This window comes from Ipomoea nil, unplaced genomic scaffold (genome assembly GCF_001879475.1).
Source record: "Ipomoea nil cultivar Tokyo-kokei standard unplaced genomic scaffold, Asagao_1.1 scaffold3172, whole genome shotgun sequence".
Classification (NCBI taxonomy): Eukaryota; Viridiplantae; Streptophyta; class Magnoliopsida; order Solanales; family Convolvulaceae; genus Ipomoea; species Ipomoea nil.
The window spans coordinates 2,874,727-2,946,815 of record NW_017619600.1 but is presented as its reverse complement, the minus strand read 5'-3'; the positions used below and the strand labels follow the sequence as shown (position 1 = coordinate 2,946,815).

General features: G+C 38.3%; 6 protein-coding genes and 2 long non-coding RNA genes across 13 annotated transcripts in view; 7 read left to right on the top strand and 1 right to left on the bottom strand.

Moving 5' to 3' along the window:
* The window catches only part of LOC109168121 (putative late blight resistance protein homolog R1B-13), a 3,423-nt gene extending 958 nt beyond the window's left edge, over positions 1-2,465 (top strand). Inside the window, exons 2-7 of one of the 6 annotated variants that reach the window (XR_002051982.1) lie at positions 9-119; positions 548-721; positions 831-922; positions 1,536-1,731; positions 1,884-1,945; positions 2,044-2,465. Coding sequence is in view for 4 of the 6 variants with exons in the window: in XM_019317165.1 (XP_019172710.1) it covers positions 548-619 (72 nt within the window). In the remaining 2 variants the exon portion in view is untranslated. Of the gene's footprint in view, positions 1-8; positions 120-547; positions 722-830; positions 923-1,535; positions 1,732-1,883; positions 1,971-2,043 lie in introns of those variants that run through there. The other 5 variants (XR_002051981.1, XM_019317168.1, XM_019317169.1 and 2 more) reach the window with 5 other exon arrangements.
* LOC109168120 (putative late blight resistance protein homolog R1A-4) overlaps positions 1-3,913 on the top strand; it is a 7,455-nt gene extending 3,542 nt beyond the window's left edge. The window contains exons 2-3 of the mRNA XM_019317164.1: positions 2,948-3,023; positions 3,577-3,913. Of these exons, the coding sequence (XP_019172709.1) occupies positions 2,948-3,021 (74 nt within the window). The 3' untranslated portion in view covers positions 3,022-3,023; positions 3,577-3,913. The remainder of the gene's footprint in view (positions 1-2,947; positions 3,024-3,576) is intronic.
* Positions 3,914-16,345: 12,432 nt separating this feature from the next.
* Positions 16,346-16,825, bottom strand: LOC109168110 (uncharacterized mitochondrial protein AtMg00810-like). The gene has a single exon (XM_019317157.1). It carries the CDS (start codon positions 16,823-16,825, stop codon positions 16,346-16,348), a length of 480 nt encoding a protein of 159 aa, XP_019172702.1.
* Positions 16,826-21,354: 4,529 nt separating this feature from the next.
* Positions 21,355-27,129, top strand: LOC109168109 (protein SUPPRESSOR OF npr1-1, CONSTITUTIVE 1-like). Its single transcript, XM_019317156.1, has 4 exons — positions 21,355-21,430; positions 23,073-23,203; positions 23,791-24,078; positions 27,058-27,129. The coding sequence occupies exons 1-4, from the start codon at positions 21,355-21,357 to the stop codon at positions 27,127-27,129; spliced, it is 567 nt and encodes a 188-aa protein (XP_019172701.1).
* Positions 25,799-26,092, top strand: LOC109168125. Its single transcript, XR_002051988.1, has 2 exons — positions 25,799-25,840; positions 25,929-26,092. It is a non-coding gene; the product is annotated as an uncharacterized LOC109168125 (long non-coding RNA).
* A 428-nt stretch (positions 27,130-27,557) lies between the features above and the next one.
* On the top strand, positions 27,558-46,175 carry LOC109168124. The gene is made up of 3 exons (XR_002051987.1): positions 27,558-27,934; positions 35,540-35,547; positions 46,165-46,175. It is a non-coding gene; the product is annotated as an uncharacterized LOC109168124 (long non-coding RNA).
* Positions 46,176-48,069: 1,894 nt separating this feature from the next.
* LOC109168108 lies at positions 48,070-49,997 on the top strand. The gene is made up of 2 exons (XM_019317155.1): positions 48,070-49,072; positions 49,993-49,997. The coding sequence occupies exons 1-2, from the start codon at positions 48,070-48,072 to the stop codon at positions 49,995-49,997; spliced, it is 1,008 nt and encodes a 335-aa protein (XP_019172700.1).
* A 7,048-nt stretch (positions 49,998-57,045) lies between these two features.
* LOC109168117 (putative late blight resistance protein homolog R1A-4) lies at positions 57,046-65,550 on the top strand. Its single transcript, XM_019317162.1, has 8 exons — positions 57,046-60,823; positions 60,947-61,054; positions 62,351-63,497; positions 63,618-63,758; positions 64,183-64,287; positions 64,722-64,800; positions 64,908-65,005; positions 65,127-65,550. Exons 1-2 carry the CDS (start codon positions 57,137-57,139, stop codon positions 60,995-60,997), a joined length of 3,738 nt encoding a protein of 1,245 aa, XP_019172707.1. The 5' UTR covers positions 57,046-57,136; the 3' UTR covers positions 60,998-61,054; positions 62,351-63,497; positions 63,618-63,758; positions 64,183-64,287; positions 64,722-64,800; positions 64,908-65,005; positions 65,127-65,550.
* Positions 65,551-72,089: the final 6,539 nt, after the last annotated feature.

Here is a 72,089-nt window from a genome sequence, read left to right as displayed (position 1 = left end):
TTTCGCAGATCAAAATTTTGGACCCTAAATACGATGAATCACTAAATACACATACACATACAGAGGTGTCTATGTAAGATGACTTGGGCAGCCTCATAGGATATACCTATTAGAAAATGGTATGTGTTAGGTTACAAGTGCTGATTTTTCAACTGTGTAAATTATGCATTTAGAATCAGGCTTGTATAGTTGTATATACAAAATACAAATTCATATTTATAATTTAGAACAATATCATTCTATAACCAAGTTATAACCTGAAAGAACATCAGGGGTGGGGTTGGGAATGGTTTTGCTTACTTGTACAGATATATTGAAGGTTTAATTTGGTTGTTTCCTTGGACCTCAGCTTTTGAAATGTGCAGTCAAGATGACACTATGATCTAATTCAATAACATAATTGAAAGCAGTATTGCTTAACCTGGTTTTGTCACTGTAGTGTTGTCAAGGCGATTAAATAGCTAACGTAGTTACTTTCTTTGGTTAAAAGTTAATGATTCCTCATGAAAACTTACTACGACGTCATTTTGCATGATTACTACTGCAGAGTATCCAGAAGTTGGTAATAGATGGTACTAAAACATGGGCTCAAGAGCTTTCTGTCAAACACAGTGGTTGACTTTTTATCACCAAACATTGTGAAACAGATCTAATTTTGATGTTCCGTACGTCTTTTTGAAGAAATCATGTTGGTGACTGGGGCAAGCTGCCTGCCAAGCAGGTAAATTCATATTTCATCTAGTGCCTATATGAGATGATTAATATACTACTTTACATCTATATATGTTTCTGTTTTGCAATTAATCCCAAGTACAAATATGCGTTTGCAGATTGGTATATGCTAATTGAATACCATTTTGAAAAATTGTCAAGCTAGGAAGCTGGCTGGAAGCTGCTAGTCTCAAGTATTGAAGATCTAGAGGTAAGGAAAATTGCTTGGTTATTGCCTTCTAATAGAAGGATATGTTCTGTCTAAACTTGGCTGATTAATATTGATTTGAAAGGCTAAGTATACTTCTAAAACCTTCTTCATGAGATTGATTACATCCATTTCATGCATTCTGTAAGGTATTAAATCAAATATTTTACTGTGATCTTGGTTTCTAAATTCTAAGAGAGCGCTTTCAAATCCTGTAGTTAGTTTTCAAGTGATTTTTTTTTTACCATTTTCTTATAAGCTACTGAATGCTCTAGACTACAGATGCATCATGTTAACAGAGAAATTTTATTAGGCTGATCAGCTGATGTTTCTTTGTACTTTAATTTCATAACTATTGAACCACATTCATCAACTACTAATTATATTCTATTAATTCGATGATAAAATAGGATTACTATTTCAGTTAGGAAAAATACCTAGGATAAATGGACTAAACGTTCAATTTGCCAACAACTAAAGTATGGAATAAAAAATGGGGAAGCTGTATTTCTCTTGAATCACAGAATGAAATTATCTCACAAAACTTACACCTCTACAGTTGCTAAGAACTCTGCAATTTGTTTTTATGATAATGTGTTTCTTGCATCCTTTTCAGTGTAAACAGGGTAGTGAGGAGAGTTTGAAAAGGTTTACCAGTGACTTGGAGAATGGCTTCTATGGAAAAGTATGGAAGAGTTGCTTTGGTGTTTAACAGACATTTTGAGCCTGCGGTCAATTAAGTTGGATCAGTTGTTGCTTTTGCTAAGCAGATTTGAGACTGGCAAGTTGAAATGGGGAACTGCATTTTTGAGGTTAGAATCTACAGCATGTGATCGATTCTCAATTATGTAATTCTTTGCTATTCCATATGGATGCTAACTTTCTTTACAAACTTGTTATTATTTCTTTTTTTTTTTGATTTGATCTCATTTTGTTTTCTCTATTTTGCACTATTTTTTCATAGATCAAAATCCCTGAATATGATGGATCACAGATAGAAGAGTCTGTACTAGGCGACTTGAATTGGTCTGGCTCACAGTGAATTAAAATGGTATGTGTCAGGCTTCATTTGTCTTCGTACCTGCATGCCAAATGAAATGAAATGGTGTTGCTGCCTTGTTGAGATAATTGAAGGTTACAAATGATAATTGCTCTTGATTGACAAACAAAGTTTTAATGGAAAAATCAAGACTTGAAGAATGTATAGTGATTTGAGGGGATTTAGTTTTTCTAAGATACCTATCCATAACACAATGGTTTGAGGGTATGGATGATGTAGTGTCAAATAATCCAAATTTACAAACACTTGGGGTTGCTTTTAACAATGAATCACAATTTGGAGCCACAACTGTGCATTTACCATCCAGTATTTCGGAGGCACCACGGTTGAGGCATCTTGATCTTGACAATATGTGGATCCTCCAAGCATGGTTAAAGAGAATTTGCAATCATTATCTTGGATGGTCAGACCAATTCATTGCAGAAGAGAGGTGTATCACAACTTACCTAACATAAAAAAAAAAAAAAAAAAAAAAAAAAAAAAAAACTGAAAACTTTCTTGAACGATGACATAGATGCCAATCACACTCGTGGATCTTGCAGCAATCCCATTGTTTTGGATTATCTTGGCTATTTGGAAGAGCTTGAGAAGTTAACTATTTCTGTATAAGTTGTCTGTGCCGTAACCTTTACAGAAAGGTCTATGTTTCCTTCACAATTGAAAAAGTAGAAGTTGAGTGGGACTAATCTTTCTAAAAGGGATTTGATCGTAATTGGCATGTTGCCCCAACTTGTGGTGCTCAAGTTGGAAAGTGCCTTCCATGGAGCAGTATGGGAATTATCTGATGGAGGATTCCATAAATTAAAACTGTTGTTGCTTGAAAATAAAAAACTGAATTAAAGTGGTGGGAAGCCTGCCATAATCACTTTCCAATGCTTGAGCACTTAATCTTAAGATTCTGCAATTGTTTGGTTGATATCCCTCTGGGGTTTGCAGATATTCTCACCCTGAAATCAATTCAGTTGGAGTGCTGCAGTTTCCCTTATCACTTCTGCCAAACGAATTCAAGAAGAGCAACAAGATTGTGGAAACGATATTTTAGAGGTTAGAAGCAAAAGTGCTACTCAGTCTTGAACTCTTGATTTTTTACTCTGTATTTCTTTTCTATTCAATGATGATGTTATGTGCTCCCGTCATGGGCAAGAAAACATAAGGAAAAAGAAAGAAAGAATAATAATTGGAAAAGGAAAAGAAGAAAACACTGGGTTTGCTTGAAACCCAAAACTCCCTTTGACCCTGTTTGGGATTGAATTTCTGCTTGTCATTATTCTTAATAATACTCCCTTTTTATAGGGTAAAGTACAACTCATAGAATGACTAAATAATCTAAGTAATCTGCTGAAATCTTCTAAATAATTAAACTACCTAAATTAATTCGAAGACTAAGAATAATAAGGTAAATAACTATTTAGTAATTTCTAAATAACTATTTATTAGTTTCTAAATAACTATTTAGTAATTTATTAATATCTAAACTATGGAATATAATAAAATAAGACTTCCTCAGAGCATGTATCAGATGACTTTCTTTACAAAATCAGTTACTATTTCTTTTTCTGATCTCATTCTGTTTTCGATCTACATTGTTGTTTCATAGGTCAAAATCCCGGGCATTGTATATGATGAATCACAGAGTACAAATACACAAGTGTCTGCAGAAGAAGACTTAGCCAGCCTACCTCACCCTCTTGGAGTGAATTACTGGTAATGTACTGTTGTTACAAATGATACATGGACTCCTGCTTTCAAATCCTGTAGTCTGTTTTCAGGTGATGTTCTTTTTTTATCCATATCATTTTATTTTATGCTATTGAATGCTTTAAACTATAGATGCATTGTATTCTTGAAATAGCTTAGCTTCCAGAAAAATTGTATTCTTAAATAAATATGCTTTTCCCCAACAGAGAATGAAATGTTGTTTAACAGAGAGATTATGTTAGACTGATGTTGCTTTGTATTTTAATTTCATAACTATTCAACCACATTCATCAAATGCTAATCATATATCAACCACATTCCTATTTCTGTTAGGAGTTTTATGTGTTTCTTTAAATCTGCAAATTTATAGATATGGATATGGTGAAGAGGAAGTAGGGTACATGATATACATTACTATGGACAACATAAATTCATGTGTATGTACACAGATATGTCTCTGCCAATTATTGCTGTAAATTTTTTTAGCATTTTATGTTAAGCAACTCATTCTCTAGACTACAGACGTATTGTATTCTTGAAACGGCTTGCAGAAAAATTGTATTCTTCAAAGAAGTTGCAGAGCCTGTGGAATAAGCATGTCTTTCCCCAATAGAGAAATTATTAGACTGATGTTGCTTTGTATCTTATCTTTGACAGACAAATAGTTTCTCCTTTGCAGGCGATTAAAGATGATTTCGAGCCCTATGTCACTTGTAGATCGGGAAGGGCTACATCCATTACGATGAAGAATGTTTGAGGTTAGAAGCTACGTACAACATGCTTCATTCTTAACTTTTTAAGAAGGTATGATTACGTAACATGAGGTTAGAAGCTACGTTTGGCACCCGACTAGCGCCTAACGTATTTTGTAACCTTGTGAATAACTTATCTTTATAAGAAGCTAAGAAGGTATGATTACGTAACCAACAACCTTACCAATTCAGTTAAGGTTAAGCCATTTATCGACTACTCTCTTCGTTCAATGCCCTGGTAGGTAATGCATTACTGACTGGACTATGACATGCCATATCAGGCAAATTATTGTGTGGATCATGGTCCATATACTGTTATATGGACCATAACAAAAAAAAAATACATTTTTAATATACTAAAAGTACATTATTTGTGTATTAAATGTATATTATATAAAATAATGTATTTTTAGTACTCAAATAATGTACTTTTTCTGAATATAATGTACATTTTTAATATACAAAAAGTATATTATTTGTGTACTGAATGTACATTATTTGATAGCATGGTCTATCTATACAACTATATAATTGATAATGCTCTTGCGTTATTGCACTTCATATAGTGCATCAATACATGCCTAAATGCTATTCCAACCACACAATTGTAAATTCTTATTTGATGTATATTATATATAAAATAATGTATTTTTAGTAATCAAATAATTTACTTTTTTTAAATATAATGTACATTTTTAATATACAAAAAATATATTATTTGTGTATTAAATGTACATTATTTGATAGTATGATCTATAGTCTATACAACTGTATAATTGATAATGCACTTGCGTTATTGCACTTCACATAGTGCATCAATACATCCGTAAATGCTATTCCAACCACACAATTGTAAATTCTCGATTAGTGTATTGGTTAACAATTAGGATTAGTGCATTGTATTTGTAGTTTTGACTAGCAAATTGTTTTAATCATTTGTAGATAAATATTTGATAAAAGAAATTAACTGTTTATAATTCATAAAAAAGGATTAACATGCAAAAAGTAAAATAAAATAAAATAAAAAGACATATAACATGTGTTAAACTACTTATCGCACAACTAGCCCATCAACACTTACCCAGCAATTATATTGTGGACTGCGGTCCACAAAGCTTTGTGGACCATGATTCAAAAAATGATGTTGTTTCTTGAAGTAAAGAAACGTCACTCGTTATAGTTTAATGGAGTGTGTATTTTTTGTGTGTTAATTATCAAATGAAACTACAGTTTATCTAAATTGACATTGACTCACGTATTAGTTTTATACGATCAAATGAAATTGCAATTGAATTGAAATGAAACTGTAGTTGTGTTGAAATGAAACTGAATAACAATTTCACATATATGAGTGTATATTGTGCAATGAAACTGTAGTTATATCGAAATGATAATGTAGTTGTGTTGTAATGAAATTATAGTGTATATAAAATGAAACTGAATAACAGTTTTACATATTTGAGTGTATAATATCGAATGAAAATGTAGTTATATCGAAATGAAATTGTAGTTGTGTTGAAATAAAACTGCAGTGTATGTAAAATGAAACTGAATAAATTATACAATCAAAATTATTTTTTGCGGACGGCGTGAAACGGTGCGGAACAGGTGCCGTTTCTTTTCATTAAAAGAAACAACACTGTTTTAATGCCTGGACCACAATGCATTATGGACCACGGTTCACGGTATAATTTGCCACACTTACCTTACTGTACTTTGGCTGCCTCAATTCAACACTTCACTTTATAGTTTATATACTTTACAACAAGTAAACACACTGAGATTGCGAAAGAGAGATGACTTGTGTTGCTTTATTTTCTCTCATCAGAAAATCAGAAATGAACCACACTTAAAACTATACCTGAAAATGATCATTTTACATACCAAATTAAAATAGCTAATTTTTCTAACAATAAGCGATATTAATATGGGAAGCAATTGTGGCTATCACAGAGTCTAGTGCCCGAGAGGCTTTCGTCAATGGCATTCCCTCTATCACTTTATCATATGATCGACTGGGTTTATGGAAAAAGCAATGTTGATGACTTCACACTAAGCTAGCTGCTCAGGCTTTCATACCCCATCATTACTGCTATATTGGCTGATATCAAGAATCATACGTTTCCTCTTAATTGTTTTCTCAATATTACTGTGCCAACGGATGTTCTAAACAACAAGGGTTATCGCCTCACTATGCAAAGCAAAAAAACAAAAAAACACACACACACACACAAAAAAAAAAAAAAAAAAAAAAAAAAAAAAAAAAAAAAACAATAACAAAAAAAAAAAAAACAATAACATATTGTTACGTGAAGAGTTAAAATCAAGAGGAAAGTGTATCACCACTCTTATAAAGTAGCTTTGATAATGTTAGTTGTCTTTTAAGCAATTCATTAAAGCAAAATTAGATGTCAAAGTCACTTTTAGTTCAACAATAGTAAGTTATTTGTACATCAGTTTAAATAAATCCAAAAAGTGAAGAACTTTCATGGTTCCCTACAGCACTACAACATAGGCAAATTATATTATGGACTGGTCCACATTGCAATGTATATTATAGATAAATGTTTATTTTTAGTATATTGGATCACAATTTCATTTTTAATTTATTGAATATTGATTTTTAATTTACTGAAAGTTCATTTTTAGATAATGTACCAAATAATAAACATTTCCATACACAAAATTAAAAATGAATTATTTTAGATAAAGTTAAAGTCAAAGTCAAAGTTAATTGAAAAATATGTTTCATTACATTTAATTTTAAAATTGTTCATTAATCCATAAATAACAAAGTGAAGTAAATCCAACTGCTTCACTAACAGCATATTTGGTTCACGGAATGAATTTGGAGGGAATATGAATATAATGTTATTCTATAGAGAATGGAATAGGTAACAAATAGAACATGGATTGTATTCTATTGTTTGGTTCACTAAATGAATAGACTTTAGGAATTGTATTCCAGTGTTTGATTAGTTAAAGGAATATAAATAGGTGCATTAGATGTAGTAGCTTCAGGTTGTGGCCATGGTGGTGTTTGTGTCAGCAGATTAAAAGAAGGGGTAGGAATCTCCGTAGTCATGTTCTTTAACGTGGCTATGAAAGCTGCTTCAAGCTCAGCAACCGCGTCTAGGAAGCTCGATTGGTTGAACAGATCGTCATCCCTCAGCAAGCTCTTTGGTGGGGTTAGATTTGGGCTCGGTGTGATGTTTGCTGGTGGGAGAAGTTACTGAATACATTTTTATTATTTTCGCAGCAGAGTTATGTGTCCTAATCTCTGCCATAACCTCTCTAAACTCCACAATGCTCGAGGCCATCTTCTTCAAAGCCTTCGTGACTCTTTCAACTATTCTAGTTGCACTGGTGCTTGAGTTGGTGGCTCATCCAGTTGTGTTTTCCTCTCAATCACCTTGCCATTTCCATATCCCCCTCACATCCTGTGTGGTCCAAGCAGTGATGATGAGACAGATTTTTATCACAATTTATCTTCTGACCTGGACTTTGTCTAGGTATGCTAGCTTTAAAGGAAAAAAAAAAACACACACACACATATAAGTATCATTTTTTACAATGCAATGTACAGAATTTTATAGCAGAATACACATAAACTCTTAACATAATACATATAATCATAAGCCTAAGTAATACGGAGTATCTTTTATGTCTGATGAGGTATGAAATTGAAATTAATAATGTACAGAATTTTATAGAAGAATGCACATAAACTCTCAACATCATAGACATAAACATAAGTCTAAGAAGTATATACTCTATGTCTACTAATGAATGGAATTGAAATTTATAATGTACATAATTTTATAGTGGAATACACATAAACTCTCAACATAATACACATAAACGCAAGTCTAAGAGAATATCTTTTATGTCTGCTGAGATATGGAATTGAAATTCATAAAGTAAAGAATTTTATAGTGGAATACACATAAACTCTCACCATAATATACATAAACATGATTCTAAGAAATATTCTTTATATCTGCTGAGGTATGGAATTGAAAATCATAATGTACAGAATTTTATGGTGGAATACACATAAACTTTCAACATAATACACATAAACATAAGTCTAAGAGAATATCTTTTATATCTGCTGAGGTATGGAATTGAAATTCATAATGTACAACAAATTTTACCAGAATACACATAAACTCTCAACATAATACGGATAAACACAACTTTTATACACATAAACACAAGTTTACCATTAAGACATAAAATTCATACAAAGAATACACATAACTTCATACTATCAAGAAAGTGGCGGGTCCAACAAATGCTGAATCTTGTTTCTTCTTCCATAGCTCAGCAGTGTCAAGGAGATATTTGATCGTGCAACCACACGAGTTGAGATCTTTGATTTTATTCACGTCGAGTAGTGTTGATTTTAACAAGAACAAGAAAAAATAATAATGGCAGGTAAGGTAAAGAAGACAAGATTTACGTGGTTCGGCAAAGTGCCTACATCCACTGGAGTGAAACAATACTCTTATTCACAGTGATGGTGATAGTGGTGACACTCACCCTTTAGGGATACAACCAATATATTTATAGGCATCTAATCCCTATACAATAGGTCTACCCGTTTCACTCCTACTCCTAGTATGAGACAAACACTTATTCCTAATCCATATATGAGACAAACTCAACAATCTCCACCTTGGCGAATATGTTCTTTAGGAGAAAAGATAACTCAACAATTCTCCACCTTGACGAATATGCTCTTTAGGAGAAAAGACTTATCTCACCATCTCCACCTTCACATATATGCCCTTTAGGAGAAAAGACTTCTCCACCTTCGCAAATATGTCCTTTAGGAGAAAAAGATAACTCAACAAATCTCCACCTTGGCGAATATGTTCTTTAGGAGAAAAGATAACTCAACAAATCTCCACCTTAGCAAATATGTCCCTTAGGAGAAAAGACTTATCTCACCATCTCCACCTTCACAATTATGCCCCTTAGGAGAAAAAAACTTATCTCACATATACACATGGGTAGGAACAACCATGCTCATCCCAACTAGCCAGCCACATGCATAAGCAGCACCAAACGTTACCCAGTGCATGTACACGAACTGCTTTGTTCCAAGCCATTCGCCCCTCAGCCGTCGACCTGTTATACCGCCGCAACTCATGCTAACTGCCCCGTTCAGCTGACTTCCTGCATCCGGCCCATACCAGGTCCATGTCCCCTCCTGGTATCCACGCTGCCCCAACACAACAGCGCCCCTGCAAAGTCACACTAAACCCGTGTGCCTTGCTCAATGCTCCACTAACCAGTAATTGCCACTGGTCAGCAACACGCACCATGCAGCATCAAATGTTTCCCCGTGCATGTTCACAAACTGCTTCGTCCCAAGCAATCCGCCACACCAACCTTGACTCATGCCAAGCCCGGCACATACCAGTCGTGACTCATGACAAGCCCAACCCATACCGAGCCAATATTGACCCATATCGATACCAAGCCTATATCGGCCCTAACCAGTGCCATACCAGCACATACCGAGCCCAAATAAGCCCATATCGATACCAGGTCCACGACCCCTCCTGGTATCCGCGCTGCCCAACACTACAGCGCCCCTCACCACCTTCTCATCTAGCATCTAGAAACACCCAACAAGTCCAAACAATGTTTGAACTTGTTACTAGTTACCGCTAGAATATCACCTTCACTATAATAAGAGACATCAGCATGTACCACGTCCGTAGCTTCCTGCTTCTTCAACTCCTTCCAATCAGCCTCTTCCAGATTTGCTGGATTTTCCGCCCTCAAGGTTTTCAGAAGGCCCTGGTAAACCAACAAATTCATTACCCTAGACTGCCATAACCCAAAATTCCCTATACCATCAAACTTTGATACCTCGAATTTTGTACTTGAACTAGCCATCTCAACTATGCTCTGATACCAATTTGTTGAGTTTAACAAGAACAAGAAAAAATAATAATGGCAGGTAAGGTAAAGAAGACAAGATTTACGTGGTTCGGCAAAGTGCCTACATCCACTGGAGTGAAACAATACTCTTATTCATAGTGATGGTGATAGTGGTGACACTCACCCTTTAGCGATACAACCAATATATTTATAGGCATCTAATCCCTATACAATAGGTCTACCCGTTTCACTCCTACTCCTAGTATGAGACAAACACTTATTCCTAATCCATATATGAGACAAACTCAACAAGTAGTGAATAGAGGATCCTATAGTTACAGAACGTGTTCTTGAGTCCCTTAATCACTGTGGAAACAACAAAGATTACAAAATCCCTTTTAAACATGTCTCCATGATCACCCCTTTCGACTATCTTGTTCAGCATTTCAGTGGTTGGTGGTGTTCCCTTATCTATCCCACACCGCTCTCTCCATGCATCAACCATGTTCTTGAACTCATCGATTTCATTTGCAGCAAGTGTGGATTGCACATCCTCCTCCTATAAAAAGAGTTCATCCTCTTCGAGATGGATTGGGCATCTACCAACATCCAATCTCTCCAGGAGATACATGAGTAGCTTGACATCACATGCTGAGATATTTATCTCGAGCAGTGATCCAAATCCTATTTCCTTAACAGCTTCATGTTGTTCCGGGCTTAAACTGTTCACGAGACTTTAGATTTGCTTTGGTGTTCCGGGCTTAAACTGTTCACAAGACTGTAGATTTGCTTCGGTGTTGTTCTTAAGCCCAAGTACGTTACATGCTTTGGTACATCCTCCTCTGGTTCTCTCCTTTTCCTCAACCATTTTGAGGCTTGTTTAGACTAGGCAGGTTGGACACATTGTGTGTTGATTTGAATCTTTTTTCAGCCATTTGCATGTCATCCTTTTCCTCGACCGTTTTGAGGCTTGTTTAGACTGGGCAAGTTGGACATTGTGTGTTGATTTGACTCTTTTTTCAGCCCTTTGCATGTCATCGTTCCTAGCTTTGGTTCTGTTTTCATTATTCACCACTTTGTATAACACTCATACTCATTGATTTTACGAAGATCCCATTCGATTCTTGAAGCTCGTAGCATTGGCGTTCTAAAAGAAATGGGATTCTATTCCTACATTGAGGGTTTGAACTAGAGATCTCTCATTTGAGGGGCAACAACTATGCCACTCAATCACAAGGCTTTTGGCAATTTACACGTTATTACACAAGAAAATTAAAACACCTAAAACGGGTGGACAGAAAATGATTGCAACGTACTGTCCCATAAGAGACGAACAAGAGAAGATACTGGCTACGAGTTTCCCTTGTCAACTCCAAGCATACCCAATCACGAGGCTCTGCTTGGAAATAGCTATGAAGCATTGTAGTTTACATGCATCACAAAATTCTACAAGCTAAGCTAAAAGAGAGGGAGAGAAGGGAATGAAAAGCATGAGAGGCGAACACTTTGACATAGCCTAAAGGACCAAACTCACGAGATGATTGAAGCTAGCAAGGTAGAATTTTAAGGAAAAAACAATTTACGATAATTTCTTTTTGTTATAAAAGGCAATTTGGTTTATGTCATGCTTGCTTCACGCAAGCAACTAAATGGGGGTGGTGGGGTGGGGGGTAGGGGGTTTGCTTCTTAACGTGGCTTTAAAGACTTCACCCAGTGTTTAAACACCACCCCAAATTAAAACTTTCACAATCCATATAAATATACATCTAAAAAGAAAAATAAATAAAATATATATATACACACACACAGATATATATATATATATATATATATATATATATATATATATATATATATATATATATATATATATATATATATATATATATATATATATATATATAGAGGAGCGCTCATATGTGGCCATGTTGTTAGGTGTGGTCATATGGTCAATTATAGACCATTAGATTAGATAGATCTAATGATTCATATTAATCAAGATTTTTTCCAGTATTTTCGCGCACATTCTCCTACCCAGAAAACTGTAAGGGTAAACTTGTCATAAAACACCGGAATAGGGAAAATCACATTGTTGTGTGTTTTATTACACTATTGGTGCATGTTGTCAACACTGTTGGTGTATTCTGGAACTCGACCGCTATAAATGGCCACTGTAATTACCATAACACGGGAATACACCATTGGTGTGTTTCACTATGGTGTGTTTTATTACACTATTGGTGTATGTTGTCAACACTGTTGGTGTATTCTGGAACCCGCCCGCTATAAATGGTCACTGTAATTACCATAACACCCCCACTTACTAAAACGCGCGAAAATTCTCAGAATTACCACTGCCTTTAGATTAAACTGATTCAACGACCCAGATACGACCACACGACCACACCTAATGACATGACCACATATGAGCGCTTTTCTATATATATATATATATATATATATATATATATATATATATATATATATATATACACACATCATATCAGTATATCACCAAACAAACAAACCCTACAAACCCTTCTTTCTTAAACCTTCAATTCATTTCTCTTCAAGAATCTGATCATCATCGTTAAGAAAACCCTAAGTTAATTATGTGACAGATTTATATATTGATCTATATATATATATATATATATATATATATATATATATATATATATATATACCGTGTTTCTTTCTTTTCTGAAAAGATATATAGTCGTCGATCATGAGCTCAAATCCGAGTACTAGCAGTGCAGCTGCAGGTGGCAGACCCGGGCCGGGCGGTGGCGGCGGAGGAAGCGGCGGTGGAGCCGTGGAGGAGGCGGGCCATGCGGGGCATGCAAGTTCTTGAGAAGGAAGTGCGTGGCGGGGTGCATATTCGCTCCGTACTTTGACTCCGAGCAAGGAGCCGCCCACTTTGAGGCGGTGCACAAGGTGTTCAGCGCCAGCAACATCTTCGAGCTCCTCCTCCATATTCCGGTTCACAAGCGGCTCGACGCCGTCATCACCATCTGCTACGAAGCTCAGTCCCGCCTCCGCGACCCCGTCTACGGCTGCGTCGCCCATATCTTCGCCCTTCAACAACAGGTACGTTTATTGAGTCATCGCGATTTATGGCCTTCACTAGTCGTGTCGGGTGGAGTGTGGGACACGGGACAAGGGATTTTGCCATTTGTGGTTAAGAAATCTGGTGCATAGCCCACACGGGCAGGTCAATTAGTTAGTTCTTAGTTGGTAGATTGTGAGCTAGAAATTTAGTTCTTTGTGTGAAAGAATAATCTTGGTGAGGTCACTCAGTTTGGCCTGTCAGTTAGTTCTTAGGTGGTAGATTGTGAATTAAAAATTTAGTTTTTTTTTTTGTGTGCAAGAATAATTTTGGTGTATAGCTGGTACAGGCAAATCAGTTAATTTTTGGGTGATAGATTGTGGGTTGGGGGTAAGGATTTTGGTGCATGTTTGGATAAAAGACTGATTTCTCCCCTTTAAATTCCGATAATAGTTCACGACTTAAACATCCTGACCTTCACAGCCAAACACTGTCTTATCACCATAGTTGGTAAACCTCATATTCCGTTACAAACTTTGCTTGCTTCCTCTTTTAGTGTCTTCCCTTCTCAACTCTCCCTTTTACAGACACGTCAAAGCCTTTCTTCTTCTTAGTAAAAAAGGTCGAAGAGCAGATTTCATACTACAAGACGAATCAACAATATAATATAATATAATATAATATAATTTTCAATCATATATTCATGTTTTGTTTTTAATTTTGAAGAAATTAATGAAAACATGTCCTGCAAAATCCCATAAAATCCTAATCATGTTCTTGCACGGTTAAAAACACTCTATTTTTCAATCATCCAAAAGTGATTAAAAATTGAGAAACTCAAAAAATTGGATGCACACACTAATGAGTTGGTCGCTAATGTTGTGAATAACACTAAAAATTGGATGCACACACTAATGGGCATCTCAATGGTAAACATCTCTCATGAGCAAAATCTTGCTACCCGGTTGTTTGTTTTTCACATCAATATCATTATACGGAGTAATATTTAATAAGGATCTATGGATCATCCATACACTTAAAGTAAAACTTGCAATCATTCAAAAAAATTTCTTTTGCCAATTGGTTTGGACGTATGTAAACAATGGTCGATCTTTACATAGGATAAATAGGTGTTTTCCTTTGAACCTTTCCTTGTGAATATATATTTACTCTACTAGCTGTTTGGTAGAACGCGATGTCTGTAAACCAACTGCTGTTTGTACAGACGATGATATATTACACATAAGAACCTTCCAACCATGTTATGTGTCTCATGACTATGCCCATTTTTGTCATGGGTCAGTGTCCCGGGTTCTATAAGAGTTTATAAATAATTGAACCCAATCAATTATCCTTTGAAGCGACCCACTGCTCTCTCACATAGGTGATTCTTTTTCGAGTACCCTGCATATATACTCACATTTCAACCGACAATTTGAATCATTAAAGCGTCAATGTGCTAACCTGGTGTGGGAGTCACCGTTCTATCGAGGAGTGGTAGGGAGTTTGAGACTCCTATAGTGACATGTTTCGTTCTATAATTTAGTTGTCCCATTGAATCTAGGTGTCAGCTATGTTGGGTATCCACTATAGAAATTTTATTCCAATGGCTTTTGACTCATTCTTCGTGTTAACTTCTCTACCAACCTCTTTGCTCAACCCTTTGGTTAGCGGATCCGCTATATTATTCTTTGATTTTACGTAGTCAACAGAGATAACACCCGTTATGAGAAGTTGTTTAATAGTGTTATGTCTACGACGTATATGTTTAGACTTACCATTATACGTGTTACGTTATACCCTTCCAATTGTGATGTGACTATCGCAATGCACACATATTGGAGGTACAAGAATATCCTCGAGAAAATGACGTAGCCACTCAACCTCTTCACAACATTTATCTAAGGCTATCAGCTTAGATTTCATCATAGTAGATCTGGCTATAACAGTTGGTTTTGAGGATTTCCATGAAACGACTGTACCGGCTAACATAAACACGTAGTCTACTCATGAACTTAGAGTCATTAATATCCGATATCCAATTAGTGTCGTTATACCCTTCAAGTATAACATGGTATCTTGTATAGTGCAGTCCAAGGTCACGAGTATACCTTAGGTATCTCATAACCTTTACTATTACCTTCCAATGCGTATCACATGGATTACTCGTATACATACTGAATTTACTAACTGCAAAGGCAATATCTGGCCTAGTACAGCTCATTAGATACATCTAACTACCAATAACCTGATCATAATTTACTTGAGAAATACACTATTCATAGTTATTGGTTAGATGAGCATTTGTATCAAATGATGTCATAGCCAATTGATTATATATCATATTTGTTAAATTTTGCAAGGATCAATATAGTGAGATTGACTCAACAAAAAACCACTAGGTCTTCTAAGGATATTAATTCCGATGATTTAATCATTCGATTGTTACTACCAACGATGAGTATATCATCTACGTATAAACAAAGAATGACATAACGATGAGAATATAATTGTGTTGTATTCAATAATAATGTCTGAGAGTATAAGGAGCGAATATATAGAGATGCTAGATAGAATTCTAGTCTAACACGAATAATATAGTCCTAGTCTAATATGAAAAATATAGTCCTAGTCTAATATGAATAATATAGTCCTAATACTCCCCCTCAAGCACAAGGTTGGCTAGCCAAAACATTGAGCTTGTCACGGAGAGAGTTAAAACGAAGAGACGATAAAGACTGTGAAAATATCCGCTAGTTGATCCTTGGTTGAAATAAAGTGCACTTCTAACTCCTTTTTGGCTACTTTATCGCGAACAAAATGATAGTCAATCTCAATGTGCTTCGTGCGGGCATGAAACACTGGATTGACACATAAATAAGTAGCTCCCAAATTGTCACACCATAGTCGATGAGGAGACGCGGGAAGGATGCCGATTTCATGTAACAGAGAAACGAGCCATGTAACTTCTACAGATACATCAGCGAGTCCCTTGTATTCTGCTTTAGTCGAAGAACGTGCCACAGTCCGTTGCTTCCAAAAACCCAAGATATAAGATTACTGCCCAAGAACACAACAAAGCCACTAGTAGATTTGCGATCATTCGGATCGCCAGCCCAATCTGAGTCAGAATAGGCGTGAATATCTATAGATGTAGACTGAGAAATAAGCAGGCCAAGATTCAGGGTGCATTTGACATACCGCATGACTCTCTTTAGAGAGGCCCAGTATGTAGTAGTGGGAGCATGCATATGTTGACACAAGAGATTAACAGCATAAGATAGATCTGGACGAGTTACCGTAAGATACTGGAGAGCACCAGCAAGACTCCTGTATTGTGTTGGATCGGCATAGGGAACGACCACGTCGTCTGTGATTTTCGTAGAAGAGACAGGCGTGATTACTGGCTTGCAGTCCACCATGCCAGCACGTTTGAGAATATCCTTCATTTACCGTTGTTGGGATAAAACATACCGCCAGATAACGGGATAGTTTCTATTCCCAAGAAGAAAGAAGGCACACCCATATCACGAACCTTAAATTCAAGTGCTAATTTATCAATAAGAGCAGTAACACGATCTGAGTCAGAACCCATAATTAAAATGCCATCAACATACACCAAGAGATAAAGACGAATATTGTCACGAGAATAGATAAAAAGAGACACATCCGTTTTAGAAGGCGAGAAGCCCACCGAGACAAGTAAATCATGTAGCCTTGTGAACCATGCACGTGGAGCCTGTTTGAGACCGTATAGAGATTTTTTAAGCAAACATACATGATTAGGTAACGACTTATCCTCATAACCAGGTGGTTGTCGCATGTAAACAGTTTCAGCTAGCTCGCCATTTAAAAAAGGCGTTGTGAATATCCAACTGGCGAATAGACCACCAACGAGATACGGCTAAAGATAAGAGAAGACGAACCGTATGTAGTGGGCTTAACCACATGACTAAAGGTCTCAAAAAAAGTCCTCTCCAGCAACCTGATTAAAACCCTTGGCTACTAACCTTGCTTTATGACGGTCTATTGAACCATCGGCATTTCGTTTGGTTCTGAAAACTCACTTGCAACCAACAACACTCATACCTGGTTGAGATGGAACAAGACGCCACATATGATTATGGACCAAGGCATTGAACTCCGCGTCCATTGCATCACGCCACTCAGGAAACTTGACCGCCTGAGAGTAACAGGTAGGCTCAGGCAATATAGTGAAAATAGTGGTTAAGGCAACATGTTGATGCGGGCTGGGGCTGCGAGTGTTCATGTTATGCGACCGAGGAGGCGGAGTAGCACGTCGAGGACGTCCGCGCGGCCTGCCGCGCTGCTCAACCTGCTGGTCCGAGACAGTCCACTCACTCGATGCGGACTGCTCGTGATCGTGACCGGCATCACCGCCAGAAGCCGCCACGGGCTCGTGAATCTGCCGAGCGCCATCAGTAACCGTGGCCGAGACATCACTTCCTTGGCCTGTCACAATTGGTGCAGTAGCCCACGGTTCGGAACGCGATGTAGCAACCTGAGAGGCAATAGGAGAAACAAAGGGAAACACAGTCTCATCGAATCGCACGTGGCGACAGATAAAAAACCTTGTTAGTGTTAGTGTCCAAACAATGATAGCCACAATAAGACGGATGATAGCCTAGAAAGACACAGGGAGATGAACGAAACTGGAGTTTATTGCGATTATAAGGACGTAGGATAGGAAAGCACAAACAGCTAAACACTCGCAAGTAAGAGTAGGACGGGGGAGATCGATGTAAACGGAAGTGAGGGGACTCATCAGATAGAACACGAGTAGGCATTTTATTAATTAGATACACAGCAGTTTCAAAAGCATAGTCCCAAAAACGAGACGGGACAGATGCTTGAGCCATTAAAGACAACCCTGTCTCAACAACATGACGATGTCTGCGTTCCACTCGACCATTTTGCTCGTGAGTATGCGCACAGGATTGTCTGTGGCGAATACCTAGCGAAGCAAGAGTGGAACCAAGCTTTTTATATTCTCTCCCTAAATCAGATTGAAAGGAAATAATCTTGTGAGAAAAAGAACGTTCAACGAGTGATCGAAACTTATCAAATATAGCATACAAATCATATTTAGCACGCATGGGATAATACCATATATAACGAGTGTAATCATCCACAAACAACACAAAATATTTATAGCCAGACGCAGAAAGTAATGGCGCCGGACCCCAAATATCTGAATAAATTAATTCCAAAGGATGCGTACTAGTAGTTTCGACACGAGTCAAAGGAAAATGAGAGGATTTTCCTAATTGACAAGAGGAACAGACATTGGGAAGATCACTAGAATTAAATGTACTAATAGACGAAGACGCTAAAATTTTACGTAAGACTCGAGAATGAGGATGCCCCAACTGCATGTGCCAAACGTAAGAGGATCGCGCAGCAACAAACGCAGCAGGAGCTGAGGAGGACGCAGGCCATGTGTAGAGACCCCCAGACGCATGTCCCTTAAAATGAACTTTCCTGGTTAAAATGTCTTTCACATAGAAATAAAGGGGGTAAAACTCAAAGAAAATATTATTTTCCTTTGCAAAACGCTGGACAAATAATAGAGAAGAAGAGAGACTAGGGACATGTAAAACATCATGTAACTTAAAAGACCTAGAATCAGTAGCTAACGAAGCGGAACCAACATTAACAATAGGCAAACCTGTACCACTACCGACTCGCAGAGTCTCCGGGCCATCATAACTTGTCGGAGAAGTCATCAAAGAATAATCAGGCGTAGCATGATTTGTAGCACCAGTGCCAGGGAACCACTGATGAAGACCGTTGGAATCACCATTATCATCAGAGACGACCATATTAGCGTGAAAACCCGGAGCCCCTGAATAACGCCGAAAACAGTTGGCTCCCGTGTGACCAAAACATTTACAAATTTGACAAGGATCATCATAGCGCCAAAAAAAATTGACTCCCGTGTGACCAAAACGTTTACAAATTTGACACGGATCATCATAATGCAAAAAACAATTGGCTCCCATGTGGCCGAAACCTTTATAAATTTGACACGGATCATCAATGCCACGTCGTTGACTGGACCGCTTCTCATACGGTGTATCTTGGTTCGATGCCATCGGCTACTGCTACGAAGCGAGGTGACATGGATGTTGGAAAAGAAAACCCTAGCTAACTGATACCAGATGAGAATATAATTGTGTTGTATTCAATAATAATGTTTGAGAGTACATGGAGCGAATATATAGAGATGCTAGATAAAATCCTAGTCTAACACGAATAATATAGTCCTAGTCTAATATGAATAATATAGTCCTAGTCTAATATGAATAATATAGTCCTAATAATAACAGTCTACCGTTTCCTTAACATAGACACATTTGTCACTCTCGTTTATTTTAAACCCATTTGTTAACATCAAATGGTCAAATATCCCGTGCCACTGTTTAGGCGCTTGTTTTAAACCATATAACATTTTTTTTTTCAAGAAACATAACTTTATTAAGGGCGAATAGCCCGATGGGAGACAAACCCTCGAAGATCATACAGCAAAGCCAATTTAGCATTCATAGGTAAAGAACTGAGAGAGCAAAAAACTTTTGAAGCAACAAAATTTAAACCAGCTAATGCTAGTGCGTCTGCAACTTGATTGCCCTCTCGGTAGACATGTCTTATCGAAGAGCCCCACGCACCAAGACACGAACGAATGTAGAGAACGGCATCTTGAACCCTCCAAGGGATCCTGATTGATCCCGACGCAATCAGGTTGGCCAGGACTAACGAGTCCACTTCAATTTCATATGGTCGTTTAGCAAAAGCCTCGCACCATTGGAAAGCATTCTGCAGCGCCAAAGCCTCGGCCTCCAAAGCTGACGAAACCACCATTTGGAAGCAAAGCCCTGCAACAAGCTGCCCACGGGAGTCACGCAAGCAAGCGCCTCCCGCAGCCCCCTCCGACGAGAATGCCGCATCCGTGTTGAGCTTGAGTCTCCCAGCCGGCGGTGTGAGCCATCTGATCCATATAGTTACCCTCCGGGGTGGAGGAACCAACGTCATCAAACCTGTTGCCTGGAGAAAGTCATCGCCGGGTCCCTTACGATGCATCAGTCTAGCCAGTGACATCATATGCAGCTCTAGTTTGATTTTACCAACAATGCCCAGAACTGAGAAACATGTATCTTCATAGATACCTTAATTATATGAGAACCAGAGAAACCATAAAATTAAACAAGGTACCAGCGTAGCAGCCCAATGCCTTGCCGAGCCTAGACATGCCAACAACCACCACGCGTGACACTCCGCTCTAATTGATGTTGCAACTGCCGGTGATAAGCCAAAAATCCCCCGGAAATAGCTCCAAACCCGTTGCACCATATCACATCTGTAAAGGCAATGATCGGTCGAGGCGGAGTCTCGTCGGCACAGCGGGCAAATTGAAGGTAAACACACCCCAAATTGCTAGATCACATCTGGAAAGGGGAGAAAATATCGCAGCAGGCGCCACATGAAGAAAGCGATTTTCGATGGAAGCCCATCTCCCCAAATGCTTGAAGAAGAAAGGCTGCGTCCTGCTTTTGTTCAGAGAGCTTCGCAGGCTGATGAGAAGGTGAAGTCTCCGTAGGAGGATAGAGTCCAAACCACTGCATTTGAGGTCTCAACAATATTGTCCTCCACAAAATCGCTAATGTGCTGCATTCTTTTCCAGGTGATTGAATTAGCCGAGCGAATACCCTGCATGAATTCACTCCATAAGGAGCCCCCTTGCAGCAGATTAAAATAGAGTTTAGCTGAAAAAGCTTGCTGAATTGAGGCCAGTGAGTGAATTCCCAGACCGCCTTCATCCACGGGGAAGCAGAGTTTTTTCCACGAAGCCCAGTGACGTTTTGGTTTACCATTTTCCGATCCCCATAAGAAGTTAGCAAATTTAGCCTCCAGGGCCCTCTCGGTCTGTCGTGGCAGTAGAAGCGAAGCCGCCGTATAAATGGGGATCGCGGTTAAGACATGCTTAATGAGCGTTAGACGACCTCCCGGTGATAATAACTTGCATTGCCAACCAAGTAATTTGTTGTCAACCTTTTCGAGAAGATGTTGGTAAAATATTGGGCGATTTCTACCTTTGAAAAGATTGACCCCGAGGTAGCGAAAAGGCAGGGTCGATCTCTGCATACCCAAAACGCGTGACATGGTGGCGACTCTACTGGTAAACCATATAACAATTTAACCAATTTACATACTTTCTTCTCTTGGCCCCACAAAATCCTCAGATTGTTCCATATAGATTTCTTATCTAACTAGTCATTCAAAAAAGCTATTTTTACATCCATTTGATGAACTTTCAAATTTCACAACGCGAATATGGTAAGTATCATCTTAATGAAATTTATTCCCGTCACATATAATGCCATTTTTTGCAAAAAAAATTCAACAAGTAATTATGGCAAGATTTTTTCACACACACTTCCTAATGTTGTTTGGAGGAATACTAAAGTATCCTAATTACCCATCTACCAATTGATTTGCAAGGAAATATGTTCATTTACTTTTCTCACTCAAAAAGTGAAAAATCTTTTGTAAGTCCCTGGCATGGTTGCAGTAGGCGCTAGGCGGTCTAGGCGGCGCCTAGGCGGAATCTAGGCGGGCACCAAAAAAATTAAAAAAAAATAGTGACAGATTTGTAGTTTGACAATTTTAATGAGGTTGTTTTCAACATTCAATCAAATAACACATCTAAATAAATGAAATAATGATAATTTATAAGTCATAACGTCATAATAAAATTAAAATCAATAATTAATGAAAGACGACATCAGTCAAAATCGAACAAAATCGGTCAAAATCAGAAAAAATCGGTCAAAATCAGAAAAAAATCGGTCAAAATCGGACGAAATTGGTCGACTTGGCCAAGTTTGGCCGCCCAGGCGGCCCAGCGGCCGGCCGAGTTTTGACCGCCTTTAGGCCAAAACGGCAAGGCTCGGTGCCGCCTAGCGCCTAGGCGGCCGAGTTTTGCAACCATGGTCCCTGGTGAGCAAACAACTTATTAAAGTCCACAAAGATCATAAAGTCTTCTAATGATCCTTCATGACCCTCTTTTTGAATGTCTCATGAGAGTCTCTCCATAGCCAAAATGAACAGATATGGATTGTGACCCCATTGTTTTAATCGATGACTCAAAAGTAATGATAAGCAATATTTCTCAAATTTAAAGCATCAAGATTTTACACCATCAGATGAAAAACATTATAAGATTTATTAACTTTTGGAAAAACTGAAGTTGTCAGCATTGATTCAATGAAATCTTAATCTAAACTATCATATACACTTTGTGCAAGCCCATATTGATCACCATATAGTAGTGTTCGTCATGTGTACTCCAAATATGACCATAATCTCCTTACTCTTACTAGTGACCCTTGCGATGACTTGTACAAAATCATGTCAGGCTCTCCTCCATCCACTTATGATAATAATCTTTTCTCATAAGTCAAAATGTCTTGAATACTCAGAAAGGGTGAATATCTTGCTCCAGGGCTCATGAGAGCAATTCAAAATTCGAGAATCTCTATAATAGTCTTCTCAAAAGACTATGCATCTTCTAGGTGGTGCCTTGATGAACTTGTGCAAATTGTGAAGTGTAAGGAGAAGGGAAAACAAATAGTTTTTTCCATTTTTTACGATGTTGATCCTTCTGAAGTGTGTAAGCAAAGTGGGAACTATGGCTTGGCTTTTGCAAAGCACGAAGAACATTTCGTTCAGAGTCACCCAACAATCCTGGTGAACGTAGTCGATTGTGGTGTCCTTATGATATCCATGATGTGCTTATAGGGGAAAAGGTAATGATTTTTAAATTTGTCTCATTCTCAATTATTATGCATAAATCTTACATCAACTATGTTACTATTTCATATCAAAATGAAGATATTCTTTATCTCTTATGAAAATAATAATACTATTTATTCACCACAAATTATCTTCTTGATAATTTATTTCTTATGGGATTAACATGACACAAACTAATGATTTTCTATTATTTGCCGTGCCTCAATGCATAAATGTGTTAGATTTTCTAAATTTTGTGTACATCACTTTAGTTTATTTTGGGCACGCTTTTGGATAATGACTGCGAATTTTTCTCATCATCTAATTGAACAAAAAAAAAAATTACACATTATTATTGGTAGTTTTAGAGAATTGAAGGACTTATTATGCTAGATTTGTAAGTTAAGGACCAAAGCTAGTAATACCTCAAACTCGAAGTACATTTAGTAGAATTTAATCTAAAGAATATAAACCATATTTCGCTAGCTAAAACCCTCTAAAGATTTTTATACACAATTGTTGTTCTCTTAAAATAGTCATTTATTTACCACACAAAAATATCGTATGTGTTTGTTTAACTAATTGTGCTTTTTATGTGTAGGTTACAAGAAAGATTGAGGTGATTGTATTCAACTACTCTCCTATGAAAAATGTGAAGTACAATACAAAAGCATTTAAGAACATGGAGAATTTAAGAGTTCTTGAAATTGATGAAGTCCATCTTGATGGAAAATTCAAACATCTATCCAGTTCCAAGGTGCTTATATGTTTGCAATGGAACCACTGCCCTTTGAAATATATCAATATTCCATCAAGTGGTTTTTTTGAGAAGCTTGTAAGTCTGAAAATGGGATATAGCAACATCAAAGAATTTAAAGCCCCTCTAAAGGTAATTTGATAATATTTTATTTTTATCTATAACTCATTGTTATAGCAACATAGTTAAAGATAATAAATTATAATTCAATATATGTTTTTTTATTTCTGTTGCTTTTTGTTTATTGAATTGATCAAAACAATATTTTCCTTGTCTCGAGTTTTTGGATTTCTCTGACTGCTTTCATCTCACAAGGACTCCGAACTTTAGTGGCTGTCAAAATCTCCGTAAGTTATCATTTATAGGATGCTTTAGTTTGTTAAAGGTGCATTCTTCCATCGGAGAATTGGGGAAATTAGTTTCTTTAAGTTTTGGTTGCTGTCAAAAGTTAAAGAAACTTCAAAAGAACGTCAGCCATTTGCGATCACTGCAAGATCTTCATATATTCTATTCGTTAGAACTTGAAGTATCCCATGAAATTTTTGGAAATTTAACCTCATTACAAAGTCTAAGTCTTGAACATACCCTTTCATATGGGGTGCTCTCCTACGTGTCTCATTTGTTCAACCTTGAATCAGTTGAGTTGAATTTATGCAAGAACCAAGAAGTACTCCAACTTCCTCACACTGTTGAAGTGGTCAGATTGCATGGTTGTGTCAATCTGAAAATGATCCAAGAGCTTCCACTTAACCTTAGGAGTATTTATTTAGATAGTTGCAAAAGTCTTAAAATGCTTTCAAAACTTCCTCCAAATCTTGAGGATATTACTTTAGATGGTCGTGAAACCCTTGAAATGCTCCCGAAACTTCCTCTCAATCTTAAGACAATTAGGTTATCTAGTTGCAAAAGTCTTAAAATACTTCCAAAACTTCCTCCCAATCTTAGGGCGATTTGTTTAGGTGGTTGTGGAAATTTTGAAATGCTTCCAGAACTTCCTCTAAATCTTGTGTATATTACTTTAGATGACTGTGAAAACCTTGAAATGCTCCCGGAACTTCCTCCAAATCTTGAGTATATTACTTTAGATGGCCGTGAAACCCTTGAAATGCTCCCGGAACTTCCTCTCAATCTTAAGACAATTAGGTTATCTAGTTGCAAAAGTCTTAAAATACTTCCAAAACTTCCTCCCAATCTTAGGGCGATTTGTTTAGGTGGTTGTGGAAATTTTGAAATGCTTCCAGAACATCCTCTAAATCTTGTGTATATTACTTTAGATGGCTGTGAAAACCTTGAAATGCTCCCGGAACTTCCTCTAAATCTTGAGTATATTACTTTAGATGGCTGTGAAACCCTTGAAATGCTCCCGGAACTTCCTCTCAATATTAAGAAAATTAGGTTATCTAGTTGCAAAAGTCTTAAAATGCTTCCAAAACTTCATCCCAATCTTAGGGAGATTTATTTAGGTGGTTGTGGAAATTTTGAAATGCTTCTAGAACTTCCTCCAAATCTTGAGTATATTACTTTAGGTGGCGGTGAAAATCTTGAAATGCTCCCGGAACTTCCTCTCAATCTTGAGAGAATTAGTTTATCTAGTTGCAAAAACCTTAAAATGCTTTCAAAATTTCCTCCCAATGTTACTGAAATCTTCTTAGATGATTGTGAAAACCTGAAATTGCTCTCAGAACATCCACCAAAACTTCAAGATCTTAAGGTTCAAAATTGTGAGTTGAATGAAAAAGTATCAAACTTATCAAATTGTACGGGGTTGCGTTATTTGCATCTCGTTGGTTGCAAAAAGTTGAAGGAGTTTAAAGGTTGGGAGAATCTTTATTCCCTAAGGACAATGGTGTTCGGAGGTGATCCCCATTCCGATTTCTCAGAAAGCATTAAAGAGGTACATATGTTTTTCCCGCTCTTCAATTTATGTAATTTCTATCCATTAATTCTTACTATTGTCACATATGTTTGATTTCCTTTCACAGATTTTAAAATGCTCCAAGAATTCCAATGGTCTTCTTGCTTGTAATGAAATTCCTGGTTGGATTAGATGTCAAAAAGAAAAATCGTCAATATCATTTCAATGTCCATCATCCAATTTGAAGAATAATACATTGGAATTTTATGGATTTGTTTTTTTGGTTGTGTTGAATCCGGCTCCACTACTCCCACCACTTTATTGTTATTATGGCATCAGAATTGAAATGCATCATTCCAAAGACTTCCCAAAAACATGGTATTTTTATCGTGGTCCAATCCAATTAGAAGTGGAAGGAATTTCATTTTTACATGTCATTACAGCTAATTACGATTATGATGGGTATGGAGATATAAAAGCCAGAGAAATCATCAAAGCTACACATGTAACTGAAGTTTATGAAGGATTCTACAAAGATGGGAATATATCATTTGGTGAAGCAAGTTTGGAGAAAGAAATAAGAGTTAAATCAAATGTGGTGAAGAAAATAGGAGTTGAAGCATTATACAGAGATAAAGATGGCTCCCTACAACTTCTACCCCTCACTAAAGTTGGGTAGCTAGAACACTGAGGATGAAGAAGAAGAAGAATGACTGGAAGCGCTAAATATAAGACCCAAAAAGATTTTTTTTGTTCATGTTACGTTATGTACGTCTCATACATATTCGAGGATGGTAGGCGTTGGACAGAACAGAGCAGAGTGGAGTGGCAGAGAATCTTTTCGTGGCATTTTGGAATGGAACAGAAGTTGCAATCAAAGTTTTCTTGGAGCAAGATTTGACTGCTAAAAACATGGAGGATTTCTGCAATGAAATTTATGTCCTAAGGTATCTTGTCGTCTCTCTCTTTTTTTAATGTCTTTTCCTTATAGTTATATTGTTTCTCTGTGCTTGCACAAAGCTTCCACATCTGTCCATGGTTACTGAGTACATGGAGATGGGATCACTTTACTATTTGATTCATTTAAGTGGTCAAAAGAAGCTCCTTAGCTGCGGAGGAGACTTAAGATGCTATGTGACATATGCATGTGGGTTATTTTTATGTTTAAAAACAATCGTGAAATTATGATGATAGGTTTTGTGTGGCAGGCTGTTGTTTATTAACTGATCACTGTTAAGTTCTATCTGCGTACTAAGAGGGTTAATGTGCACTCATCGCACGAAGATAGTTCTTTGAGATCTAAAAACTGCAAATTGTCTTGTGAATAAGCATTGGACAGTAAAGATATGTGATTTCGGTCTCTCAAGGCTAATGACAGATACACATGTGAGAGACATCACATCTCCGAAGTGAGGTGGAGGGTGTCATATTAATGAGGTATTAGCTGTATTTTTTAACAAATTGGATTCTGTTAGATGTTCAAGCCGTGGTAGGGAATTTGCTTGGTTGGACTATGTTTAATTAGTTCAGTAGCTTTATGACTTTGTGGTGTCCAACCTATTCATTTGCTGATCTGCAGTTTGACCGCTGTTACTTCACTCGAGAAGTATGAGGTTGATTCAAAGCAAATTGGTAGACTGGAAGTTGGAAACACAAAAACAAATCAATCAAGACAATTCCTGATGTAAATATTTGAGGTATTAATCCTTGTCTCTGTAAAATGCCAGTGCATTGACTAATATTAGATGCTAAATAGTGCTAAATAAACTGAAGTGGTAAAAACTTTAAAGAACAAGGAAAAGAGTTAGAGCCTAATTTACTGCCTAAGTTATCCACTGTATTTCACAAGTTACAATATCAAGGGTCCTATATTCTGCCTCGGAAGAGGATTTTGAAACTTTTACTTGCTTCTTTTAGACCTCCATATCTAAGAAGATGCAGAACTTTGTGACAGATCTCTTGGTGTCGGGACAGGCTGCCCAATCAGAGTCAGTGAACCATTTTAGTTGGAGTGTGGATTGAGCTGGAAAGAATATGCCTTGAGCCGAAGCTGATTTGATATATTTTAGGAGTCTTTATGTGCAACTTGTAAATGTATGTCTGTGGGGAAATCTAGAAACTGAGATAACTGCTGTTTAGCAAAATTGATGTTTGGTCTTGTAATTGTGAAGATATAGCAATTTTTCAATTAATCTTCTATAATGAGTGATATCCTCCAAAGCATCTTCTATAATGGTGAGATAGCAGGGCTTGTGTTCAATCCGGCTCCACTACTCCTGCCACTTAATCGTGTTAATTTATGACATCAGAATTGAAAAGCATGATTATATTCCAAAGCCTTACCAAAAATAATGAATACGAATAAATATTATGGTATCCAATTAGAAGTGGAAGAAATCTCATTTTTACCTGGCATTATAACTTATGATCTTTACTATAATGGGTGTGGAGATATAAAAGTTGGAGAAGTCATCAAAGTTCCTCATACAACTAAAATTATTGTTATTAAAAGATTCTACCGTCATAAGATTAGATTACCATCAGCTAAAGCAAGGACGATGGTGGAGAAAATAAGAGTTGAAGCATTATATAGAGATGAAGATGGCTTCCTACAACTTTTACCATTCACTAAAATTGGGTAGAACACTGAATAAGAAGAAGAAGAGGAACTTTTGAAGCCGCCCAAATATGTGACGCAAAATAATCTTTTATGTCATGCATATTTTCTAGGAAACTTCCCATCTTTTAAGTCATCCATATTTTCTTTCCTTTTTTATTTATTTATTATTTTCCTTTGGAGTTTTTCTTTAGACTTTTCTCTCGTATTTTCTTTAGTCTTCGATTCACATCTTTATATTAAAAAGTGTTACATGTTTCACATGGGACAGTCTTTCAAAACACAAATTTGTAACTTTTAAAGTATGAAAAAATATGTTATACTAAATTTGTACATTAATATTGTCTAATAACTTTTGTCGGGTTTCTTATGTTGTTTTAGTATTTCTTGAGTGGTACTTAAAAAAAAAAAAACATAAATGTACATGAAAATTTTCAAATTGAATTAGGTGTGAGGAACAAGGAGCATAAATATGTTTCAGGCAATATGTTATTTTACTAATTTTTTTTTTTTTTTATAATTCATGTAATTTGTAGTATACATAGGTAGGGCACAAATGAGAGAATTGAATTTGCAAAATGTACTTTGTTAATACTAAATTTTATTTTTGATCAATAAAATACACAATAAAAGTGCATTAAATATTTTCTTTTCAAAGGTTGACACACAAGTTATGGGTCTATGGTTGAGCCTCTACATATATATCAAATTATCAATATAATGTCCAAAATAGTGTTGTCGGTCTCTCTTATTTTTCACGTCATTTTTCTTTATATTTTACTTTCCTTTTTTTTTTTTAGTTAATCATCCATTGTAGAATTTATAGGACACTTGGCTTACAATCAATAATTTCCCTGCTGTCTTCCACTCAATCTCTACGAAATTTCCTTCTTCATTTTTCCTTCACTTTTCTCTTTACACTTTTCTTCCTTAGCTTTCCTCTTTCCCTTTGTCATCCATCTCTAGACTTCAGTTAGTTGAGTCTTCCACTCAATCTTTACGAGATTTCCCTCCTCATTTTTTATTGTTGTCTTTTCTCTTTAGAATTTTTTTTTTATAATAAATCTTCCGTGAATATTACCGATTCCCTCTTTCTGCATGCCTGGCCCTCAATAATGGCCTTTCCTAAAACTCTATTGCATTATTTAATACTTTAATAGTTAATATTAAAATATTAAAATATTAAATATCAACCTAAAAAATATATAGAATTTGAACGATTTAGAGTTATTTTGTTGAAAATGACGACGCCATTTTAAACAAAATAATCCATTTAAAAAAAAAAGAAATAATAACTAATCCGCCAATTAGGCGGCCGTCCGCTTGGCATCTAGGTGCGACTTTTACAACATAATGAAGTAAATGAAAATGGAGAATTATAATCATTTCAAATACTACACATTTTTGTAGGACACTTTAGCTTTCTATGGTCTGTCCCTTCATAATTTCCTCCCCAACTACATTATTGGGGGAAGTAAATGCAGTACTACAATCATGCTTGTTAAAACGCGTCCGGAGACGCAGGGACCCAGACTGCGCAATAGCTAGGAAATTAATGTTGCTTAATAAAATGATATATGTGCTTGCCAATATGCCATTCCCTTAGAGAAGTGTTGAAAAAATAGCATTAAAAAGGCATTTTAAGTGGCTATTTTGTGGTACAATTATCAGTGGGGTCCACTTCCGATTTGGGGGTGCAAATCAAATTCCAAATAGAAACGAGACGTGTGCGCTAGCACCTGCGGGCACGAATGTCGTAAGGCCCTTCTCGACCATATTTTTAAATGTCAAACGAATGCTATCAAGTACCAATCTCCTATATAAACTTGTTTTGGGAGCAGCAGTTTTAAGTACAAGCAAAAACAAGGAAGTAGTGAAGCACAGAAATTTTAGTTTTCCCAGCTCCAAAATCTTTGCTCCTACTCCATTCTTGAAGCTGTGTTCTGTCCGTGCTCTATTTTGCCGGGTCCGTTCGTTTGGGTGCTCAAACGTCGAACCGTTGTACGTTTTATCTTGGGAAACCTATGCCACAACGCTCCTAGCACTTTTGGGAGGTGGCAAATAATGTTTTAAGGAAAAAGGCCCTTCGCCTAACTCGTACTAACCTTCTTCATTTCTTCCTCTTCGTTCTTGTTTTGGATTATGCTCTAAGCAAAAATCCTCTCTTTCTTGTTGATTGGAATTGTAATCTGGAGGATTACAAATTCTATTTCGGTTGATATAGATATATTATATCGTTTCCCGTAGATATATATATATATATATATATATATATATATATATATATATATTTATATATATATATATATATATATATATATATATATATATATATATATTTATTTATTTATTTATTTATAACCGTGTGGTCTGATTTATATATATTTGTGTGTATATATATATTTCGGATATATATATCCAATAATATTTTATATATTTTTGTGTATATATATATATAAATATTATTTTAGGATATTAAATCAATTTTGGTTCCTTATCACCAACAAGAAGTACATTGATATTTCTTGGATTCTTTGTTTAGATAGCATGAAAGAATGTAGTCCACCCACTACACCTTTTGGCAGTCCAATAATTGTGAATATGATAATAATATTCTTAAAGTATTCAATTTTATTAATAATACTTGATTTACAGAAAGTCTATAACCCCAACTTGAAAGTGTGATTTGGATGACACGCGCTCGTCTTGTGATTCTAATTAATAAAGAATTACTTTAGTGAATTTGTAAGAAATGTCCTCTTCATTTTTCTTTCGTCTGTTCTCTCTATAATTTTCTTATAATGAATATTCCGTGAATATTACAAACTCCCTCTTTAATTTCTATGTACCCTCCTTTCATACAACTTTATTGGTGGACAAAAATGCAGCATTATAAGTTATAACCCCCATCATATACAACAAATTAAATTATTGTATAGTATGACACTTTTTTGTGTTACGTTCCTTGTCCGATAATATGAAAGTTGCTTTATAAATGTAAATATTTAGTATGTGTAAGTATTTTATTACATTTATAAAGTAACTTTTTTGGTGTATTAATTAATAATATATCAAAGGAGGCCAATGAGTCAACGAAGATTGTCAAAAAGTCTCCTGACATCATATACTACACCAAGAATTGCCGTAGGTCCAATATAATTTGCCATAAGGACCCCGACCCAGACTGTGCAATAACTAAGAAATTTCATCACCAAGAAATGAGTAACTAAAGCTGTACGTATTAACAAATTTCTATTGCATTTATAAAGCAATTTTCATATAACTTCTAAGAAATGGGTAACTAAAGTTGTATTAAAAATTTTCCAAAAAAAAAAAAACTGTATTAAAAATATATTGGTAGGGACCCCAACCCAAACTGCGCAATAGCTACGAATGAAATTTTATTCAATTTCCATCTAATTTCTCTTTCCATTTGAGATTTCTTTCATTCTTTCTAAGAGACCCCAACCCTAAGGGCTCCCTACAGAGTATCTGGAAGGACCAGAGAGGAGGCTAGACTTTTGCTTATTGTGCACAAGGAGCTCCCCTCACCCCTCACTTTGAGAGATTGCTCTCATACTGTCGCTAGTGAGACTCGATCTCTGGTCATTCTTTTCAAACTTCAGCTCTATGAGCAGTTGAGCTGCCCATGCGGGCTTTGAACTTTCTTTCATAGTTTTACCTATTTATTGTTCTCAAAAAGTTGAGTCCAGGGCCGATTTTTAGATTTTTGTGGCCCTGTTCGGATAAATAAATAAGGCCCTACCAAAATTAAAATCTATAAAACTAATACCGTAATTTTATTATCTAAATATATAACAAAAAAAATTTATCTGTGCATCGCACGCACACTGCATAGATAATTGGGCAATTATTTGCTCGAATTCAAGCAAGGATAACATAAAAAAAAAAAAAAAAAAACATAATAGATATAACTCATTTCATCAATTGCACTATATAATATTCGTTGTTATAATTTTAAGATTATAACAAATCTTTTCCTTGCAACGCACATGTAAAAATAGACATATTATGGAATAATAATAATAATAGTGTGCACAAGTTTTGAACCTTAGACCTCAAAGTTAAAATACAATAAATACATGTTCCTACCATTTTTTTTATAAAGCCTTTTAAGTTTAATTAAAAAACTTTTAATTTTTATTTCTAAACTAACTAGGTAAAAATAAAATATTGAGCTTCTAAAATTTGGGGCCCTGTGTGGTAGCCCAGCTTGCACAGCCCAAAATCCGGGCCTGCAAGAGTCCCACACTCCGGTCCAACAGAGCTGAACGCATAAGCTAAACATTTACTTATTGCAAATAAGGAATCCTCTCACTTTGAGAGGTTGCTTCCACACTATACACAATTTTATTAGTTTTGAAAAGAGTAAAAGACATTTTTGGTCCTAGATTTATAGTGGCTTGGACAATTTTAGTCCTTTATAAAAAAATTTGCCATTTTATGGACAGAGTTATTGTGGTGAGGACATTTTTGGTCCTCCGTCTATATTTCTGTTAGATAACCGTATGAGAGAGGGGCAATTACGTCAATTTAGGCTATCTCTTTATTGTGAGATGGACGATTTTGGTCCCACAACCATGCCTTTACTCTGACCCTCATTTATTTGTAGTTTTGCACTACGAAATGCTCTGCCCACAACCATGCCTTTACTGCAACTTGGACTCTCCGACTCCTTCGAATTATGACCGAGAAGAAAACAAAACACACAGATATAATAGATAGAAGGAGATAGCCTAAATTGACGTAATTACCCCTCTCTCAGACGATTATCTAACAAAAATATAGACGGAGGACCAAAAATGTCCTCGCCACAATAACTCTGTCCATAAAATGACAAATTTTTTTATAAAGGACTAAAATTGTCCAAGCCATTATAAGTCTAGGACCAAAAATGTCTTTTACTCTTTTGAAAATGTTAAAAAAATGTATGGCGAAGAAAATAAGAGTTGAAGTATAGAGATAGAGAAGATGGCTTCTTACAATTTTTACCCCTTACTAAACTTCTCAAACACATAAGAAGAAGAACATATTTTTTCATCATTTTTGGGTTAATATTATTCCACATTCCGTATCTTCTTTGTGCTTAATACACTACTGGAAATTCTGAAATTTCCGACCACCTAAAAGTTATCTTAAATCAAGCTGAAAGTCTTGTTCCGATCACTTTTGGTATCCGGAAAAACCCTTATTGCTATTTCCGACCACTTTTTGCTTTCAACTTGATTTAATATCACTTTCATGTGGTCGGAAATTAAATAATTTCCAGTAGTGATAATTAATTAAGAGCAGTATATTTTGTACTTATGAATATTTATAATTATATTTATATGGATCCAAAAATACTACTATATTTTAATTAAAAAGTAGTGTTACCCGTTTTGTGTGGAATAATAGTCTTACAAAAAAACGAATTTGTGATATGATTTTCAAGTACAAATTAAAAATTATATTCTACTCACTTGGTCATCCCATGTGAGCCACTTTTCAAAGTACTTTTGTCATAATGAATTAGTGAGTTGATTATAATTTAAATACAATGTGTAAGAGGATCACATTCGACAGGGTGGACAGAGATTGTTAAGAAGAATTGAACCATAACTTTCTAGTATGAAAATTATGTTTCATCCACTTATCACTTTTTTTCCAGAGATATTATTCTTATTTTTTGTCATAATCAGTATTTAATAAGTGGTTATTATTCTTTGAAAAATATTAATTAGATTCAATATTTGTGCCCTGCCGTGCATTATATTACAAATACATAAATGCATGCTGAAATGTCTTCGTTCCTTAAGAGTTAATTTTCAAAATGGTCCTCCGACGACATTGCTGCAATAACATTAGACACAGACAAATAGACAATTAGACCACTCAGATACACAATTGAAAATCATAATGTACAGAATTTAAATTCATAATGTACATAATTGTATAGTAGAATAACATAAACTTCTAACATAATACACATAATCATAAGTCTAAGGAATATCATTTCTATATACTGAGGTATGAAATCTTAATTCAAAATGTACAGAATTTTACAATAGAATACACATAAACTCTTAACATAATAGACATAATCATAAGTCTAAGTAATATCTTTTATGTTTGCTGAGTTATGGAATTCAAATTCATAATGTACAGAATTACATAACAGAATACACATAACCTCCTAATAGAATACATACAAATTAAACACAAGTTTTATAAACATCATTTATGTTTATGGAATTTTTTTTTTTTTTTTGAAAGGATTATGTTTATGGAATTGAAATTCATAATGTACAAAATTTTATAGTATAATACACATAAACTTCTAATACAATACACATAATCTAGTAATATCATTTTTGTTTGTACTCAGTTGCAGAGTTCATATTCATAATGCACGGAAATTATGTAACCCTAGTTTAACTGAAAATGGTTATTAATGTTGAATTTTCATGCCAATGTGAATAAATTTCATGATATATGTATAGAAATTATGTGTCATTTTTCAAATTTCATAAAGTTTTGAACTTCAAACAAATAAAAGTTTGAAGATTAATCATTTTGTGTGGTTTAAATGCTATGAACAAGGACGTTGTTGAGTGTTTATGCGTGTTGTTGCTTCGTCGTTCTTGCTTTTGCTGTTTCCCGTGAGCGTTTTGCAGTGTTTTTGGCTTTTTGAATTTTCAAAATGAAGGAATGTCGTGGGGAAGAAGACTAGTTTTACATGTAAATAATAATAAAAAAAAAAACAAAAAAAAAAAAAAACACTGTAATGGGATTGGACGGACGGAACGGTTTCCGTCACGTCAACTCCCCAATAACTTAATGAAACATCGTTGTTTCGGATCAGTGCTGTAAACGCGAAAAACTTGAATTGTATATATTCAAAATTCAAAGTATCGGTTACAAGTAGTGTGTATCAATCAAGAAGGGGTACAATCTCTGTATATGAGAAGTCCTCTGATTCTCTACTAGAAGTATGCCTATTAGATGTGTGCCAAATTTGGAATATGCCAAATTGGAAGTGTGCCGAGTTCAGAGTATGCTGAACTTGAAGTAGTTCTTTGTTGGAAGTATGCCGAATCCGGAATATGCCGAATTGGAAGTGTGCCTAGTTCAAAGTATATTGAACTGGAAATATGCCAAGTTCGGGAGTATGCCGAACTGGAAGTATGCCGAGTTCGGGAGTATGCCGAACTGGAAGTATGCCGAGTTCGGGAGTATGCCGAACTGGAAGTAGTTCCTTGCTGAAGGGCCTCCGGAGTTACGTAGCTTGTTCTTCAATGAAGGGCTAATATGCAGCTTGATCTTCAAAGAAGGGCTTCCGGTGTTCAAGTGGCGTATTCCTCAGCGCAATATATGCAGTATATATATAACTGCGGGCGTGTTCCAGACGATATCCCGGCGAGATTTCGGCAGAGCTTCGATATGCAGATTTTCAGAGCTTTCTTTGAAAATGAACCCACTATTTATAGTGGTGAGGGTGAGGAAAAATCTCCAACCAACTCTTAATTCCTTATTTAATTTAATTTCTTTAATTAAATTAAGGAATGTATCGGGACACCAATGCATCCAGGTTCATGATTTCATTAAATTTCCAAATAATATAAAATATTCAAATCCCTCAAAATTATATAACCCACATATATTTTTAGTGGGCCAAGACCAAGTCAAGCCCGCTAATTAGGCAACCCAATTCATCCAAGCAGCCTGGTCCAACTCGATTAAATATTTCATCATCTCGGGCCGAATAATCCAACATCCAATTACATTTAATTAAGTAATTAAACTAATTAATTATTTAATGGGCCATTTAATTAACCCGATTAAATAAATACCAGTCTAATTAGCTTAATTAAAGTAATTAATTTAATAATCGATTATCCACCACGGTTCGACAATATTATTTATCTTTTTTAATGCTTACAAATGCCCCTTCGAGACTTGCCTGACGTGCCTTAAATGCAAAGGGAGGGTAGTCTCGAAATTAATCATAGTAGTCCAAAAGTCCATATTTGCAAATAGTAACCCAATAAATATCATTTTGACCGCAAAGACCCAACAAAAGTCATATCCAAAAGCCAGAGTATGTCTACAATCAACCGTCCATTCCGTTTTTACCAAACTTTTCAATCTTTAACAAAATCTTTTTTTTAGAATTTGAAACTTGATCAAAACATGCTTATCACTTCGTCGAATTTGTTCCTTTAATGTAGGCAAACATTAATAATCCTTTTCCCACTGCACTTGAATTACGGTTCATGTACATATATCCTCAAAATGAGGTCAACATCCCATGAAATTGTTTGGAAAGATTTAGCATGATTCATGATTCTAAACAAGCCAGCCAAATAGAAGAAAACTGCATCCGAAATTAAGGCCATCAGCTCCTGATTCTAAGCATGAAGCATGGTCATTAAGAATTTCAGATTGAACTCAAATACTTCAAGTTAATACTTCCACACAAACGCGAACACTGCAACACTATAAATAACACCCCTGCTCATTGTTTTGCATTCCCAATCAGCTACCGAGAGATAACACAGGTAATTTTTAATTCTTGCTCGCCATTTATATATATGCATATGTATATTTGTCCTTGATTTTGCAGCCATATACCATGGGAATTTGAGGAACCAAACAAAGAAAGAATTGATAGCATAGGATGGGACTCTTTGGGAATCGATTTTCCCTCTGGCTTCCATGCCATTGCTTGGACTCTAGCCATTCTCACGAACGTTGGATTGGAGCCTCCCCGAAATTAATTTTCTGAGCTGTTTTCCCCTCGCCATCGAAGATGAAAGCTGCTGGGTACTCACTGGGCATGTGCTCCGGCATGTTGCTATCGCATTGTCGGGATGTTACTAAGCGCGTATTGCTCCGGCACGTCTTCTATGATCGGAGAGGAAAGCAGCCGGGTCGCCGGCACATTGCCTGTCGTCGCCGTATGGTTACCGTAGAGTGTTGCTCAATTCTCATCGGAGAAGGAAACGGAATCACGCCGGCGATCTAGTATCGCGTTGGACATCTTCTCTACTCGCCGGGCAAGTGCTTCGGCATGTTGTCGTCGTGTTCGTCGATGAAAAAGAAATAGGGAACCCACTACAGAACCGCTTGGGGAGGAGACGAAGGAAACCCAGGTGGAAAACTGTCATCTTTTTTCGCTTGAGTTCTTTCTTTGCAATGCTTGGATATTTTCAGTGTTTCTTCTTGAAGCGTACATATGCACACACATTGAGAATAAAGAGAGTTTCGAGCCTTGAGCCAGTGCGCCCTTTTGCTTTCACACATTCCCACGCCTCTTTTCCATCTGCTTTGCGTGTGGATGTACATGCGTGGCCAACTATCCAACATAACACATATATATGTTTGTTTTGCATGTGTTGCCAGCTGTGATGTGCATAATATACATATATAAAATACTCATGTGGGCCACTGGTTTATAATTCATATATATATATATATATATATATATATATATATATATATATATATATATATTACTCCACTGGTCCATACAGTGTACATATGTATATAATATATATGTAATCCATTGGTTATACTTGCTTGTATATATTACAGATACATAGTGCCCATGCATACACATAACACATTTATTATCACTTTGCATGCCGCCGCACCATTTAATGCTTCCACTTTAATTTCATCACTTTGCATGTGTGTGTACGTGCATAATATATAATGTACGCATAATATATGTAGCATGTGGATGCGTATAATACGCACTGCACGTAGCGAGGATTTTCTTGGACATCTCCGTGGCAAATTTTCTTGAGCCTTAGTATTAGAATTTTGTCTTCCCACGCTTCATAAGGCAAACTGTTGAACTTGCCCCTTGATTGTTAATGCAACTTCATATATCAAGAACTGTTTTTCAATAATGGTGGTGTTATCCAAGAGTCGACCGTGTTGACGCCAAAAGATGACGATAGCTTGAACAAGGCGGAGATGAGCTTGGAGGCATGTAACGACGGCATGCCTAGCTTTAGGCTTTTTGTAGATCGATGTTCTTTTTCGAACAAGGCGGAGATGAGCTTGGAGGCATGGAACGACGGCATGCCTAGCTTTAGGCTTTTTGTAGATCGATGTTCTTTTCGGTAGCTTCTCCTTTTGGTTGCAAGACTTTTTTGTTTTTTCTGTTGCCGAACTAATAATCGATTGTTTCTCATCTGCGTGTTGGTCTTTTAGCAATAATTCGCCCGACTTTGCTTTGACCCGTTGAAAGATTGTCTTGATACACCACTCTTGCAACATGAATCGGATTTGTTTCTGTTATGACTGAACTTAGATAGTTTGATTTCTAAGCTGCCTACGTACTCCTATGAAGGAGATCAAGTCAAACGTAGTTCAACTGATTTTGTTTTTATAGAGTAGAGCTGTTCACAGTTTAGACTCATGCGGGCCAGGAGCGTCTATGATTTGGGCCCACCCATAGACAAAGCGAGATGCATTAGCAGTTTAACCACGTGCTGCATTTTTGGTGGATGAGTCATTCATCAGATCTTCATGACTTGTGTTGACACCCCAAGTTTAAGGGTGGTAAAGCTTTAGGAACCTTCCATTAATTGGACCGATCTTCAAACCATCTTCACTAATCAGCTTGTAAGCCCCACCGGTGTAAACTTCTAAAATCACGTAGGGACCATCCCACCTTGAAGTGAACTTGTGACCGGTTTTTCTCGTGACGATGATGGGCCTGCGAACAGCTAGGACTTTGTCCCCAATTTGAAAGGAACGGGTCCTTACCCTTTTGTTAAAAGCTCTAGACATACGAGCTTAATAGCACTCCAAGCTTTGTTGCGCTTGCAGACGTTTTTCATCCAAGGCTTCTAACTCAGCCAAGCGTAACTTGGCATTCTCTTCATCAGTAAGACCCTCCTGTATAGCCAACCTTAAGGAAGGTATTTGGCGCTCTAGAGGCAAGACCGCTTCCACACCATACACCAAAGAATATGGAGTGCTTTGAGTAGGTGTGCGATATGTGGTTCTATACGCCCACAAAGCTTCTTCCATCCTGTCATGCCAGTCCCTTTTCGATTTTGAGACCACTTTCCTCAACAAATTGCATAGGGTTTTGTTAAAAGCTTCAGCAAGCCCATTTGCAGCTGCATAGTAAGCTGATGAGTTTCGCTGCTTAAAGTCAAAAAGCTTGCAGATCTTGTCCATCAACTTGTTGTCAAAGGGCTTCCCGTTATCTGTTAAGATATATCGCGGGATACCAAATCGATAGACGATGTGGACACGGAGAAAGTCTGCAACATTTTCTTTCTTCACCTCCTTCAATGCCACGGCTTCCGCCCACTTTGAAAAGTAATCGGTGGCAGCTAGTATGTAGGCATGCCCTGCAGATGACTTAGGCGTAATTGGGCCAACCACATCAAGCCCCCAAGCATCAAATGGCCAAGATGCAACTGTTGGGTGTAGAGGTTCTGGTGGCTGATGAATAAAGTTGGCATGATATTGACAAGCTTGGCACCTTCGGGCATAGTCTATGCAATCCTTTACCATTGTAGGCCAATAATATCCCATTCGCTTAATGTGGAAATGCAACTTGGGACCGGATTGATGTGCACCGCAAACCCCAGAATGAGCTTCTTGCATAGCTTGTAAAGCTTCCTCTTCCCCTAGACATCGGAGAAATATTCCATCAAAGGAACGACGATACAATGTCTCTTTATAATAGATGAAGCGAGGAGTTCGACGCTTTATATCCACCCTTTTGCGGGGATTTTCAGGTAACTTTCCATCAGTGAGGTAGTCAATTAACGGTTGCCTCCAGTCGTCTTTGCCTATATCGTACACTGAGGCAGTAGGGAGTTCAACGGTTTCGTCAACTGAGCCGTCTTCATTAAAGATTGGTGGAACCACCCACCTTTGACATACTTGTATTCGGGCTGCAGGATGAGCAATAGTTGAAGCCAATGCGGCTAAGGCGTCAGCTTGCTTGTTTTCTTTCCTCGATACATGTTCAATTGTGACATCCCCTAACCATTGCATGAGTATCTTTGCATAGTTGTTATATGGGACTAACTCCGCCTTTTTCACTTCATATAGACCCAACACTTGGTTTATGATCAACTTTGAATCTCCATAAATGTTAATTCTCGGTTGCTTCATGTCAGCCGCTATTTCGAGCCCAAGTATCAATGCTTGATACTCAGCAACGTTGTTTGAACATTGCTCGGTCAAGGTGAATGAATATGGCAACACCTCGCCTTCTGGAGTGACGAAGACAACTCCAGCGCCTGCCCCTTCTCTATGCGAAGCTCCATCAAAGTACATCTTCCATGGGGGTAGGACTTCAATGATAAGCACATCTTCATCAGGCAAATCGTCAGACAACTCCCATTCAGCAGGTATTGGGTGATCTGCGAGGAAATCGGCCAAGGCTTGCCCCTTGACAGCCTTTTGCGGCACATAGATGATTTCAAATTGTTGGAACAATAAGTACCACCTTGCAAGGCGGTCAGAGAGCACGACCTTCGCCATAACATACTTCACCGGGTTCGCTTTGGAAACAAGCCGGATTGTATGAGCCTCGAAGTAGTGCTTAAGTTTTTTGATGGCGAACACAAGTGCCAAACATAGCTTTTCAATTGGGGAGTACTTTAACTCGTTCGGGGTCATCATTCTGCTGAGATAGTAGAGAGCATTCTCCTTCCCCTTGTCATTTTCCTGAGCCAGCAAGGCGCCTACGGAACAATCCTGGGCGGAGATATAAAGGATCAGCGGGCGACCGTGAACAGGAGCAGTTAACACAGGCGGCTTCATCAAGTATGACTTGATACTCTCAAATGCGTTCTTGCATGCCTCATCCCATATGAATGGAATGCCCTTTTTCATCAATCGACTAAAAGGTTGACATCTTCCCGCTAGGTTTGATATGAACCTTCGGATGTAAGCCAACTTCCCTTGTAAGCTTTTAAGCTCATGAAGGTTTCTCGGCTCAGGCATCTTCATTATGGCGTCAATCTTTGCTTGTTCAATCTCGATGCCCCTGTGTCGAACAGTAAACCCGAGGAACTTTCCAGCAGCAACCCCAAAAGCACATTTCAGGGGGTTCATTTTCAGTTGAAACTTTCGTAGGCGGTCGAAGACTTGCCTTAAATGCGCCAAGTGATTTGTGCGCAATTTCGACTTCACAACCAGGTCGTCTACGTAGCATTCGACCATTTTATGGAGCATATCATCAAATATTATCTGCATAGCCCTTTGGTATGTAGCACCTGCATTTTTCAAACCAAAGGGCATTACTTTGTAGCAGTAGATGCCTTTTGGCGTTCGGAATGCTGTTAAGTCTTCATCTTCCGGCGCCATGCGGATTTGATTGTAACCGGAGGAGCCATCCATGAATGACAGGATCTCATGCCCAGTCACGGCATCTATCATTAACTCCGTGATAGGAAGCGGGAAGTCATCTTTCGGGCATGCCACATTGAGGTCCCGAAAATCTACGCAGACGCGGATCTGGCCGTTCTTCTTCCGCACGGGCACAATACTGGATATCCAGGTTGGATATTTAACTTCACGAATGAAGCCAGCCTCAATAAGCTTATTAACTTCTGTTTCAATCGAGGGAATGAGCTCGGGGCGGAAGCGTCGTTGGGCTTGCTTGACCGGGCGACACCCTTTCTTCACTGCTAAGCGGTGCACAGCTACCTTTGGGTCTAACCCTGGCATCTCCTTGTATGTCCATGCAAAGACATCAATATATTCTTTCAGCAATGTGACATAGATTTCTTCGTCTTCATCAGATAGGAGTGCGCTAATGAAGATAGGACGAGAATTTTCAAGCGTTCCCAGATCAACTTCTTTTAATTCGTCCACCGCGGCTCGTACCCCTTCTTCTAACTCATGGGGTGCATCTTCTGCATCTTCCCCCTCAATCGGGGTCTCATCACATAACGTGATATGGAACGACGATGCCACCTCTCCCTGAGTGGTTGGTGGTACGTCATCACTTGAGCCTACGCTTTCCTCATTTTCCTCTTTATGTACTCGAGTGTGTACAATGGTCTTCGGTTGGACTTTCAATACTTCACCGCATGTAACATGAATATATGTTTCTCGTCTCATACGAGAAGGAATCATGCTTCTAAGCCTTTTTGGAGGTTCCACTTCAGCAGGAACATTGGCACTGTCGTTAACAGCTTGGACAGCTCCAAGTCGATCATGCATCGACTTTCTCTTTAGGGCTTTAGGACTTGACCCCAGTCTATCAAAGACTGAGCGTCGAGAATCCGCTTTACCAATTCGGTCGAAGACTGACTTCTTTTTGTCTTGCCCATTACCATTAGTAGGAGTGAGTTTTGGGTCATACTCGCTTCCCTCCGCGGAGATACAATTACTTGCAGCCCTGTTTATAAGAATTCGCACTGGTTTAGGGGGAACATAGCCCAACCCTTTGCGCGTTTGAGGTTCTTGGTGATTTGCTTTGCCCTTACCACCGGCTTCTGGGATAAGCTTTCCCAATTTCTGTGGCTCGGTGGGGTTATAGCCAGCCTTGGCTAGAAGCTTATAAGCGTTAGGGTCGAAACCCTCAGTACGCTTGGCGGGGAATGTTTGGCCCACTTTATCACTACCTTTATCTTCAGATAATTTTGCTGCATTTGCTTTGAGTGTATCAATCCTTGCAAGCGGGAAGATGAGTTTCGTGTTATGCTGATCTCCCCCTACAACTTGTTTTCCCTTTGACCTTGATTGGGAAGGTGGATCGTCATGGCTTTCCTCAATATCTTCAACAATAACTTGCCTTTTAATGTAGAACTTTGCGTCTGCAAAATAAGACTCAGCCTCTGTGAAAGGGCTTTCGTCGGCGACCACCTTTTCAACTACGCCGTTCTTTTCAAACATGAGGCACTGATGCCAAGACGAGGGTACCACCCCATTTTCATGTATCCATGGCCTTCCAAGTAACAAGTTATAAGATGTCCTTGCATCTATGACATGGCAAAGGACACCTAAACTCAGACTTCCAATTCTTAAGTCAAGTCTGATGATGCCGATTGCTCTTTGCCCTCCCTGGTTGAAGCCTTGTATCATTAGACGACTTTGGGCAAGCTCATCTGTAGATATACCAAGGTCCTTCACAGCTCGAAGGGATAGGATGTTGACAGCTGAGCCTTGATCAACCATAATTCTTTTGAGTTTTTGCCCACGGGTGTAGCCTTCAACAAATAATGGGCGATTGTGTGGCGTGCCTCCAAGTAACAAGTCTTCATCCTTGAAGGTAATTTCTGTGGAGTAGGAAGTAGCCTTATGCATTAACACTTCCTCATCCTCGATGTGTTTAGGAGATGAACATTCACCTCCATCTTCTGGCTTGTCATTTGTATTTAGGCAGGAGCTAGAAGTGCCTGCCCCTTGAAGATCAAATCCTTTTGGCATATATTGAGCCAAAGAAACTGGTGCTCGTGGTTGCTTGACATGCCCCTTCGTCCTTGATTTGCGGGCATGAGTACTTTTTGAGGTTTTCTCAACCCAACTTTTCACTATGTGTTTTTGATGCTTCACATGCTCGAATTTCTTCTTTCTATGAGTGACAATCACCCATTTACCTTCGGATGCGTTATCATTCCGCTGCGGTTCTGAACTTTGACCGACAGCGTGCTTAACAATGAAGGGGAGTTGACGCTTTCGTTGTTTCCCATCTTCCTTTTCAGTACACAGCGGAGCGAACCGTCCGGGTGTAATCGAGATTTGATTTGAGCTCGCTTTGGCATCGGCAAGCTCGATTTTTCCATCTCTGGCCAGTGCCATTACTTTATCTTTGAAGATAAAACACTTCTCAATCGGGTGACCAAGAAGACGATGGTACTTGCAATAGTATGGGTCATCCACCCTTGTAGCTTCATCGGGACGTTTCATTTCAGGCAACTCAATGAGCCTAAGTTTGAGTAGCTCATCAAACATGGGAGATACATCGGAATCCATGAAAGGATAAGTCTTCTCCTGCCTTTCTTCAATTGTCGGCCTTCTACCACCCCTTGACGGGCCAGAAAATGATCTTGACCTAGGCCTTTCAGTTGCCTTAGTGAAGACTGTCATAGGAGTAGCTTTCACGTTCATCACTTCTTTCTTTTCCTGCTTTGGAAAAGGTTTGTTCCACTTTTTAACTTCTTGTTTTCCAGGTGCATTGGAGGAGCTAGGCAAGTTCAATATATTGAGCCCTCCGCTGGCTTCGATGCTCAATTCCATGTCGTGAGCACGACTGGATAACTCCTCAAAGGACTTTGGCTTAATCCCTTGTAGGATATAGGAGAGTTCAAAGTGCATTCCTTGGATGCACATCTCAATTGCAGAACTTTGAGATATTCTTTCTTTGCAATTCAGGCATAGTTCCCTCCACCTTTCGATGTAGGTACCGGCGCGTTCACCCTTCCATTGGCGAGTAGTGGTGAGTTCCAAGAAGCTGACCGTTCTCCTTGTGCTATAGAAACGAGTTAAGAACTCACGTTCCATATCATGCCAGCTATCAATGCAGCCGGGCGCAAGGTCAGTGTACCAATCAAATGCGGTTCCCTTTAACGAACGGACAAACTGCTTTACCAACAGATCGCCATAAGTCCCTGCATCATTGCATGTCTCCACAAAGTGGGCAATGTGCTGTCGGGGATTTCCTTTGCCATCGAATTGCTGGAACTTAGGAGGTTGATAGCCGTAGGGCATTTTCAATTTCTCAATTCTTTGTGTGTAGGGCTTAGCATAGGAATATGAAGGTTGGCCTCCATCCAACTTGCCTTTGATGGCCCCCATTATGTAGTCCTTCAACTGATCCACCGGTATCATGCCTTCGGTAACTGGAATAGTTTTCTCAGTTGCAGGTAAGTGGGAAGCAGCTTCTCCTACTACATGGCTAACATGAGGTGGTGGTGATTGCTGACCAACCTCTTCTTGCCCTTCAGGTTGCTTTCTTGGAGCTCGACTTCCTTGCTCCTCCATGATGCTTCCTACCCTATTATCGAGGGTGTTAAGCCGTTTCTCTTGATTTTGGAGAGTGACAGCCATTCCTTCCAGAGACTTAGCAATTCTAGCTAATTGCTCCTCCACAGACTCCGTGTTTGTCGCCATGGCAGGCATGACATTGTAGACATGCGACCACTCAGGTGCAGCCTTCCATAATGAATGTGGCGGAGTTACGGGGGAAGTGCTCCCGCTACTAGCATTCCCTTGCATAGAAGTTGGACTACCACCATCGGTAGCTCCCTTGGGAGAGGGTGGACTTCCAGCAAAAGCAATTGCCTTTGAGGCAGCAGGGGTCTTGTCGAGCCTTCGAACCACCCGTCGTGCCATGGACTGAGGTTCAGGCACTTGGACCCCCAAATCCTTTGCGCGGTTCCTTGTCAGTGGACCTTGCGTTTTCTGGGTAGTGCCAGAGCTAGCTACGAGCGTAGACTTGGACTTGGTAGCTTGGGCATAGGTCCTCCTGAACATGGGATTGTTCGATGCCATTTGATGCGCAGGTAGAGATACAGTAGTAGAGAGATGAGAGGCAGAGCTGTCCCACTGGGCGTGCCAAAATATGTAAACGCGAAAAACTTGAATTGTATATATTCAAAATTCAAAGTATCGGTTACAAGTAGTGTGTATCAATCAAGAAGGGGTACAATCTCTGTATATGAGAAGTCCTCTGATTCTCTACTAGAAGTATGCCTATTAGATGTGTGCCAAATTTGGAATATGCCAAATTGAAAGTGTGCCGAGTTCAGAGTATGCTGAACTTGAAGTAGTTCTTTGTTGGAAGTATGCCGAATCCGGAATATGCCGAATTGGAAGTGTGCCTAGTTCAAAGTATATTGAACTGGAAATATGCCAAGTTCGGGAGTATGCCGAACTGGAAGTATGCCGAGTTCGGGAGTATGCCGAACTGGAAGTATGCCGAGTTCGGGAGTATGCCGAACTGGAAGTAGTTCCTTGCTGAAGGGCCTCCGGAGTTATGTAGCTTGTTCTTCAATGAAGGGCTAATATGCAGCTTGATCTTCAAAGAAGGGCTTCCGGTGTTCAAGTGGCGTATTCCTCAGCGCAATATATGCAGTATATATATAACTGCGGGCGTGTTCCAGACGATATCCCGGCGAGATTTCGGCAGAGCTTCGATATGCAGATTTTCAGAGCTTTCTTTGAAAATGAACCCACTATTTATAGTGGTGAGGGTGAGGAAAAATCTCCAACCAACTCTTAATTCCTTATTTAATTTAATTTCTTTAATTAAATTAAGGAATGTATCGGGACACCAATGCATCCAGGTTCATGATTTCATTAAATTTCCAAATAATATAAAATATTCAAATCCCTCAAAATTATATAACCCACATATATTTTTAGTGGGCCAAGACCAAGTCAAGCCCGCTAATTAGGCAACCCAATTCATCCAAGCAGCCTGGTCCAACTCGATTAAATATTTCATCATCTCGGGCCGAATAATCCAACATCCAATTACATTTAATTAAGTAATTAAACTAATTAATTATTTAATGGGCCATTTAATTAACCCGATTAAATAAATACCAGTCTAATTAGCTTAATTAAAGTAATTAATTTAATAATCGATTATCCACCACGGTTCGACAATATTATTTATCTTTTTTAATGCTTACAAGTGCGCACAATGCATCTTGCGCCCTGGTGCACAATATAACAATTGGATTATTATTTATTAGCTTTTTACTTTTTATTCGGTTTGTATCTCACCCGTAGTAAGTAAGGTACATAAAGATTTTGGGCACAATATTGAAGGTGTCCAATTGCATAAAATCTATGTCAATTTTAAGTGGTCCTTTAAATTGCTTTTGGCCTTGTGCTTTCAAAGTAGGATTGTGTTGTCACATATTGTCTCATGCTATTGAGGTGTGAATTATTGCCGAACAAGTTTGCTTGTCTCGGTCTTCCATCTCCTCTTATATCAGGGATGCATTGTATTCGTTTAATGCAATCTAACCGATTCTGCAGACATTGTATTTTCTTGTCCTACGAAAAAGGTGAAATCTCTCATCCTAAGGGCACAGTGACTCATCTACTTTTTAAGTAAGAGACCCCTGTGTGAGTGTTATTAATAATTATTGTTATTATTATTATAGTCTATAGTAGTTATATGTGGTGTTAGATTAAGTCTAATGTAATAGCCTAGTAGATAGGAGAGTTTAGAGGTAGACTTTGATATACACTTCTGTAATCCTATCTACCGGTAACTGAATTGAATTTGAATTCTCATCTGGTATCAGCCTAATCGATCTAAAACTCTTTTCTCTCTCCTCCAAATTCGCAAACCACCGTACCCAAAATTCCCATGTCGTCGAATTCCTCCCAACCCTCTCCCATTCCCGTCGATGGCCCATCCTCGGCCGGATCAAATCCATTAGCGGGAGCACACCACTTTATTTCAATGAAACTCAATTCCCAGAACTTTTTGTTTTGGAAGACTCAGATCATTCCGTTCCTACGGGGGTAGGAATTGGAGGGTTTCATTGATGGAACTCATCCGTGTCCGCCGGCGACGCTCACCACCACGGGCGGTGACTCCGGCTCCGATGCGACAACCGCCACCCCGGCGCCGAATCCGGCGTACAAGCAGTGGGTGCGCCAAGATCAATCCATCTTGTCCCTGTTAATCTCGGCGATGTCGGATGAGGTTCTCCACCTCGCAGTTGGCAGGTCTACCGCGGCGGAGGTGTGGCACTCGGTGTGCACGGCGCTAGGATCCACGACTCAGGCGCGATGTCTGAACCTGCTTGGACAGTTCCAGGCCCTTCGACAAGGTAACGCCACACCCACAGAATATCTCGGCCGGGCGGAATTATTGGTAGAAGCCCTTGCGCAAGCCGGACAGCCGCTCACCATGTCCGAACAGAATTTGTATGTCCTCCGTGGATTGCGACCAGAATACCGCTCCTACGCTGCTGCCCTCACCGCCAACACCCCGGTTTCCCTTCCTCAGTTAGCTGATTATTTGCAAGCTGCTGATTTCATACTTGCAGATGAATTCGGCGCTGGTGGTGGCAATGGAGGATCGACGCACGCTGCTTTCTACGCTGGCCGGGGTACTGGACAGAATGGCCGCGGCAGTTCTGGGCAGAATGGTGATGGCGGAGGTCGGAATCATCGCGGCGGCCGAGGCGGGCGCAACCAGCGCGGTGGTCGAGGTGGGCGCGGTGTGCCGAGGTGCCAAATCTGCAGGGCTCAGGGGCATACTGCGGTGTATTGCTACAAAAGGTACACCACGCAACCGCCGGCTCAGGCACATGTCGCGGTTTCGGGAGAATCGCCGGCAACCACCCCACCACCGTCCGAATCGTGGTATCCCGATACGGGCGCTACGGCACATGCGACCCCGGATGCAGGCATGCTGACCACCTCGGATGAATACAATGGCCCGGACACACTCCGGGTTGGGAATGGTACAGGTTTAGTAATCTCTCGGGTTGGCGATGCATCAATCCCGTCTGAGTCTAAACAGTTGTTTCTGTCAAATGTGTTACATGTCCCTAATTTAACTGTCCCATTATTGTCTGTCCAGAAATTTGCCACTGAAAATCATGTGTTTTTTGAATTTCACTCAAATTGTTTCATTGTGAAGGATTCCAACACCAATGCAATATTGCTTAAAGGTCCTACCTCCGGAGGTCTGTACAAGTTACCCGTGTCCCGGAGTCATTTTGCGTTCCTCACGTCTCGTGCTACCCCAACAATATGGCATCGCAGGCTTGGTCATCCTCACCGTGTCGTTCAGAATAAAATTCTAAAACACTGTCCAGTTCAGCACAATAATGTCAGTTTAGAGTCATGTACTGCTTGCCATCTTGGCAAGTCTTGTCGCTTTCCTTTAAATAGAATTGATAAATCAAGCGAAAATGTACTAGATTTAGTTTATACGGATATTTGGGGGCCTGCTCCAATTATCTCGTCTAGTGGCTTTCGGTATTTTTTGTTGTTCGTTGATGATTATTCTCGATTCACCTGGTTTTATCCATTAAGGGTAAAATCAGACATCTATAAAATATTTAATTTGTTTCGTGTCTTGGTAGAGCGGCAGTTTTCGCGCTCTATCAAATCTATTCAGTCCGATCTAGGGGGTGAGTATCGCAAATTGCATACCACCTTTGAAACTCTCGGGATAAATCACCGTCAATCCTGTGCATATACGCACGAACAAAATGGAAGGGTTGAGCGCCGCAATAGACACATTGTCGAAACGGACTTGGCTCTTCTTGCTCAAGGGACGGTCCCACAACAATATTGGGATTTTGCCTTTGAGACTGTAACGTGCTTAATCAATTATCTACCCTCCTCTGCTGTAAACTTTGAAAGCCCATACTATAAACTATACAAAAAGCTCCCTCCATATCAATTCTTAAAAGTCTTTGGGTGTCAATGTTACCCATACCTAAGACCCTACAACCGCAATAAAATCGAGTACCGTTCCACTCCATGTGTCTTCTTAGGTTACCCACGATGAGATAACAGTAATCTGAATTGATAGGATTGAATTACAGAGAGAGTCTAAACTATATTAAAGTCTACACATTATTCTCCTATCCTGTAGGCTAGACAATTATACTAAATCTCAACCACTAGAAATACAATCATATAGTATAAGATAAAGCAACAATTAATTATATTACTAACACACCCCCTCAAGCACAAGGTTGGAGGGAAACAACATTGAGCTTGTCTCGAAGCAGCTGATAGCGTGGGGCCGGTAGCGGTTTGGTGAAGATATCCGCAAGCTGTTCCTTGGTGGAAACAAAGTTAACTAGGAAATCGCCACTTGCAACTTTGTCACGAACGAAGTGGTAGTCGATCTCCACGTGCTTCGTGCGAGCATGAAAAACAGGATTGGCCGCTAGGTAGGTGGCTCCCAGATTGTCACACCATAGTGTTGCAGGAGTACCTGAATGTAACCCAAGCTCACGGAGTAAGGAAATAACCCATGTCACTTCAGCTGAGACATCTGCAAGACCCTTGTACTCAGCTTCTGTCGAGGACCGAGCCACGGTGCGCTGCTTGCGCGAGACCCAAGAGACTAGATTGTCACCTAAGAACACAGCGTAGCCACTGGTAGACTTACGATCTATCGGGCACCCAGCCCAATCTGAGTCAGAATAGGCATGTAGATCTGAGGAAGCCGAAGGTGTAAGCCGTAATCCTAGGTCCTGTGTGCCCTTTATGTACCGTAGGACCCGTTTAAGCAAAGTCCAATGTTCAGTAGTCAGTGTATGCATAAACTGACACAACTTGTTGACCGAGTAGGCAAGATCTGGACGGGTGATAGTCAAATACTGCAGGGCCCCTACAATCCTGCGGTATTGTGTGGGATTCTCAAACGGATCAGACGAGGGAGCGACCGGTTTCGTGACTGCTGCTGGAGTGGCCAAAGCTTTACAGTCCGTCATTTCGGAGCGTATGAGAATATCCTTCATGTATCTACGTTGAGAAAGAACCAAGGTGTCCCCAACTGGTAGTGTTTCAATGCCTAGGAAGAACCGGGGTTGTCCAAGATCTCTAATCTTGAACGTCGCGGAGAGCCGGTGCAGCAATGCGGTGACTAGATCCGTGTCGTTGCCCAGCATGATGATGTCATCTACGTACACTAAGAGAAAGACACGTGATGTACCCGTAGTGTAGTGGAAAAGTGAGACATCCGTTTTAGAGGCTCGAAACCCAATGGTGATGAGAAAGTCGTGGAGCCGTTTGAACCATGCACGCGGAGCCTGTTTTAACCCGTATAGTGAGCGCTGGAATCGGCACACATGATCAGGATGCGTTGGATCTTCGTAGCCGGGGGGTTGTTTCATGTATACTGTTTCTGAAAGATGGCCATTGAGGAAGGCATTGTGTACGTCAAGTTGTCGCATAGTCCACCTGTGAGAGAGAGCAAGGGAAAATAATATGCGAACAATGGTTGGTTTAACCACCGTGCTAAATGTGTCAAAGAAGTCTTCGCCCGCAACTTGATTGAACCCCTTAGCAACAAGACGTGCTTTATAGCGTTCTATCGAGCCATCGGCTTTTCGCTTAGTGCGAAAAACCCACTTGCAGCCGATGATGTTCATATCCTGTGTGGCCGGTATGAGCTCCCAGGTGCTATTGTGTAGGAGGGCATTGAACTCTTGGTCCATGGCCTCACGCCACTCTGGGTGACCCACAGCTTGTGAGTAACAAGTTGGGTCGGTGGATGCAGTTAGGGCGTAGAACTCTTCATCCCGGCCTTGTGTTTGGCGCCTCGTGCGCATGACATGTGGTATAATATTTTGGACCCGCCTTCGGGTGCCTCTGGCCCGCCTAACCAGTGGTTCTATCCTGGCATTGGTGGGTGAAGTTGGTGGAGCCACAATAGCTAACGGCCTCGGCTCTTGTGCTAAAGGCAACTCCACAGCAGTGAGCACGGACTGTGAACCCACAACTATTGGCCCGGATCCCCAAGGTGGAGTTGATGGGCTAGCTGCAACCTGTTCATCAGACTGCATAGCAAAGGGAAATATGGATTCGTCAAATCGGACATGCCGACAGATAAAGACTTTTCCCGTAATTGGATCAAGACAACGGTATCCCCTATAGGAAACTGGGTAACCTAAGAAGACACAGGGCATCGACCGGTATTCCATCTTATGCCGATTATAAGGCCGCAGATAGGGATAGCAGCGACACCCGAATACACGAAAGAAAGTGTATGGTGGTTGAGTTTTATATAGACGAAAGTAAGGACTTTGATTGTTTATAGCGGAAGATGGTAGGGAATTAATCAAGTACGTTGCAGTTTCAAACGCACAGTCCCAGTAGATTGAAGGAGTTGAGCTTTCAGCAAGAAGTGCTAAACCGGTTTCGACGATGTGTCTATTCCGGCGCTCAACTCGCCTGTTTTGCTCATGTGCATAGGCACACGATTGGCGGTGGATAATCCCGAGAGACTAAAAAACTTTATGAAGGCGGCGGAATTCACCCCCTAGATCAGACTGGATGGCGATGATAGAACGGGAAAATTGACGTTCTACCATCGCCCGGAACACTTCAAAAATTTTATATATATCCGATTTTAGCCTTAACGGATAAAACCAGGAAAAGCGGGAGTGGTCATCCACAAACAGTACAAAGTAGCGGTATCCTGACACACTAATTACAGGAGACGGACCCCATATGTCCGTATAAATCAAATCCAATATATTATTACTAGTGCTCAAAACTCTATTTAAAGGAAATCGTGAGGATTTTCCTAATTGACACGAAGTACAAACTTTTGACAAACTAGTTTTATTGTTGACCACCGGACAGTGTTTTAGGACTCTTTACAAGGCTTGATTGTGGGGATGACCAAGGCGTTGGTGCCAGACTTCGGTGGACGCACGCGCAGACAGGAAAGCACAAGGTGATGACTGGGGAACCAATAACTTGTACAGTCCTCCCAAGGTAGACCCTTTAAGAAGAACCACCTGAGTTTTGCAATCCTTCACATAAAACAGATTTTTGTGAAACTCAAAGTAAACATCGTTTTCATTTGTAAAACGATACACGGATAATAACGGTAACGTTAAATTGGGAACACACAGAATATTGGACATTGACAAAGACTTAGAATTAGATGGGATAACCGTGTGTCCAATACGAGAAACGTCCAAACCTGTACCGTTGCCAATTTTTAGAACATCCCCGCCGGTATACGTGTTGGAGTGATTCAACATCTGCTCGTCCGGAGTTGCATGCGATGAGGCTCCGGTGTCCGGATACCACACATCCGCACCATGCACGGTGGACTCGCCGGAAACAGCAACGTTTGCATGACCAGCAGGGCGATCCGCGTAGCGTTTGTAGCAGTAAAGTGCAGTGTGGCCGTGCGACCTGCATATTTGGCACCTCGGTCCGCCACCACGGCCCTGCCTTCCGCCACCTCCTCTGCCACCACGGTTCTGCCTCCCTCTCCCGCGGTTGTTATGCGACTGCTCGCCACTGTTACGCCCACGCCCAGCGTAGAATGCGGCCGGTGCACCGCCTCCTCCAGAAGAGTCACCCACTGCAAAATCATCTTCGTGGATGAACTCCTGGGCTTGGAGAAAGTCGGAGAGCTGCGTCAGAGTCACGGGTGCGCCGGTTGCAGTGAGGGAATTCGCCATGGTTCGGAACTCCGGGCGTAGGCCGCGAAGAACATATAGAATCTGTTCTTCATTCGACAGAGGTCTGCCGGCAAGCGAGAGGGACTCGGCGATCACCTTGCAACGGCCTAGATAGTCGGCCGGTGAACCTGGGCCTTGACGAAGGGTTTGAAACTGCCCCAACAAACTTAGGCACCTCGCTCTCGTCGTGGAAGCTAGCGTAGACGCAAGGGAGTCCCACACCTCACGGGAGGTGTCTCGTCCAACGGCTAGATGCATCACCTCGTCGGAGAGGGACGAGATGATCGTGGATAGGATAGCTTGATCCTGTTGTATCCACGCTTCATAATCAGGATTCGGGGCGGTGGTTGTCGTGGTCACGGCGGAGCTGCCGGATTCCGGAGCAATGGTGATGGTAGCAGCCGGACATGGCTTGGAGCGATCAACAAAACCGAGTAGTCCCTGCCCACGCAAGAATGGAACTACCTGGGTGCGCCAAAACAAGTAATTCCGCATGGTGAGCCGAGTAGAAACGAAATGATGCGCCGCCGTGAGAGTATTGACCGACGGCGGAGCACCGACAGGGACGGTTGTGATGGTCCGTTCTGAGAAGTTAGTCGACATCTCAATTGTCGGGATTGTTTGAAAGAAAACGGGCTAACCTATCGCAACTGATACCAGATGAGATAACAGTAATCTGAATTGATAGGATTGAATTACAGAGAGAGTCTAAACTATATTAAAGTCTACACATTATTCTCCTATCTTGTAGGCTAGACAATTAGACTAAATCTCAACCACTAGAAATACAATCATATAGTATAAGATAAAGCAACAATTAATTATATTACTAACACCCACCATCCTTTAGGGGATATAGGTGCATGGATCTAATCAGTGGGAAAACTTATACCTGTCGCCATGTTCGTTTTGACGAATATGTGTTTCCCTTTGCAACAGGTTGTTTACCACAAGTGGACGAGTCACAGCCCATGCCATGGGCTTCTGCACCCGTAGTACCAATACAGGGTACTGGGTACACTCCTGCCCTGGTTCCTGATCCTGAACCATTAGCTCATGAGTCACCTCCTTTAGCCATTGAGCCACCTGCTCCTATGGCTCGTGGACGAGGTAGGCCTCGGGGTCGAGGTCGGGGTCGAGCACAGCCTCAAGATCGGGGCCATGTTATGCGGTTACGGCACATGACCCATGGCAATAGTGAGGAATTTCAAGTCCTAACCACCACCGTCACAGCGGACCCAACTTGCTACTCTCAAGCTGTTGGGCACGCTCACTGGAGGGATGCTATGGACCAGGAATTCAACGCCTTACTGCACAATAACACATGGCGTCTAGTCCCGCCTGATCCGAACATGAATATAATTGGGTGCAAGTGGATTTTTCGCACCAAGCGTACCGCAGATGGGACTGTGGAACGGCATAAGGCGCGCCTAGTAGCTAAGGGGTTCAATCAGGTAGCAGGTGAAGACTTTTTTGACACATTTAGCCCCGTTGTCAAGCCGACTACAGTTCGTATGCTGTTCTCCTTAGCAATCACAAACAAATGGGTCCTACGTCAACTAGATGTTCATAATGCCTTCCTAAATGGCCATCTAGCTAAAACAATTTACATGAAACAACCACCGGGTTATGAAGATCCTACTCATCCGAACCATGTTTGTCACCTGCAACGCTCGCTATACGGTTTAAAGCAAACACCTCGTGTCTGGTTCAAACGGCTGCATGACTTCTTATTATCTGCAGGGTTTTCTTCGTCTAAGATAGATCTCTCCCTTTTTTATCTCACTTCCGAGGCGTCACAGGTTTTCCTCCTCGTCTATGTAGATGACATCATCATGATGAGCAATAACACCTCGCTACTTGATACTCTATTGGGCCGTCTTGCGACCGTATTTAAAATTCGGGATCTTGGCAAACCTGGGTTCTTCTTGGGCATCGAAACTGTTGATGTTCCTAGTGGAATGCTTCTATCTCAGCGGCGCTACATGACTGATCTACTTACTAGGGCTGGAATGGTGGACTGTAAACCCTTGACCACTCCGGCTTCAGTTACTCACTCAGCAACTCCGTTTACGGAACTGTTTGATAATCCGACGCAGTACCGTCGCATTGTAGGGGCTCTTCAGTATCTCACTATCACACGGCCGAATTTGTCCTTTTCAGTTAATCGTCTGCGTCAGTTCATGCATGCTCCAACTGTCGACCATTGGACGATGGTTAAGCGGGTTCTTCGGTATATTAAGGGGACCCTTCACTATGGGCTACATCTGACTGCCTCTTCCACTACTACTATTCATGCTTATTCGGACTCTGACTGGGCTGGGTGTCCTATTGACAGGAAAAACACGAGTGGTTATGCGGTTTTTCTCGGGTCTAATCTCATCTCCTGGCTTTCCAGGAAACAGCGTACTGTCGCCCGCTCTTCAACCGAAGCTGAGTATAAAGCTCTTGCCGATGTCGCTGCTGAGGTAACTTGGGTTGTTTCGCTGTTGCGTGAACTAGGCCTGCACACCGGTGAGCCAGCTACATTGTGGTGTGATAACTTAGGGGCTACGTATTTGTGCGCGAATCCCGTGTTCCATGCCAGGACGAAGCATGTGGAAATTGACTATCATTTCGTGCGTGACAAGGTTGCAACGGGGGACTTCAAGGTCAACTTCATATCAACCAAGGACCAGCTAGCTGATATCTTCACCAAGCCGCTTACAGGTCCGAGGTTCACTACACTACGAGACAAGCTTCATGTTGTTTCTCACCATCCTTCCGCTTGAGGGGGTGTGTGTGTGTTATTAATAATTATTGTTATTATTATTATTATAGTTTATAGTAGTTAATATGTGGTGTTAGATAAAGTCTAATGTAATAGCCTAGTAGATAGGAGAGTTTAGAGGTAGACTTTGATATACACTTCTGTAATCCTATCTACCGGTAACTAAATTGAATTTGAATTCTCATCCCCTGTAATAGTGTCTTTGGTACTTAGAGCATCCGTATCAGTTTGGGAGAATGTAAGAGTGATTAGGAAAGACAAGATGTGAGGGGAGAGAAAAAATGGAAAAAAAAAGGAAAACTGAATTTTAAAATAAAAATAATAATATTTTAATGATTGTCAGGCGCGCCTAGCGGGCCCACACGCCCAGCGGGCGCCTTTTTTAGCCCTCACGCACAGTGTGTAGGAGTGGAGCAAATGAAGGCATGGGTCCTACTTTATGCTATTCTCCCCACTCTTGCAGGAAAGTCTCAAATTTCTCTCTCTTACCCTCTCTCTCTTCTAAGTCATGAGGTATTAGGTATTGTACTATTCTCTCCAAATATGCTATGATAGTGATGCTCTTACCAAAAGGCCACCACATTGGATGGCTTGCTATTGATGAGTTGTTTATAATTAATGATTAACATATAGAAAAAGACAAAATCATGTGTTAAACTACTTGCCGCACAAGTGCACAACTAGCCCAATCAAGACTTTCCTCTACCTTACTTTGCCTGCCTCAATTCAAGTATTCAACAATTCACTTTACATATTCTTTCCAACAAATTAAATAAACGCAGTGAGAGTGAGATTGCGAAACAGAGATCTAGATGGCTTTTGTTGCTTTATCTTCTCTCATCTCAACCATTGAGCTTCAGTTTCTGCAACCCACCCCAAGGGTGTCACTACTTCATCATGATGATCTTGAGGCACCAATCAAATCCTTGTTTGAAAGCCTTTCTTCTTTGCAAACCTTTCTCCAACACAAATCCAGCAGTAATGGTGATGGTGGTGCACTCAGAGATTTAGAAATCCAAATCAGAGACTTTGCACTCAAATTTGAAGATGACATCGAAATACAACTTAGCAACTTTCTTCTAGCCAAACACACCGAACATGAAGAAGAATTCGAAGAAGAAGCTTCCCAGGAACTCCGTCAAACCTTGCGAAAAGCAGACGAAATTGCGGCAGGGTTGCTCCAGATTATCAACAAAGAAAAAGAGCACGAGAGAGAGAGGGAGATGACTTGTGCTGCTTTAACTTCTCTAAGAGCAAGAATTGATGAAATGGAGTTTTCAATGGCGTCCCTTCGTGATAAAGTGGTAATGGAATCTTTGTATGAAAACCTTTCTTCTTTGCAAGCCTTTCTGGTGGAGGAATCTAGTGGTGGTGCTACAACCAAAGATTTGAAAACTAAAATCATAGATTTTGCACAAAAAGCCAAACACATCCAAATACAACTAACCAACTTTTTTCAAGCCAAGCACACAAAGTCTCAGGAAAAGCCTCCTTGCTGCAGAGAACTCCATCAAGCCTTGCAAGAAGCAACACAACTGTTGGAGATTATAACCAAACAAAAAGAGTATCATCAAATTGCGAGACAGATTGCTCTTGTTCCTTTAGCTAATTTCATGGCAATATTTCATTACTACTTTTTTCAATCCAATCCAGTAGTGTTTCTTGATGATGAAACAGTAATAATATCCTTGTATGAAAACCTTTCTTCTTTGCAAGCCTTACTGCAGCAGGAGTCTAGTGGTGGTGCTGTAATAAATGATTTGGAAACTGTAATCCAAAACTTTGTATTCAAGGCTGAAGGTGACATTCAAACAGTAGTAAACAATTTACTTGGGGCCGAAGACACAGAAGAATATCAAGAAAAAGCTTCCCAACTCAACCAAACCTTGCAAGAAGCAGCTGAAAATGTAGCAGAGTTGTTAATGATTATCAACAGCGAAAAAGAAAGTGATGCTGAGATACAGATGGCTTTGGTTGCTTTAAGTAGTCTCATGGGAACAATTGAGCAGGGATTTCTTGACGATGAAGCAGTAACCAAATCTTTCTGTGATAAGATTTCATCTTTGCAAGCCTTTTTGCAAAAGGAGTCCAGTGGTGGTGGTGCAGTGAAAGATTTGGAAACTGAAATCAAAGACTTTGCACTTAAAGCTGGAAATGACATCGCCATACAACTAAACAATTTTCTTCAGGCCAAAGACACAGAGTATGAAGAAAAAGTTACCCAGGAACTCCATCACACCACACATGAAGCAGCGGAAAGTGCAGCAGAGTTGTTGAACATAATCAATGAAGTTGATGAGGCATATGAAACTCAACCAACAAATACTTGGTTAAAGCATGCTGCTTCTAAGTCTGTGAATGTTGAGTCTGATGAATCCTCACATGGCTTTCTAAAGCCTGAGGGCAGAATGGTTGGTCGTCGCCATGATTGTAGAGTGATAAAGGACCAACTCTTTTCCCCTTCTGAACTAAACATAATTTCAATTGTTGGAATGGTAGGTATTGGAAAGACTACTGTAGCAAGAAATGTGTATGAAGATCCATCAGTTGCATCGCATTTCGATGTAAGAGCTTGGGTTACTATTCCTCCTCCTCAACACTACAATAAGAGCAGAATGCTAAGTGACCTTCTTCAGTCAATTACACCAGCGGGGCCAATTGAAATGGAAAAGGGAAGCACTCCAGATGAACTAGAAATGCAGGTACGCGAATGCTTACGTGGTAGGAGGTATTTAATTGTTTTGGACAACACTTTGAGCAATCAAGCTTATATTGACATCAGAGAGTGCATTCCTGAAGTTGAAGTTGGAAGTTGCATATTACTAACCACTTCTATAAGGGACTTCATCCAATATAACTATTCCTACAACTATATCCATAACATGACTTTGCTAGATCCAAAAGAAAGTTGGGAACTATTTTGTAATATCCTTTCTATTGAAGAACACTTGGCCCCTAAATTTGAAAAAATTAGGAACCATGTTGTGGAGAAATGTGATGGGTTGCCGCAGTTAATTGTTGAAGTTGCAAAGCGTTTATCTGGATGCAACAACATACAACAACAATGGAAGAAGATTGAAAAGGAATTAGAGTCATTGGGACTTCTAGATCGCAATGCACTCTTGGTCAATTACAATTCGTTGCCACATCATTTGAAAGTTTGCTTTCTATATTTTGGAGTCTTCCCAAAACGAAATAAAGTTCTAGTTAAAATGCTTATAAGGTTGTGGATTGCTGAGGGTTTTGTGAAGCCATTGGAACATAAGGAGTTAGAAGATCAAGCTTATGAGTACTTAGAAGAGCTTATTGATAGAAGCCTTCTCTTAATTGAAGATCAAAGTTTTGAAGGCAAAATCAAGACTTGTAGAATGCATAGTGCCTTGCATAGCTTTTGCGTAGGAGAAGCTCAAAGAGAAGGTATTTTGTGTACAATAAATACTCAACAACATCCAAGGTTGCCATTAAAAGAGTTTGCAAATTCCTGTCGTTGGCTAAGTTTTTACTCACATAGTTTTGACTATTATGTGCTCTTTGGTACAAACATCCCTCGCTCCATTTTCTTCTTCCATAAAAATCCTAAAATGTTTGTTCCTCTCAAGTTGTTAAGAGTTTTGGCATTTGATACTTCTATGTCACTTCAAAGAGTGCCAATGCAATTAAGGGATTTAGTTTTCCTGAGATACCTATCCATAACACAATGGTTCGATGATCTGAATGATGTAGTGTCAAACAATCCAAATTTGCAAACACTTGTTGTTTCCAGTAACGGAGCACCAATAGTCCATTTGCCATCCAATATTTGGGAGGCACCACCGTTAAGGCATCTTGAACTTGGCAATTCATACATGTTGGATCCTCCAAGCATGGTTAAAGAGAATTTGCAATCATTATCTTGTGTGATGAGACCAATTCATTGCAGAAAGAAAGTGTATGATCAGATGCCTAACATAAAAAAGCTGAAAATTTTCTTGAATGGTGACATAGGGCCCAGTCACACTCGTGGATCTTGCAGCAACCCCATTATTTTGGATAATTTTGACCATTTGAAAGGGCTTGAGAAGCTTGGCATTTCGGTTTCTATTGGTTGCAATGCAGCCCTTCCAGAACAGTGTATGTATCCTTCAGGACTGAAGAAGTTGAAGTTGAGTGGAACCAATATTTCTGTGAGAGATTTAAATGTAATAGCCATGTTACCCCAACTTATGGTGCTCAAGTTGGAAAATTCCTTCCATGGAACAGTATGGGAAGTAGCTGATGGAGGATTTCTTCAATTAATATTCTTGCTGCTTGAAGCTAAAGAACTCGAGCAGTGGGTAGTTAGCTGGAATCCGTTTCCGATGCTCAGGCACTTAGTCTTAAGATCCTGTAATTGTTTGGAACAGATGCCAAAGAAATTTTTAGGTTACAAGTTGGAGTCAATTGAGTTGGAGGGGTGTCACTCTTCCCTTGTTGCTTCTGCCAAGCAGTTTCAAAAGGAAAGAAGATTAAAAAATCTTAAGGTTAGAAGCTTAAGCATGTTTCATTCTTAATTTTATTTCTTTTCTGTTCAATGTTGATTGTTTTTAGTTTTTACTATTTTATTTTTTCTGAACTCATTTTGTTTTCTGCATTATTTTTCATAGATCAAAATTTTGGACCGAAAATATGATGAATCACAGAAGACACATACATAAGTGTCTGTAAGATGACTTTGGCAGCCTCATAGTATATAACTGTTACGTTTGAAAATGGTATGTGTTACTGTGTTAGGTTACAAGTGCTGATTTTTGAATTGTGTAATTTTTGCATTTTCTAGAGTTACATCCCACTTTATTTTATCTAAGTAATTATACAATCCTGGCTTGGGCTTACACTAGAGTCAGGCTTGTACAGATATATTGACTTTTTAGAATAATATCACTCTTTGACCAAATTATCACCTGAAAGAAGATCGGGGTAGGGGTAGGGGTAGGGGTGGGGTGGGAACGGTATTGGTTATTTGTACAGAACTACAGATACGTTGATGGTTTAATTTGGTTGTTTCCTGGGACCTTAGCTGTGAAAATGTGCAGTCCAGTTGAAACTATGATCTAATTCAATAACATAACTGAAAGATGCAGTATTGCTTAACCAGGTTTTCTCACTGTAGTATTGTCAAGACAGTAAACAGGTCATGTAGTTACTTTCTTTGGTTAAAAGTTAATGATTCCTCATGAATGCAATAAACTTACTACGATGTTATTATGATTACTACTTCAGAGTATATAGAAGTTGATAATAGATGGTACTGAAACATGAGCTCAAGAGCTATTTGTCAAAAAATACTGGTTTGGCTTTTTATCACCAAACATTGTGAAAGAGATCTAATGTTGAAGGTCTATCTTCTTGTGATTTTTTTAAACCATTTTCTTTTGAGCTACTGAATGCTCTAGACTACAGATGCATCATGTTCTTGAAATTTCTTGCAAAAATCGTATTCTTCAAAGAGGTTGCAGAACCTGCAAAATAAGTATGCCTTTCCCCAATAGAGAATGAAAAGTTTGTTAACATAGAAATTATATTAGGCCGACGTTGCTTTGTACTTTAATTTCATAACTATTGAACTGCATTCAATTTGCCAACAACTATCGGTTTGAAATTAAAAAAATGAGGACAACGTATTTCTCTAGAATCACAGAATGAAATTATGTCACAAAACTTACACCTCTATAGTTGCTAACAACTCTGCAATTTGTTTTTATGATAATGTGTTTGTTGCATTCTTTTCAGTGTAAACAGGGTAGTGAGGAGAGTTTGAAAAGGTTTACCGGTGACTTGGGGAATGGCTTCTATGGAAAAAGTATGAAAGAGTTGCTTTGGTGTTTAACAGAAAATTTGAGCTTGTGGTCAATTAAGTTGGATCAGTGTAGCCCTTCTGTTGTTGCTTTTGCTAAGCAGATTTGAGATTGGCAAGTTAATTGAAGGTTACAAATGAGATTGACAAACAAAGTTTTAACGACAAAATCAAACTTGTAGAATGCATAGTGCCTTGCGTAGCTTCTGTGTAGGAGAAGCTCAGAAAGAAGGTATTTCATATGCAGTAAATACTCAACAGCATTCAGAATTGCCATTAAAAGTGTTTGCAAATTCCTGTCGTTGGCTAAGTTTTTACTCACAGAGTTTTGACTATTATGTGCTCTTTAGAACAAACATCTCTCGCTCCATTTTCATCTTTCATTAAAATCCTCAAATATTTGTTCGTCTCAAAGTGTTAAGAGATTTGGCTTTTGATACTTCTATATTCCTTGTTCCTTCAAAGAGTGTCACTGTATTTAGGGGATTTAACTCTTCTAAGATACCTATCCATAACACAATGGTTTGAGGGTATGGATGATGTAGTGTCAAATAATCCAAACTTACAAACACTTGTTGTTTCCAACAATGAATCACAGTTTGGAGCAGCAACTGTGCATTTGCCATCCAGTATTTGGGAGGCACCACGGTTAAGGCATCTTGAACTTGGCAATTTTTATAGGGTGTATCGTTCAAGCAAAGTTAAAGAGAATTTACAATCATTATCTTGGGTGGTCAGACCAATTCATTGCAGAGAGGAGATGTATGACAAGTTACCTAACATTAAAAAAAAAAAAAAAAAAAAAAAAAAACTGAAAATTTTCCTGAAAGATGAGTTAGAGGCCAGTCACACTTGTGGATTTTGCCGCAATTCCATTGTTTTGGATTATCTTGACTATTTAATTTGAAACAACTTGAGAAGCTAACTATTTCAGTTTCGGTTGGCTGTGCTGTAACCCTTACAGAAAGGTCTAGGTTTCCTTCACAATTAAAAAAGTAGACGTTGAGTGAGACTAATCTTTCTAAAAGGGATTTGGTTGTGATTGGTATGTTGCTCCAACTTGTGGTGCTCAAGTTAGAAAGTGCCTTCCATGAAGCAGTATGGGAATTATCTAACAGAGGATTCCATAGATTAAGATTGTTGTTGCTTGAAAAAAAAAAAAAAAAAAAATGAAGTGGTGGGAATTGAAGCCTGCCGTAATCACTTTGCAATGCTTGAGCACTTAATCTTAAGATTCTGTAATCATTTGGTTGATATCCCTCTGGGGTTTGCAGATATTCTCACCCTGAAATCAATTGAGTTGGAGGAATGCCAAACGAATTCAAGAAGAGCAACAGGATTGTGGAACCGATATTTTAGCGGTTAGAAGCAAAAGTGCTACTCAGTCTTGATTTTTTACTCTATTTCTTTTCTATTCAATGATGACTTTCTTTACAAAATCAGTTCCTATTTCGTTTTCGATCTACATTGATTTTTCATAGGTCAAAATCCCGGGCACTGTATATGATGAATCACAGAGTACAAAGACACAAGTGAATTTCTTAGAGTGAATTTCTGGTAATGTACTGTTGTTACAAATGATACATGGACTCCTGCTTTCAAATCATGTAGTCTGTTTTCAGGTGATGTTCTTTTTTATCCATATCATTTTATTTTAAGCTACTGAATGCTTCTATAGATGCATTGTATTCTTGAAATAGCTTAGCTTCCAGAAAAATTGTATTCTTAAATAAATATGCTTTTCCCCAACAGAGAATGAAATGTTGTTTAACACAGCGATTATATTAGACTGGTGTTGCTTTGTATTTTAATTTCATAACTATTCAACCACATTCATCAAATACTAATCATATATCAAATTGGTTCCTATTTCTGTTACGAGTTTTATGTGATTCTTTAAATTTGCAAAGTTATAGATATGGATATGGTGAAGAGAAAGTAGAGTACATGATATCCATTACTGATTGAAATGGTTTTTGATGTAAGAATTTGAAGGATGACACTATGGACAAATTCAATAACATAAATTCATGTATATGTACACAGATACATTTCTGCCAATTATTGCTGTACTTGGTTTTGTCACTATAGTATTGTCAAGGTCTCAAGGAAATGGGAAGCTGCAAGTGCTCAAGTATTGAAGATCTAGAGGTAAGAGGAGTTGTTTGTTTATTTCGTTCTACCTTTGGATAATTGGTATTGATTTGCAAGGCTAAGTGTAATTCTAAAAACTTATTCATGAGATCGGTTACATCCATTTCAGGCACTTCGTAACTCGTAAGGCATCAAATCAAAGATTTGACAGTGATCCTGGTTTAAAAAACGAGGCTTTTAAATCTTGTAGTCAGTCTTAAGGTAATTTTTTTAGCATTTTATGTTAAGTAACTGATTCTCTAGACTACAGACGTATTGTATTCTTGAAATGACTTGCAGAAAAATTGTATTCTTCAAAGAAGTTGCAGAGCCTGTGGAATAAGCATGCCTTTTCCCAATAGAGAATGAAAAGTTGTTTAATAGAGAAATTATAATAGACTGATGCTGCTTTGTATCTTATCTTTGACAGACAAATAGTTTCTCATTTGCAGGTGATTAAAGATGATTTGGAGCCCTATGTCACTTGTAGATCGGGAAGGGCTGCATCCATTACGATGAAGAATGTTTGAGGTTAGAAGCTACGTACAACATGCTTCATTCTTAACTTTTTACTTTCTTTATAAAAGTCTTTACTATTTCTTTATCTAATCTTATTTCGTTGTCTTATTTTTTCGTAGATTAAAATCATCAGGCTTGAATATGAGGAATCACCGTATCCACATGTAGAAGATGACTTGACAAAGCTCACAGTGAATTTACTGCTTTTTGAAAAATGGTACTTATGCAGAGACATATTGCAATATATTGTTTGATCTATTATAAAACATGACTAGTTTTCTGGTTTCTCATTCAAAATATATTCTTTGACAGCCAAATGTTTTTTATTTAATTTGCAGGGCATTAAGGATAAACTTCCTCAATCCCAGATAATAGAAAGATGCAGTATGATGGGACCCGGTTTTGTGAATATAGTACTCCCAAGGCAATGGATAGCTGAATAGTGCTATTGCAGAGTATCCAACATATGCTAATAGAATGCTTCCTGCCATTGGTGAAACCCCCTGTTGCCAGTATGCTTGAGTTAACTAATTTTGATGCTTTCCAAAGGATTCATGTTTGTGGCTGTAGCAGGCAAGTTTATCATCCATCTGGTGCCTTTATGAGAAGATGATATGACTATATGACTTTACATCTAGCTTTCTTTTCTGTTTTGCAATTGATTTCTGTTTGCAGATTGATTTTGTTTACAGATTGATGTGGTAATTGAATGTGTTGCAGAAAATTTTCGATCTATTCATGATTATCATGATTTTTTGGCTATCTAAAAACGCCTCACATTCACCTCTTTATAGATATGCCCATGCAATTAGGGGATTTAGCGTTTTTGAGATATTTATCTATAACACAATGGTACAATGATCTAGATTTAGAGACACTTGTTGTTTCCGGTAGTGGTGTTTATCCATAACACAATGGTACAATGATCTAGATTTAGAGACATTTGTTGTTTCCGGTAGTAGAACACCAACTGTCCATTGACATCTAGTATTTGGAAGCCACCACACTTGAGACATCTCGAACTTGGCAATTCTCATATATGGTAGATATGATCATCAAAGTGCAGATAAAAAGAATTTACCAAACATCTTTCTACAACCAGTTAATGTTATAATCTAGTCAAACCTACTAATCCAATAAGCTAACAGCCATTTGCCAAAACACCCCATAGTATTTCTTTTCTCTGATCTCATTTGCTTTTCACAAATCAAAATCCTTTCTTGGCCTTGAATATGATGACTCAAAGAATACACATACATACAGAAGTGTCTATGTAAGATGACTTGGCCAGCCAGGTGAGCCAGCCTCATAGTAAATTAACTGTTTGAAAATGGTATGTGTAGTAAATTAATTGTTTGAAAATGGTATATGTTTGGTTACAAGTGATGATTTTTCAATTGTATAATTTTTGCATATTTAGAGTACGTTACATCCAATTACAAAAAAAAAAAAAATGAGTACGTTACATCCCACTTTATTTTATTTTATCCAAACTAATTATACAATTCTATCCTGGTTTGGGCTTACTCTAGAGTCAGGCTTAACTTGTATAGTTGCATATACAAAAAATAAATTCATTGGTTAAAATTCAATGATTCCTCATTAATGGAAGAAACCTGCAGACGAGTATCCAGAAGTTGCTAATAGATGGTACTGGAACATGTTGTTAATAGATTTAATTACTCAAGAGATTTCTGTCCATGAAGACCGGAGAAGAAGATGCATGCTGGTTGAGGGACAACCTTTCTAATGTTTTTTGAGGAAATCATGTTGGTGACTGAGGCAAGGTATTTATGTGATCATCATACTACTTTACATCTCTGTTTCTTTTTTCTGCCTCTTGCAATTAATCCCGAGTACTAATGTGCTTTTGCAGATTAGTATGTCAATTGAATACATTTTTGAAAAATTTTCAAAACTGGGAAGCTGCTAGTAGTCAAGTATTGAAGATCTAGAGGTATAGAAGAATTGGTTAGTTATATCGTTTCAATTGAAAGATGTGTTTCGTTAAACTAAAACCCTATCCCATGCCATTTGAAGTCCTTTAAGCAAAGCTTAGAGCTCCATTTCCTCAACAGTACCCCATGCCTATTTCCTCAGTTTTAATATGCTTTTGCATATTGGTATACACTAATTATCTTTGTTTGGTAAAATATGTAAAATTTAAAATAATAGCCTATATTGAAATGTTATCTCAAGTAGCCTTTCAAAATAAGCTCCTGGCTTTTTAACTTTACTAGTATTTTCGCCGGATTTGTTATAATATATTAATAATATTTGGATCGAATACAATTATTTAAAGAAAAAATTGCATCTTTGGTCATTGAGTTATACCCAAGTTTTGACTCAGTCTCTGAGTTATGACCGTATTCATTTTTAGTTCCTCAGTTATGATCGAAGTGGCGTATTTGGTTTCTGACCGTTAAAACTAACAAAAAAAATTTAAAAAATTTAAAATTTGAAGGCTAAAGTAGGAAATTCACATTTTATTCTCCTTATATCAAAACCACTTTTACAACAATATTTTTCACTTCTTAGCCTCATATTTCAAGATTGTTCAATTCTAAAAACATTTCAATAACTTTAGTATGACTTGTTAAGAACCCGACTCTCGTATAACAAACTTAAGACTTAGGACAAACAAAGAAACACTTGATCATTGTCAGGGCCGGTTCTGAGCATGTCTAACATTTGCGACTGACAGAGCCCTTAATTATTTAGGGCCTCATATTAAAAAAAAAAAAAATTATATGTATTTATAGTATACATGGATTTCAAGTTTTTTTTTTTTTTTTTTTTGAATGCTACATGGATTTCAAGTTAAATGCAAGAAGATTAAATCAATTTCTGATAAGGTAAAATTGTGTCCAATTGGCAATTGCTTTACAAATGCAAGATAATATAATCAAGATTCATTACAAGAAAAATGCACATAGACAACACTAGAAAGACAACATTTTTTAAGAAAGTTGTTATCTTTTATATAAAAGACAACAGTTTGGTCCAAAACCGTTGTCTTTGATGCAACACTTTTGTCAAAGACAACAGTTTTTACTTAACCGTTGTTATAAGTGTGTTGTCTTTGTGCATTTTGTGAAAAGACAACACCACAACGACAACGGCTTTTTAAAACCGTTGTCTATGTGCGTTTTTTTAAAAAGACAACGGTTTTTTTAACCGTTGTCGTTGGTGTGTTGTCTTTAAGCGCACTAGAATACACAACACTAGAAAGACAACGGTTATTTAAAATCGTTGTCTTTGTGCACTCTTTTTTTTAAAACAAAAGACAACGGTTTTATTTAACTGTTGTCGTTGGTGTGTTGTCATTAAGCGCACTAGAATACACAACACTACAAAGACAACGGTTTTTTAAAACCGTTGTCTTTGCGCATTATTATTTTATAAAAGACAACGGTTTTATTTAACTGTTGTCATTTATGTATTGTCTTTAATAGCACTTGAATACACAACACTACAACGACAACGGTTTTATATAACCGTTGTCGTTGCGCGTTCTTTATTTGTTTAAGACAACGATTTTATTTAACCGTTGTCTTTGGTATGTTGTCTTTAAGCGTATTAGAATACACAACACTACAAAGACAACGGTTATAAAAAAACCGTTGTCTTTGCGCATCATTATTTTATAAAAGACAACAGTTTTATAAAATTAAAACAAAGATGTTAACAACAAAAATCAAACCTTTAACCTCAAATATAGCAATTAAGGTTTAACCAACTAAGCAACACAAACTCTTATATGCCAAAGTGCAACATCTGGTATATAACTGGGTTCCTTCTGTGTTGTCTGTGAAAACCAAGACAACGATTTTATAAAATAAGTTAAGGATACCTCTAAGAAGAATAGAACTCAAGACTTCTAACATCTAACATAATCTAACATAACAAACTAAGCTAAACCTACCAAGCCACACCAACACTTATTCACTTAACTCAACATCTAAGATATAACGAGTTTGGTTATATATTGTCTCTGAGAACCAAGACAATGATTGTATAAAATATAAGTTAAGGATAGAGCCCAAGACCTTTAACATAACAAACAAAGCTAAACCCACCAAGCCACACCAACTCTTGTTTATTAATTTTGGTCCTTTATTAAAAAAATTGTTAAAATTTCGTTAAATACAGGACATTTCGCTCTTCAATTATGATTTTTTTTTCATAAAAAATATAACTGGTCAACACACTTTGTATTAAAAATATCAAAATGTCATTCAATTTAATTTAATGACCATTGGTGGGACATTGGTGGGGAGTGGTGGGTAAACCACGTTGTTGCGTGCTCTCTGTGTTAAAGAGTTGTGTAAGTCAGGAACTAGGGAAAATGTGGTAAAGCCCCATAGTTATACCACCCTGCGAGGTGGAGGGGAAGTAAGTGTAAATTATTTTCTGTTACTACCATGCATCTTTTTGGGGTAGAATTTGAATCCTTAAGGCTAGAGTTGTGCTTTATTTTTCTATTTTCTGGGCAAATTATGATACTGATCAGATAATTCATGTGAGATGGGTTTTCACTTCAGCAAATGTTGATCAATTTCATACTTCTGACCGCCCCTGGGAGGTAGGTCATTATATAGGACATTGGATGTGCGTGGTTATTTTTTATGGACACTGTTTGATGTTTAGTAGTTAGTACAATCGATGTGCTCTTATTCTTATCATCCTGACTATAACTTATACAAAGATGCCGTGTTCAAAATCAAGAAAAGTTCATTTTAAGCAGTATAGAACTAGAAATTTGAAGGAAAATTTACACACTAAAGTTCAAGGACAAAAATTTGAAAGCTACAAATGAAAAATAGATTCTACCCAAGTTTGATTAATGAAATCAAATTTCTTCCCTTTCCTTTTTTACTCTTAGCAACCTACATTTAAAATTGTAATGGTTTGTCGTCCTATAGTTTGAAAATGATAATTGACAACAAATTTCATTAATTTTCAATTAAATATAACAATTAAATGCACTCAACAAAAAATGGAAAAACTGAGAAGTGGAAAAAATAAAAATTGGAGAAGTTGTTTACCAAATATCTTCTTCCAAATGCTTACTCCATCTCCATTTTCCAACTTCATGTACATTTTTGGAGAAAAAAAATTTGGACTTCTCCAAATGGAGAGATGGAGAAAACACGTGTGAACAGTAACCTCTCCAAGAGGTTGCGGGTTTGAATCCTGTACTGCGCCTTCGCCTTTGCTTCAATTGTTGCTTTCGAATCCTTTGCTTTGCCGTCAGTTTTGCTGCTTTATTATTATTATCTTTTTTTTTTTTTTAAATTTTCCCCTTTATTATTATTATTATTATTATTATTATTATTATTATTATTATTATTATTATTATTATTATTATTATTATTATTATTATTATTATTATTATTATTATCTCTTTTTTTTTTTTTTTAATTTTCCCTTTACTTCATCCTTATGCACACATATTTATTATTATTATTATTATTATTATTATTATTATTATTATTATTATTATTATCTCCTTTTTTTAATTATCCCTTTACTTCATCCTTATGCACACATATTTATTATTATTATTATTATTATTATTATTATTATTATTATTATTATTATTATTATTATTATTATTATTATTATTATCTCCTTTTTTTTTAATTTTCCCTTTACTTCATCCTTATGCACACATATTTATTATTATTATTATTATTGTTGTTGTTGTTGTTATTATTATTATTATCGTTGTATAAATGTAAAAATGCTATATGGAATGATTGTATTTAATAAATTAGAAAATTAGAGAAATGAAAAATTAGAGGAATGGGGAATGAAAATTGAAAAATTGGAGAAATGAAAAACTGGAAGAATGGAGAAAGAAAACTGGAGAAATGGAGAAATGAAAAACTAGAAATGGAAAAACAGAGAAACCAAGTAAACTGCCCCTAAATCTTTTTAAAAACTTCCCTGAGACAACTATTTCTTTTGCTGCAGTACTGAAAGTATCCATAAGGGAAGATAGTAGCAAAACTGTGGATTTGATGGTCAGATTATATGGACCTAATATTGAATATGTCATCAACCGTGAAAGAGAACTTTAGGTTAGTATCTAATTCTATTGTTAACTCAGCTAGTAGCCTTTGGTCATACTATTTGGAGTTCTAAGCAGTTTGCGTTGGGTTAATCTTAACTAAGAATTACAAAGTACAAATGATCAATGAATTTCCGGACCACCAGGCAGTATACTTCTCTGAAGTGGCTCTGGTCATGTTATATCATATGTGCAGTTCTTTAAAACTAACTTTAAATTTTACTCTTTAGTGTCTTTTCTGAGATGACTATTTTAGTATTTTTTATCTTTAAACTGTAGTATTTAACACTACACAACTTCTGTCATATATAATGTAATTATCTCCCCCTTATAACTTGGTATAAGGTTGGAGGATGAATTGTGTGCTTTGATGACTACTTGCTAATTGATTGTATTGAATGCCTTCGTTGCCTCTACTTGTTATTTGTATGCTTATCTGCCGGTCATGTCTTGTATTGCATGCTTAGAATGCCTGTTAGTTCTTATGATTATTCTATGATGTTGAGTCTATTAATATGTCTTGAGTATTGAGCTTGGATTTAAACTAGAGTCTCGTAAGTATATATGTATTCTGATTTCAAAATGAGTTTCTTATATCTACCTATATTGTACTTAACGCGTTGGAGTGGGTTACCAGCATTATTTGCTGACGGTTGTTACACCGAATGTTTTTCAGGGATAGTGAGTAGCTTCAGAGCGCGCTAGTTGGATTCGTGGACTTAGTTTAGATAGTTCTAGCCTTGATGAGATAACCTGCGTGCCTTGATTTGTATTTGGGTATTAATTATAGTTTATGCTCTGTTAGTTAGTTTAGTCTGTCCATCTGAGTTCTCTAGCTCAGATGTGGCATAGCACCCCGACTACTGTGTTTAGTTTATGCTCTGTTTGGGAATTAATAATAGATTAGCCTTTATTTTATAGGTTTTAAATATCTTAAAATTTAGGGGTGTTATAGTTGGTATCAGAGCCTAAGTTTGACCCTAGGATGAGACCCTTAAGACAAGACTTTAGGACATTAAGCTTGAACTCTAGGTATTAAGTACATAGGATCTAGGAAACTTAGGGCACGCGGTGAGGCAGTGAGTTTATTTACCGTCTTATACTTAACTCCCCTTTAACCTGTATCTACAAATATAGACTCTACACTTAGCATAGAAAATTCTTGCAGACAAGGACGCAAATCTCTAACTCATGCCTACGCCCGGTATTAAATCTATAGACAACC

Excerpts from the sequence above, each read along its gene's own strand:
- LOC109168109 (XM_019317156.1), top strand. The coding sequence starts at position 21,355 with ATGGGGATCGCGGTTAAGACATGCTTAATGAGCGTTAGACGACCTCCC. Across the intron at positions 21,431-23,072 it reads TAACTTGCATTGCCAACCAA|CAAAGTGGGAACTATGGCTT; the intron begins GTAATTTGTTGT and ends GAAGTGTGTAAG. Across the intron at positions 23,204-23,790 it reads ATGTGCTTATAGGGGAAAAG|GTTACAAGAAAGATTGAGGT; the intron begins GTAATGATTTTT and ends TTTTATGTGTAG.
- LOC109168110 (XM_019317157.1), bottom strand. The coding sequence starts at position 16,825 with ATGAAGGATATTCTCAAACGTGCTGGCATGGTGGACTGCAAGCCAGTA.
- LOC109168108 (XM_019317155.1), top strand. The coding sequence starts at position 48,070 with ATGTCGGATGAGGTTCTCCACCTCGCAGTTGGCAGGTCTACCGCGGCG.
- LOC109168117 (XM_019317162.1), top strand. The coding sequence starts at position 57,137 with ATGGCTTTTGTTGCTTTATCTTCTCTCATCTCAACCATTGAGCTTCAG. Across the intron at positions 60,824-60,946 it reads GAAGATTAAAAAATCTTAAG|ATCAAAATTTTGGACCGAAA; the intron begins GTTAGAAGCTTA and ends TATTTTTCATAG.